Source organism: Vicugna pacos, chromosome X (genome assembly GCF_048564905.1).
Source record: "Vicugna pacos chromosome X, VicPac4, whole genome shotgun sequence".
NCBI lineage: Eukaryota > Metazoa > Chordata > Mammalia > Artiodactyla > Camelidae > Vicugna > Vicugna pacos.
In genome coordinates, this window is record NC_133023.1 from 47,152,398 (window position 1) to 47,224,486 (window position 72,089).

At 39.1% G+C, this 72,089-nt stretch overlaps 3 protein-coding genes across 3 annotated transcripts; 1 reads left to right on the top strand and 2 right to left on the bottom strand.

Annotated features, from left to right (window-relative positions):
- Positions 1-33,109: 33,109 nt before the first annotated feature.
- Positions 33,110-34,966, top strand: LOC140691937 (uncharacterized). Its single transcript, XM_072956421.1, has one exon. It carries the CDS (start codon positions 33,292-33,294, stop codon positions 34,384-34,386), a length of 1,095 nt encoding a protein of 364 aa, XP_072812522.1. The 5' UTR covers positions 33,110-33,291; the 3' UTR covers positions 34,387-34,966.
- A 6,699-nt stretch (positions 34,967-41,665) lies between these two features.
- LOC116278546 (uncharacterized) lies at positions 41,666-43,537 on the bottom strand. The gene has a single exon (XM_072956395.1). The coding sequence runs from the start codon at positions 43,353-43,355 to the stop codon at positions 42,261-42,263; it is 1,095 nt and encodes a 364-aa protein (XP_072812496.1). The 5' UTR covers positions 43,356-43,537; the 3' UTR covers positions 41,666-42,260.
- Positions 43,538-57,562: 14,025 nt separating this feature from the next.
- LOC140691932 (uncharacterized) lies at positions 57,563-59,427 on the bottom strand. The gene has a single exon (XM_072956409.1). The coding sequence runs from the start codon at positions 59,243-59,245 to the stop codon at positions 58,151-58,153; it is 1,095 nt and encodes a 364-aa protein (XP_072812510.1). The 5' UTR covers positions 59,246-59,427; the 3' UTR covers positions 57,563-58,150.
- Positions 59,428-72,089: the final 12,662 nt, after the last annotated feature.

Below are 72,089 nucleotides of genomic sequence, written 5' to 3' on the forward strand. Positions count from 1 at the left end.
TTAGTTTGTTTATTTGGAGTCTCTATTTTCTTTATGGTGAACCTAGCTAAAGATTTATTAACTTTGTTTGTCTTTTCCAAAAAAAAGTTATTGATTTCATTGATATTTTCTATTGTTTATTTGATCTTTATTTTCTTTATTCCCTCTCTGATACTTTATTTTCCTCCTTTTGCTGACTTTGGGCTTTATTTTTTGTTTGTTTGATTTGTTGTTGATTTTTTGAGGAGGGAGGTAATTAGGTTTCATTTATTTATTTTTAATTGAGGGACTGGGGATTGAAGCCAGCACCTTGTGCTTGCTACACAAGCTATACCCTCCTTGCCACTTGTTCTTCCTTTGTTATTGTTTGGGTGTTTATGTTAGGTTGTTTACTTGACATTTTCTTATATCTATAGAAAGGTCTTATCACTACGAATTTCCCTCTTAGAACTGCTTTTGCTGCATCCCATAGATTGTGGAAAATTATGTTTCTATTTCCATTTGTCTCAAGGTATTGTTTGATTTCCTCTATGATTTCATCATTGGTCCATTTACTAGCATGTTTAGTCTATAAGTGTTTGTTCTTTTCCCATTTCCCTTTCTGTAGTTGATTTTTAATTGCCTATCATTGTGGTCAGAAAAAAAAATGCTTGATACAATTTCTATCCTGTTAAATTTGTTGAGGCTTGATTTAGTGGCCTATTATGTGATCTATCCTGGAGAGTGTTCCATGTCCACTTGAAAATAATATGTATTCTGCTGTTTTTTTTTTAATGTAATGTCCTTTGATATCTGTTAATTCCAACTGGTATAGTGTGCCATTTAAGACTACTTTTGCCTTATTGATATTCCTTCTAGGATGACTTGTTCATTGATGTCAGTTGAGTGTTAAAGTCCCCTACTGTTATTTTATTATTGTCCATTTCTCTCTTTATATCAGTCAGCATTTGCTTTACATACTCCTATATTGGGTGTATGTATGCTCACTAGTGTAATATCTTCTTGCATTGATCCCTTTATTATCGTATCATGTCCTTTTTTGTCTTTTGTTACAACCTTTGTTTTAAAGTCTATTTGGTTTGATATGAGTATTGCTACCCCTGCTTTCTTGTAGTTTCCATTTGCATGAAACATCTTTTTCCTTTCTCTCTCTTTCAGTCTGTGTGTATCTTTAACCCTGAACTGAGTTGAGTCTCTTGTCACTAGCATATTAAAACATGTTGCTGTTAGTCTTACCTTATCACCCACACTATGTCTTTAATTAATTAGTGGAGACTTTCGTTCATTGACTTTTAGACTAATTATTGATAGGTCAGTACTTATTTCCATTTCATTACTTCTTTTCCAGTTATTTTTGTAGTACTCTGTTCATTTCATCTTCTTTTTCCCCTTCCATTGTGGTTTACTTATTTTTTTGTACTCTTGGTTTCCTTTGTTTTCCATTTTTGTGTATCTATTGTACGTTTTTGATTTCTGATTACCATGGAGTTCATATATTCTGATGCATATTATATCTTCCTGATTTACACTGAAGTTCAAACACATTCTTCTTTTTGTACTCCTTTCCTATGTATTTTGTGTTTTTCATGCCATACTTTACATCTTTTTGCTTATCCATTTACTGTTTATCATATAGATAATTTTACAAAGTTTTCATCTCTATTCAATCTATATGTTGGCTTATTTAAGTGATCATCAATCCTTACTATATATTTGCTTTCTCTAGTGTGATTTTCCCCTTTCTTATAGGGTCTTACCTCTTTTCAATTTAGAATATACTCTTCAAATTTTCTCGTAGTGCAGGGTTAGTATTGCTAAATTTTTTTCAGGTTTTTGCTTGTCTCAGAATTACTTTTTCTCTTCTATTCTAAATACTATTTTTTTTCTGGGTAGATTCTCCTAGGTTGCAGGGTGTTTTGTTTTGGGTTTTGTTTTTGTTTTTCCACTTTTGGCATTTTGACTGTATTATGTCATCCCTTCCTGGCCTCCAGAGATTCTGCAGATAAATCTGCTGATAGCTTTATGAGGATTCCCTTGTATATAACTCTTTTATTTCTCTTTTACTGCTTTTTGAATCCTCTCCTTATCTTTAACTTTTGTTATTTTTATTATGATATGTCTTGATGTGGGTCTGTCTGGGTTAATAACATTTCAGATCCTGTGTGCTTCCTGTACCTTGATAATCTGTTTTCTTCGATTGGTTAGGGAAATTTTCAGTCAATCTCCTCAAATGCAGTTTTGATACCCTTCTCCCTTCTCCTGCTGAAACTCCTGTAGTACAAATCTTGGCACATTTGGTGTTACCCCAGATATCTAATATGTTTCAATCTTATTTTCTTCATCTTTCTGTCTGCTGTTTTAGTGATTGCCATTGTTGTATCTTCCAGATCACTTATGTGTTCTTTTGTGTCATTATTCTGCTATTATTTGCTTCTAGAGTGTTTTTCATCTCAGATATTGAATTACTTATTTTTGATTGGGCCCTCTTTGTATTTTCTAGTTCTTTCATAAAATAATCCATGTTTAGATAATTGCCCTTTCCTAATTCATTTAGCATTTTTATTACTTACTTTTTAATCTGGCAAATTGTTTATTTTTGTTGTATTATTTTCATTTTCAGGGGTTTTCTCTTGCCCTTGCAATTGGGAGTAGATCCTCTGCTTTTTCATTTTACTTAACTTTCTCTGCTTCTTTAAATTAAGTAAAACTATTTCCTATTATGGCCTTGAAAGGGTGTTTTTTATGTGGGAATGTCCCTATACAGACTGTGTGTGCCCAATTACTTTTTTTTGGGGGGGAGGGCTCAATTTGATACGGATACAAGTGACATCTTGCCTTGGATTATGCTGACAGCTAACATGTTGTTAGGTGTTGTTGCTGTTTATGAAGGATCTACAGCTTGTGCAGGGTTTGAGCCAGAGCTTCCTTTCTACTCAATAGATGTCACCTCCATTTCATGGGCAGGGTCGACTCCCCAGTTGCTGGAGTAGAAGTTATGAGATTCAGGCTTAAGCTGGCTCTATTCCTTTCAAGTGTGCATTTTTCCTTCTCCCTACACCAGGATCATTTTCCCCAAAGGAAGGGAGTGCTAAAGCAAGTGAAGCATGTGTAATTATAGATGTCCAATGCTCTGCCTGTATAAGCATCCACAGCTCTGCTCAGATGCAGCCTACTGTCAAATATTTTCTTGGGGCATGACTGCTCTAGATCTAGCACCAAGTTGTGGCTAGGAGTGAATGGAGCCTGAGCATTAACTTGGCTTAGGCTGGGGCATGCAGTGAAGTGGTTATAGAAATTCTGGCAGCCATGCTGCTGCAGTTGTTTGAGCTATATTTGTGGTACCACTTGAATAACCACCACCAGTGGCCACCACCACCCCATCTAGGCTGTGCCCCATCAGCCATTATTTCTTTAAATAAGATTAATTTTCATGTTTCTTTCTCTTCTACTTCTGGAACTCCAGTAATGCATAAAATGTTATTTTTAGGTGTTTATCATGATGCGTGTTGTCTTTCTTTTCTCTTTCTAAAATTGTTTTCCCTCTTGCTCTTCTAACTGCATGATTAAAACGAATCTCTTTTCCCATACTCTTTCTTCTTGTTGCTAATTCAAGCTATGTAAACTCTAAACACAACAAGAACAGGTGTGGATTTACACCTAGGGAAATTACTATGATGAAATATCAAGGGTCAGAAGATTTTTTTTCTAAACTGACTTGGTAACGTACTTGCCTACTGGACTATGCAGCACTAGTAAGGACAAGACAAGCACAAAAGGCCATGGTTGAATTTCAGTCAAGAAGAGGTCTCAGGGTACCAAAATAAAGTTTGATCAAGAAGACAGTCTCTGCCAGCCCAGACATAAAACTTTTTGTATATGTTCAAATGATTTTTGACTAGTTTTCCAAGACTTTTTAACTCGGGAAAAGGAAAGCCATTTCAAGAAATATTGCTAGGCAAATCAGATATCCACATGCATGAGAATAATGGTAGACCTTTACATTTTATCATGTACAAAAATATACTCAAGAGAATAGTGACCTCAGCAACATGGCTGTGTAAGATGTGCCTCCTATTTATCCCCCTTTTTAATCAGCAAATTAGGCATCCATATATAAACAAAAGTGCCTTTGTAGGTGTTTTTTGACCTAGAATCTTACTCTGTGGGAACTGAATGGGGTCTTTCCCATCAGTGAAGCCTGTAACAAACATACAACCCTCTGTGCAGACTGCAGGATCAGCAGAGCCAGAGAAACTGCCTAGACCTTTCTCACCACTGTCATGCAGTAATTCAGTGAGTCTTGACCCAGGCAGTCACTCATGCACAAAAAAAAAAAAAACTTGCAGAACTCCAGCCTTTCCAAAGGCAGACATTTTTGCATAACTTTGGGGGGAAAATACAAGTTTGGTCACAGTGCAGACATTAAAAGAAATTTTTCAGTGTCATCCCTTCCACAAGGAAACACTAAATGTGGCAAATTTATCCATTAAGCAGGACCTGTCTCACAGAAGGAAAGAAAAGTAATGAGTTAATACCTGGCTCCCCCGGTTGGGTAGAACATGATTGGAGGAATCCACTTCTTTTTACCAGCACCCAGAGTACTGAGATGAGAGTTGTAAAACTGAAGGGGAGGGAGGATACTGGGTAAAAGGCAGATAAAATTTCAAACAGCAATATATATATATTGACCCATTGTTAACAAAATTGATTGACCCATTGATAACAAAAGACAAAAAAGGACATGATATGATAATAAAGGGATCAATGCAATATATATATATATATATATATATATATATATATATAAAAAACTGGGCCCAGTGAGATGTCCACCTATGAGCCTGTGATAGTACCAGCACCAGAAATCGCCTGCTGGGTTTGGGGAAACCAAATGAACCAAACACTGAGTTCTAAGCCCACACCTCCTCCTACTCTTCTGCCCATACCTTGTAGGCATTGCTGAGTGCATCCACAAGTCCAAGCTCCAGTGGACATGGAGCATGCACAGGAAACAGGCTATAGTCTGTGGGCAAGAGAGAAGCCATAGCTTGAGCTATAGTGCCATCTTCTAAAAAAAAAATAGACAGAAATTTCCAGGAGACAATCTGGTGAATTTTAAGAATGAGACAAAATATGTAAGCTTAAGCATTCACCCAAAAGGGGGAACAAGAAGAGTGGAGAAGGTACACCTTTGCAAAATAACAGTATCATAGAATTTAATGCCCCATCTCCTAAAGACAATGGGAAAGGAGTAAATGAGTTGCTTTCTACTTCAAACGCAAAAGCACCAACACGTAACTATAAATAATTAAAAAAATAAGAAAAGGTGTCATCACACACACACACACACAAAAACAAGTAAAAGTTTCCAGTAACCGAGCTGAAGGTCACATAGTATTTCAATCTAGTTGATACATAACTCAAAATATCTTTTATGAAGAAACTCAGTGAGTTACAGGAAAGCAGAGAAAGGCAATTTTATGAAATCAAGAATAAAATACATGAACAAAATTAATTGTTTGCCAAAGAGATTAAAATTATCAAAAGTTAAGCTGACATTCTTTAGCTGAATAATTCAATAAATGAGATGAAGAATGCAATAAAGTGCATCGGTAGCAGTGTAGACTAGATAGAAGAAAGAATAAGTAACTTCAGGATATGAAATCTGAAATAACACAGAAGAAAAGAAGGATCGATACTTTAAAAAGAGTAAAGAACGTTTATTTGAGTTATGGAATTCCATCTAAGACACAAATATCAGAATAACTGAGGATCCATAAGGAGAAAAGGGTGGAGAGTTTACTTAAAGAAATAAAGCTGATAACTTTACAGGCCTGGGGAGACTTGGACATGCAAGCTTATGAAGCTAATAGAAAACCCCACTGTCCCAATCCATACAAGTTCACGAAGCTAATAGAAAACCCTATTATCTCAGTCAAAAAGAGCCTTCCAAAAGACACATTATAATCAAACTGTTAATAATAAATGATAAAGAAAGAATCTTAAAGTCTGTCAGCAGGAAAAAAAAAAGAATGTAATTTACAAAAGAAACCCCATTAGAGTATGAATAGATTTTTCAGAAGAAACTCTATGGGCCAGAGGATGGTAGAAAGACATATCTAAAGTGTTGAAAGGTAAAAATTGCCAGCGAAACATACTTTATCTGCAAGTTCTCCTTTGGATATGTTGGAGAAATAAAGACATTCTCAGACAGAAGCTGAGCGAGTTCACCTACTAGACTTATCTTGCAATAAATGATAAAAAGACTTCTAGATAAAGGTGAAAATGTTAATCAGTGACATGAAAACATATAAAAGTAAACAACACACTGGTAAAGATAAAATATATATGGTCAGACTAAGAAAACTCTAACATTTAGGATGATGTATTAACCACTCAACTGTAGTACAAAGGTTAAAGGAAAAGAGTAGTAAAAATAACTGCAGTCATTCTAAGTTGTTAACAATTATACACTATGAAAATAGGCTAATTGTGACATCAATAATATGAGAGGATTAAAAGGTTCGAGTGGTTATAGGTGATCAAAGGTAAGTTTCTATTAGCCTACAATTGACTGTTTTATCTATGTTTTATATAATTGCAAGTTACCACAAAGAAAAAAGTATCAAGTAGATTCATAAAAGACTAAGGGAAAATAGAGCATTCACCACAGAAAATAACCAGTTTGCAAAGGTAGGTAGTAACAGGGGAGAAGAAGCAATAAAAATGCAAAAATAAAAGAGAAACCTATAAAGAAGATAGTAAGTCATTTAATATAAACAATTATCCTAAATATAAGTAGATTGAACTCACCAATCAAAAGGCATAGAGTGGCTGGATGGATTAGAAAAACAAGGTGCAACTGTATATTTCAAAGAAAGACCCACTTAAGATTTTATTATGCACATAGACTCAGAGTGAAGAAATATAAAAAGGAATTCCATACAAGTGAAAACCAAGAGACAATGGGAATAGCTATACTTATATCAAACATAAGGGACTTTAATCCAAAAAGAGTAATAAGAGAAATAGGTCATTATATAGTGATAAAGTGTTCAGTCCACCAAGAAGATATAATAATCAGAAATGTATATATATACACACACACACACACACACACATATATATATGTACCACTATATTACACCACTCACCAAAATCAACTCAACATAGATCAAAGGCTTAAACATAAGACCTGATTCCATAAAACTCTTATAGTAAAAGATAAGGAAAATAGCTCCTTGACATTAGTCTTGGCGATGAGTTTTTGCATGACACCAAAAGCAGACACAAGAAATATAAAAACTAACAAGTGGGAATGCATCAAACTTAAGGGCTTCTTCACTGCAAAAGAAACAACCAGATGAAAAGGCAACCTGTGAGACTGAAGAAAACATTTGGAAACCATGTGTATCATAAAGGGTTACTATATAAAATGTACAAAGTGTTTATGCAACTCAGTAACAACAACAACAACAACAACAACAAAACAAACCCAAGGAAAATAATTAAATTAGGCAGAGAGTCTAAATAGAATTGTTCCAAAGAAGAAATCCAAATGGCCAACAGTTACATAAAGATGTCCTCAATAGTAGTAATCATCAAGGAGATGCATATCAGAAAACAACAAGATGTCATCTCACACCTGAAAGAATGGCTACCTTCAAGAAGATAAGCGGTAATAAGTGCTGGTGAGGTTGCTGAGAAAGCAGAACCCTTGTGCAATTGGTGGGATTGTAATCCGGTTCAGCCACTATGGAAAATAGTATGAGGATCTATGCAGGATATATATCAGATAGATATAGATATAGACATAGAGTATTTCTATGAAACCATTTGTATGCTGAAATGGCATAAGGCAAAGAAACAATTACCCTAGGATGCATTTTGCTAATGAATGTACAAAATAAATTAGATAAAGCACAGATGTTCACAGACACAGTTCAAAGATGTACTGACTTGATGCTGAGATGCTGAATATACTTCCTGGGACAAGAGCATAGTGGAGCCACTCTAGCGGCTCTAGTGCTCACTGCCTATATAATGGCTCACTGCAAAATAAACTCTTAATGATATTTTTGCTTTTCAATTTTATTTTTGTAACAGCAAAAAAAATATCCTTCATTATTTCTCTCAGTTAGCAACAAAAGATACTAAATTGAGCCTTTTATAAAAGCAATGTGGCAAAAGTAAACTTTTGAAAACTGGGCATAGCTGTACACACACACACGCGTGTGTGTGTGTGTGTCTATGTGTGTATATATATGTGTGTGTGTGTATGTGTATATATATATATATATAAAATATATATATTCAGTTGTGAGACAAAAGGAAACCTTGCCATTTATGACAACATGGATAGACCTTGAGGATATTATCTAAGTAGAATAAGTCAGAGAAAGACAAACAATGTTTGATATATCTTTTATGTGGAATCTAAAAAAATAAATGAATAAACTTGAAAAATACAGGGATTGCAATGTTGGTTACCAGGGGTTGAGGGTTGGGAGAATGGGAGAGATGTTAAAAGTCCATATGTGCAACTAATAGATAAATAAGTCCTGGTGATTTATTACACACTGTGCAGTGATTATAAATAATAAATCTGTATCATAAATATTAAACTTGCTAAGAGAATGTATCTTAATTATTCCCACCACCAGAAAAAAATAAAGGTGATGTAACCCAATATACAATGGCAATCCTATTTCAACGTAAATGTATCAAATCAGTGTGTTGTACATCTTAAACTTACACAATGCTGTATTTCAGATATATCTCAATTAAAAAACTCAAAATGTATCAAAGACAAACACAAAAACTATAAGAATCCTAAAACAATAAAAAGATAAAACTTCATAACATTGGATTTGTCCATGGTTTCTTGGATATGATAACAGCACATGCAGCAAAACAGAAAAATTAATAAGATGGACTATATCAAAGTTAGAAATTTCTGTGCATCAAAGGACACAGTCAATAAAATGAAAACGTAACCTACAGAATGGAAGAATTATTTGCAAATTTATATCTAAAGAGGGCTCATATTCACTTTATATAAAGAACTCCTACAATGCAACAACATCAAAACAAAGAAAAACCTGATCACAAAAGGGCAAAATGTAAAAGTCTGTAAATATGCATTTCTCCAAAGAATACATAAAAATAGCCAATAAGCATGTGAAAATTTATTCAGTACCACTAATCATTAGGAAAATCCAAATTAAAACCACAATAAAAATAACCACTTCACACCCGTTAGGATGGGTGCTATAAAAAATAAAAGAAATTTTTAAAATATACTGGTGAAGATGTGGAGGTTGGAAACTTTGTACACTGTTGGTGGGAACATAAAATGATGCAAGTACTATGGAAAACAATACAGTCGCTCCTCATACAATTGAAAATAGAATTACAATACGATTCAGCATTTCCACTTCTTGTTATTCTCAGAAGAATAGAAGTGAGGACTCCAACAGGATTTGGAAACCCATGTTCATTAGCACTATTATTAACAATACTGAAATACTGGAAGTAACCTAAGTTTCCATCAATAAAATAACGGAGAAATAAAAGTGTTATATACATACAAATGAGTAGTATTCAGCCATAAGAAGGAAGGTAATTTTAACACAAAATAGGTAAACATCGTTGACATTATATTAATTAAAACATGACAGTCACAAAAAGACAAATGCTGTATGATTTCGCTTATATGGGTTACATGGAGTAGTTAAATTTATACACACAGAAAGTATAATGGCGATTGACAGGACATTCATGAAGGAGTGCATGGAAATTTATCGTTTAATCTGTGCAGAGCTTCAGTTTTGCACGATGAGAAGTTCTGGAGATGAATGAAAGTTATGGTTGTGCAACAATGTGCCTGTGCTGAATACCACTGAACTGTACACTTACAATTGATAACAAGGTAATTTTCTTTTTGTTGATGTGTGTTTTATGGCAGTTAAAACTTTAAAAAAATATAATAGAATTGGAAATGTGCAAAATATTAGTAATAACATCAGTAAAAATGGAGAAGAAAGGGAATCTAGGAGCTTTTACCTGCCTTAAAACACACAAAGAATGGCAAAATGTCAGAATCAAACTGATCAGAACTCTGGAAGATTTTGAACAATTTACAGCAACCAAGAGACTGCTTAATTAGGATAAAGACCACTAAAACATGGTAGGAGATATTTGTGGTGTTTCAACTTAATATTTGCTAGAACTGTCTCCCAGTATGGGAGGAGATTTTAATTCAACAGCCTGTGTTCTCAGTTGGCTAACAAGTTCTAGAAGGAGCAGTACTTCCATATCATTGTTTTTCATTTATGTTTTATTTTTTATTCTTTAGTTGTGGTAAAATGTACATAACATAAAATTCACCGTTTTACATGTACAGTCCTGTGGTAACAAGTATATTCACATTGTTGCACAACCAACACCATCATCTATTTCTATAATTTTTTTATCTTCCTAAACTGAAACTCCAAACCAATTAATGAATAACTTCCCATTTCCCCCTCCCTCCTACTCCAGTACCCATCCTTGGGCTTTCTGCCTGTATGAATTTGATTACTCTAGGTACTTCATTAAAAAAGGAATCACACAATATTTTCCCTTTTCTGTCTAGTTTATTTCACGTCACATAATGTTGTGTGAATATCTCTACATCTCTATATCTATATCTATATCTATGGAACTGTTGGGTTATGTAGTAATTCTATATTTAATTTTTGAAGAAACACTGTATTGTTTTTCATAGTGGCTCCACCATTTTACTTTCTAACCAGCAATGCAAAATTGCTTGAAATTCTCCATGTCCTTCCCAGCACTTGTTATTTTTGAATTGTTGATTAGTCCCTTGATATCAGTGGGGTGTTAATTCCTCTACTATTATTGTATTCCTGTTAATTTCTCCCTTTACTTCTGTTAGTAGTTGATTTCTGTATTTAGGTCCTCCTATATTGGATGCATATAAGTTAATGAGTGTAATATCCTCTTCTTTTATTGATCCCTTATCTCTTATATAGTGTCCTTCTTTGTCTTTCTTTGTGGTCTTTGTTTAAAGCCTGTTTTGTCTGATATGATTATTGCTACCCCCTATTCCTTGTCATTTCCACTTGCATAAAGGATATTTTCCTATTATCTCACTTTCAATCTATGCATGTCCTTTAACCTGAAGTGAGTCTCTTTTAGTCAATATATTGTACATTATTGTTTTATGATTCAATCTGCCACTCTATGCCTTTTGGTTGGAGCATCGCTTTCACAAATTACATTTTTTTTAATCTATGTACTTAGTTATTGATCTTCAATCCTTTCATATATTTGCTTTCCCTGTTGTAATTTTCTCTTTCCTATGGATTCTTGCTTCTTTTCTATTTAGAGAAGACCTTTCAATATTTCTTTTAGGATAGGTTTAGTATTGCTGTAATCTTCTAGTTCTTCTTGTCTGAGAAATTATTTAACTCTCCTTCAATTCTAAATGATAATCCTGCTGGGTTGAGTATCTTAGGTTGCAGGTTTTTCCCTTTCAGGACTTTGAATGTATCTTCCCACTCCCTTCTGGCCTGCAATATTTCTGTAGAGGAATCAGCTAGTAGCCTTATGGAGGTTTCCCTGTAACTAACTGGTTTTCTCTTGCTGTCTTTAGAAATTCTTTCAGGAGTATCTTGTAATTTTCGGTGTACAGATCTTTCCCCTCCTTGGTTAAATTATTCTTTAGTATTTTAGTATTTTATGCTATTGTAAATGGGATTTTTTTTCATTTATTTCTTCTTCAGATAGATTTTTGCTAGTGTATAGCATATGTGTGTGTGTTCACCACACTGTAATGTATTTAAAATGGTATGTAGATCTAGATATAAAAATAGATCTAGATACAGATATAGATATAAAACTATATATGGTGCTTCTAGCAGTTATGCATGCCTCTGAGTTTGAGAACAGCATTATTTCAGTAAAAACATGTGTTCAACACACTATTCTGCATGTAAAACACCATTTAAAGATGAATAGATACAAACTACCACACATAAAATAAACAACAAAGATTTAGTGTATATCACAGGGAATTATACCCAATATATTATAATAACCTATAAAGGAATATACCCCGGGAGGGGGGAGGATCACTATGCCATACACGTGAAATTAACACAATATTGTAAATGAATTATAATTCAATTTAAAGAAAAAAGCCCATAAATAACAAAGGTTGGCAAGGCTGTGGAGAAAAGAGAACCCTTGTACACTGTAGGTGAGAAATTAGTGTGGAAATTGGTGTAGGCACTGTGGAAACAGTAGGGAAGTTCCTCAGAAAACTAAAAATAGAACTACTCCATGATCCAGCCATTCCACTCCTGGGTACATAGCCAAAGAAAATGGAAACATTAATTTAAAAAAGATGCATGCACCTCAATGTTCATAACAGTATTATTTATAAAAGCCAAGATATGGAAGCAACCTAAGTGTCCATCAACAGATAAATGGATAAAAATAATGATATATCCATACACAATGAAATACTACTTGGCCATAAAAAGAATGGAATTCTGCCATTTGCAACAACATGGCTGGACCTGGACAGTATTATACTTCATGAAAGATAAATACTATATATATATATATATATATATATATATATATATATATATGATCTAAAAAAATAAAACAAATCAATCAGTAGGAAAAAACAGAAACAGACTCACAGGTACAGAGAACAAACTAGCGGTTACCAGCAGGAGGAACAAGACAGTTGTAGGGGATCAGGAGGTACAAACTACTACATATAAAATAAATAAGATAATGTACAAACCAGGGAAAATAGCCAATATTTTATAATAACTTTCAATGGAATATAATATAAACTTTTGAATCACCATATTGTGAAACTTAAGCTAATATAATATTGTAAATCAACAATACTTCAATAAAAATATCCAACCTTTCCAAAAAAGATGTATATATAATACATGATTTTTATATTGCTACTTTGAAGTAAAGTTTTGGAAAGTATTATTTAAGTGAAGGTATGTGTTTACCACAATGCAAACAAACATGTAAACAATAATTTTGTAAGAGTGCTACTTGATTGAGATGTTGAAAACATTGTTATTGCAGTGAATGGATGTGTTGTCCACACTTTTATGCATGTAATGCATTGTGTAAAGACAGATGTATAAAGGATATTCCTTGACTGTTACTGTTGTTTAAATTTCAGAACAGTGTTATTTCCGTGTTTGGATGTGTTCACCATACTGTAATGCATGTAAAATCACGCTTAAACAAACATACAGAAGATGACTTTAAGAAATCTCCATACTGTTTCCCACAATGGCTACACCAAACAACATTCCCACCAACAGTAGGAGGGTACCCTTTTCTTCACATCCTCTCCAGCATTTGCCATTTGTGGACTTTTTAATGATAGCCATTCTGACTGGTGTGAAGTGATACCTCATTGTAACTTTGATTTATACTTCTCTGATAATTAGCGATGCTGACCATTTTTTTCATGTGCCTATTGGTCATTTGTATGTCTTCATCGGAGAATTACTTGTTTTGGTCTTCTGCCCACTTTTGGATTGGTGTGTCTTTTTTATTATTATTAAGTTGTGTGAGTGGTTTATATATTCTGGAAATTAAGCCCTTGTCAGTCTCATGTTTGCAAATATTTTCTCCCATTCTGTAGGTTGTTGTTTTGTTTCGCTTATGGTTTCTACCCCGACTTTGCTGTGCAAAAGCTTGTAAGTTAAATTAGGTCCCACTAGTTTATGTTTGATTTTATTACTGTTGCCTGGGTAGACTGCCCTAGGAGAGCATTGCTAAGATTTATGTCAGAAAATGTTTTGCCTATGTTTTCTTCTAAAAGGTTTATAGTGTTTTGTCTTATGTTGAAGTCTTTAAGCCATTTTGAGATTATTTTTGTGTATGGTGTGAGGGAGTATTCTAACCTCCTACTTACCATATGATTCAGCAATCCCACTCCTGGGCATATATACAGAGGGAACCTTAATTCAAATAGATACATGCACCTCAATGTTCATAGCAGCACTATTTACAGTAGCCAGGGACATGGAAACAACCTAAATGCCCAATGACAGATGACTGGATAGAGAAGTTGTGGTATATTTATACAGTGGAATACTACTCAGCCATAAAACAGAATAAAATAATGCCATTTGCAGCAACATGGGTGGACCTGGAGATCGTCATTCTAAGTGAAGTAAGCCAGAAAGAGAAAGAAAAATACCATATGATATCACTTATATGTGGAATCTAAAAAAAGATGAATGAACTTATTTACAAAACAGAAACAGACTCACAGACACAGAAAACAAACATGGTTACTGGCAGGGAAGGGAGTAGTTAGGGATAAATTGGGAGTTTGAGATTTGCAGATACTAAAGAGTATACATAAAATACATAAACAACAAGTTTATACTGTATAGCACTGGGAAATAATATTCAATTTAATGAAAAAATATGAAAGCAAATATATGTATGTATATGTATGACTGAACTATTATGCTGTACACCAGAAACTGACAGAACATTGTAAACTGACTATAATTCAATACAAAAAGAAAAGAAAAGAAAAGTAAAGTAAAAGATGACTTTAAGAGTGCTAGTGCTTCTGCTGAGTGAACTTTAGAACAGCGTTATTTCAACGTCTGGATGTGTTCACCACATGTATATAAATGTATGTAAAACCGTGTTTAAACAGACTTATAGGAAACTTGACTTTAAGAGTGTTAGTTACTTCTAAAGTGGAGAATAGTGTTATTTCATTGAGGGGATGTTTTGATCACACTATTCTACCTGCAAAACAATGTTTAAAGATACATGTATATTAAGTCTTGTAAGAATGCCACTTTTTCATGAAGTTGAGGACAGTTTCAATTTTAGTGAATATATTCTCCACACATGTAAAAGAGTATTTAAAGACATATGTATTAAACACATTCTAAGAATCTTTTTTTTCAAAGTCAAAAACATTGTTTCGTCAGTGAACAGATATGTTGACCACTTTGTTCTGCACTATTTGTTTAAACACTGTGTAAGGATTCATGCATAAAAGCTATTTCTAATAGTGCTATTTTCTTTTGGATATAATGCTCTTTTGGTGAATAGATGTGTTCACCACACTCTAATTTTGGGGAAAATCACTTTTGTGCATGCAATCTTTCTACCCTGACTTGGCTGCATAAGGTCTCGGACCTGGAGCACTTCCTTTCTGAAAAACAAATAGCCCACACAGCCTCTCCTTGGCTTATCACTTTGCACAGATTTTTGTTTTCTTTTAAAGGCCAAACATATTATAATTTGGTCTGCTTAACTGTATGCCCCAAACACTGCTATATCTGTCCTGTGAGAATGGGATGAGGTTCTCCCACTGTGGCATGAGATGGGTGCACATAGACAAAATCCTCTCTGTTGGCTGCTAGAAGAGACCTGCTAGTCGTGGGGACCACACTCACTATAGAAGCTGAACTTGCCTTGTCTCTTGTAAACAAAGCATTGTTACATCCAGTGCTTGAATATTTTGTGCTACTCTTGGTGATACCGATACCAAGATGCTATGGGCAGAAATGTTCAAGTTCCTCCCCTGTGATTGGTAACTGGTGCATGGTGTTTTGCTCCCCAGGTCCAAGACCAAGGAGAGCCACTTAGAAATCTGGCCTCCCCCTGGTGGCTAACACACTGATTGTGATCCTGGTTGCAGATCTGGAAACAGATCCATGACCCTGTAGACACAGCTATATTCCCAGTTGGTGTTGGTGCTGCCATCAGCAGCATAAACCAAAGGTCCTTGGAGGAGTCGTGCACACCAGTGTCTAGAGAAATAAATTTGAAAACTTTGTTCCTGAAGAGTCATCTATGACTCAGCTCTAGGCACTCGAGGCTGTAGAGCAGGAGCCTCTAAAAGTAAGCCCACTAAATTCAATCTGACTATACATCTTGAAATGACACTCTAACTTGGCTCCAGCCCTTCCCAGCTGTAGTCAGAGAGCAGTCTTGCCTGCCCAGGGACCAGACAGGAACCACACCTGTCTGCTCACCTGGTTATAGGATTGCAGTCAAAGGACTCAACTGTGGTCCCTGAAATTCACTTGTCCCAGCACCACCCTAGTGAACAAAGTTCTGGAGGCACTCTAGTCCACCCAGGGGCCAGACAAGAGCTACACCTGCCCAGGTCCCTAGCACAAAGCCCACAAAGCATGTACCCCACTGCAGATGCAGCAACAGCCTCATGACCCAGTTCAAATCCAGAACAACTGTGACTCCACACAAAATCCCGTCAACCCAGGGAACTGACAGGATAGAATACTTACCTTCCCAAACCAATCTGCAAAGACTGGAAGAGGTGTCTGCTCCCTCCAGTACACAGACACCAATGAAAGTGTGCATGGATCATTAAAAATCAGGCAACTATGACACAACCAAGAGAAAACAATACTCTAGTAAGTGGCACCAAACAAATGGGAATCTATACATTGCCTGACAAAGAATTAAAAATTATCATCTTAAAAATCTCAGCGGAATAAAAAAAATGCAGATAGAAAACTGAACAAGATCAAGAAAAGTATGCATGAACAGACTGAGATTTTAATGAAGAAATAGACAAAATATAAAAGAACCAAAAGGAAATCCTGAAGCTGAAGCATACATAGACACAACTAAAAAATAAATTGGATAGAGTTTTTGAACAGCCAACAACATCATACATAAAACATAATAAAACAAACAAAAAATCAGGCAACTGGAAGACAGAACATTTGAAATTAGCCAGTTGGAGGAACAACAACCAAAAAAAAAAAAAAAAGAAGGGAGAAGGAGAAGGAGGAGGAGGAGAAGGAGGAGGAGGAGGAGGAGGAGAAGAAATTTTAAAGCCTACATAAATTGTAGGACACTGTCAAATGAGTAAATATCTGCATCACTAGAGGTGCAAAGGACAAGAGAGAGAGAAATGGCCAGAGAGCTTATTTAAATAAACAACAGCTCAAAATTCCAAAATACTGGGAGAGATATGGGTACCCAGATACATGAAGCTCAAAGGGCCCAAGTGTGGTCAACCCAAATAAGGTTATCTGATACATATTATAGTCAAATCATTAAAAGTCAAAGACAAACACAGAAATTTGAAAACAGCAAGAGGAAAATGACTCATCACATGCAAGGGAACCCACATAAAGCTATCAGTAGATTCCTCAGCAGAAACCTTGCAGATCGGGGTGGGGGGGGACTGAGATTGTAGATGCAGGGAACAAACAAGATGCATTTATTTTTAAACTACCAACTGTAGATACTATACCCAGCAAAAAGTTCCTTCAGAAATGGAGGAGAGATAAAGACTTTCCCAGACAAATAAAAGCTGGGGGATTTCATCACCAATAGATCTGCCTTATGAGAAATGCTAAAGGAAGTTCTTCAAATTGAAATAAAAGGACATGACATAACAACATGAAAACATACATAACTAACAACAACATTTAAATTATAGTAACTTATATAAAACTCACTGGTAAAGCTAACCATATTGTCAAATTCAAAATACTCAATATTGAAATGATGATGCATAGGTCATTTTTGTCTCTAGTATAACATTTAGAAGACAATTGAGTTAAAACAATTATACCTGCAATAATTTGTTAATGGGTGCACAATATAAAAATTATAAATTATGATGTCAATATTATGAAATGTGGGTGAAGAATAGTATAGAACCTTTGTATGCCATTGAAGGTAAGTTGTTATCAACTTAAAACAAACTGTTATATCCATAATATGTTTAACGTAGGCCTTGGGCTAGCCACAAAGGAAAAAACATCTAGAGGTAAAGGTAAAGGAATTAAAGTGTACCACTACAAAAACTAAAATGGGAAGCAGCAAGAAAGGTAGAAAGTAACAAAGGAGTGTCAAAACAGAAAAACAAAATGGCAATAATAAGTCCTTACCTATCAATAATTACTATAAAAGTAAATCAATTAAATTCTCCAATCAAAAGAAATAGTGTGGAAGGATACAAAAGAAAAAAATGTTTCAAGAATATGCTGGGTAAAGGAGACTCACTCTAGCTTTAAGGACACAAATAGTCTGAAAGTGAAGGAGTGGCAAAAGATATCCCATGGAAATGGTAACCAAAATATAGCAGGAGTGGCTACACTTGCAATAGATAAAATAGACTTGCAATCAAAATTGGTCACAAGGGACAAAGAAGGTCACTAGATGCTGATAAAGGTGTCAATTAACCAATTTGATACAACAGCTGTAACCTGGAGGACATTACGCTAAGTGAACTTACCCAAGCAGAGAAAGACAAATACTACATGATCACTTATATGTACAATCATAAAAGTGGTACCCATTGAACCAGAGAGTAGAAAAACAGTTACCAAGGGTTGGAGGTTGGTGGGGAAAATAGGCAGAAGTTCATCAAAGGGTAATAAATTTTATTCATACGATAAATAAGTTTTAGGGGTATATTGTACAACATAGTGACCAGAGTTAATAATACTGTATTGCAGTTTGCTTGAAATTTGCTAAGAGAATAGACTTCATGTTCTCAACATACTGGAGGAAAAAAAAAAAGGTAATTATGTGGGGTGATAGATGTGTTAACTAGCTTGACTTCACAACGTATAACTATCAAACCATCATGTTGTACACCTTAAATATACACAATCTTTATTTGTTACTTAAACCCCAATTAACTGGTGGGAGAAAAACACCCTCCAAAGAAAGCCTAGAACAAAATGACTTCACTATTAAATTCCAGCAAATATTTAAACTACAACAACAAAAAATATCTAATTTTTTCTTAACCACTTCCAAAATGTGGAGCTAAGGGACCATTTCAAAACTCACCTTTTTGAAGCCAGCCTTACTCTGATACCAAAGACAGACAAAGACACTACAAGAAAAGAAAACTACAGGCCATTGTCCCTGATGAATATAGATGTGATAATCCCCAACAGCATACCAACAAATCAAATTCAACAGTGCATTAAAAGGATCAGACAGCATGACTAAGTGAGACTTATCCCTGGAATGCAAGGATGTTTCACCTTTTGCAGTTCAACTAATGTGATACATCACGTTAAGAGATTGAAGGATGAAAATCATATGGCTATGTCAAGAGGTATGAAAAAACACATTTATCAGAATTGAAAATACTTTCATGATAAAAACTAGATATAGAAGCGTTGTATCACAAACATAATAAAGGCCATACATGACAAGCCTACAACCCATGTTCTATTTAATGGCAAAGAGAGAGAGAGAGAGGAGAGAGAGAGCTTTTCCCCTAAGATCAGGAACAAGACAAGAGTGCCCACCCTCACCGCTTCTGTAAAACATAGTACAAGAAAATCCTAGTTAGAGCATTTAGGCAAGAAAAGACAAAAGAAAGGCATCCAAAGCAGTAAGACAGAAATAAAAAATATCTGTTTTCAGATGATATGATCTTGTATGTAGAAAATCCCAAAGAATTCAAAAACGCTGTTAGAACCAATACATACATTAAGTAGAGTACCAGGATACAAAGTCAACATACAAAAATTGGTTGGTTTCTATAGACTAATAAGAGCTCTCTGAAAATTAAATTAAGAAAGCATTCCCCATGCAAACAACAGCACATCGCTAGTAAATTATAAAATACTGAAAGTTAGTAAAGACTAAACCAAAGACTCCGTGAAAGAAGAATCTGGTCATGTATAAAAGGACAAGAATTAGAATGGCATTGGACTTCTTGAAAAAGAACTGGATTCAACAGTAACATCTTTTGAGTTTTACAATCAATACATCCTCAAGTACAAAGATGCAGAGATTACGTCCCATACGCTTTCTGGTGAAGTTATAAAGGATGTGCCCTAGAAAAACAAGGCAATACACAAAGAAAGAAAAAGAATGGGATCCAGAAACAACCCCTTCAACTCAGGAGAGCAAAAAAAGGCAACATCCTTGTGTTAACAGTGGGGCAGCCAGAGTAGAGAGTGTATAGTCCTCATTGAAGAAATAAGACTGGGGGTTTTGAGACAGAGGTCTCCAAGAAAGCAGCATTAGTTACTGGATAAGTGAGTCTTTGGATTAATACAGACTATCTGCATATGCACATCAAATCCAGGAGGGGAAGAAAAAACAAGAATTCTAGAAATTGCTGGATCGGGGGAGAAGGAGAGGCTGTTCAAGAAAGTAAAATTGAATTAGCTGAAACCAGAGTTTGTATTTGGAGGATAGTCAGGAAGTCACTAGGTAAGGCCTACACTGGATAAAGCAAGAAATGGCAGAATGAAGACATTATTAAGAAGAAATATAGAGGACTACCAAAATAAGTAGCAAGAAGAATGTAAAGTGACTGTTTCTGGTAAGTAGGCCAGAGGTGGAGTAGAATAAGATGAAGTTACTTATATCTTTTTTTTAAATAAATACTTGATTAAAATACTCTACATGTGTTAATTTTATAAAAATAAGAAAATAAAACACTTTACACTACTTTAAAAAAAAATTAATGCCACACATGGCTAAGCACAAAACCCAAATCTAAGTCTTGGTCTTTTGCTATTTAAAAAATATGCCCTTTAATTTTTACTATGGTCTCCTAGTGAATAGCATATATTTTTGCTAATTATTTAAAATTAGAAGGCTGATAAATTGTTTTGTGTAATTATTTTATAATAATATTAAGTGTATGTTTATAAAACACTTTAATATCTATTTGGCTGATCCTCTAAGAAAAGCCATCAATGCCTACAAACACTTTAATACTTATTAATGTAAACTGGTGTTTGTGGCATAAAGTATCTTCATTTACTCCTAAAGTATTTTGGAATTTATTCCCAAGAATAACTTTCATGTTAGATTACTTTTTGTGTCAATTGTACAAAATCGGTTAGATTTAGACCAAACAAAACTATCACATTGATGTAGTCCCTCAAATCAAATGATTTTTATAACTTCAGTTGCATAAAAATAATGTAGAGAGATTGTTAAAATGCAGATTCTAAGATATCTCCCAGAAAATGATTGTTAGTGGGTCTGGGATGGGAAAGAAAAATAAGCTTCTTTAAGAAACACTCCAGTTGATTTGATGTGGTTGATTCTTGGATCACACCTTAAGAAACACTTTTCTTGAATGTTATTTTTTAAATTTGCATTAATATGTTTAATTTTTGATAATATGGCAAGTGACCTTTAACCATGTATTCATGGGAGACTCTAGATACTGCACTGTCTAATACAAAGCTACAAAGCACATGTGGATAATTTAACAGCTATACTTTATTTTTAGATGCTAAAAATACTAATTCTATAGCAAACTGTAATCTTAGGTAATAGGACTGTCTACATAACTAAATTTGTGTCGCAACCCTATGCATTTAAAGGTGGTTCTTTGAACCCCCCCCCAAAATATTTATGATACAATTACTTTAGGATCTCTAGCTTCTACTTTTAATGGAGAATCAGAAGATGATGAATTTGAATTGAGGGATTGTCAACATATTTTAAGTGCCCAATAAAAATAAAAACTGCATTCTTATTAGTGGTCAGGGAAATGCAAGTTAAGACTACAGTGATATGCAGTTTCCCACACTAAACTGGATGGGTACATTTAATGTGTTTAAAACATATGTATTGTTGTTCATACTATTTTTAAACTCAAGAGAAAAAATTTGTTTGCATCATTCATTTGGGATGCATTTTTAAAAGCCTCTGCAGTGCTCACTAAATCAATTCCTCCTATTCCCTGTAAGCAAATATTTGGCAATTCATTCAAGATCACCTCTACAGTTGAATTTCTAAACTTTTTGAGGTGACAGGACATGTATATGACATAACATTGAAACACCTGGAGAACAAGAAAACATGCAATCCAATTCCAACTTTTCCTTTCAGGCTTGATTTTCTTCTTTACCTGACTCTCATACAGTCAAGGACACTGCTTTGCAAATTACAAGCATTCAGTATTTTTTCTATGTTTTAATACTGTCATTTAGTTAGGGAAGGATAATCGAGCTCATAAGTGTTTTCTTTTTTCCTTTCAAGAAATACTAACTGAAAGCATAAGTTGATGGCATTCATCCTTGCCATTCTTCTCTTACCCTTTACTTTTATTGTGTTTCTATCCAAACAGTTAAGTTGCATTTGTGAACAAGTGCTCTGTGTGAGTGTAGATGGATGAGCAAAAAAGATAAAATGATGCATTCAGAAAATGACCCTGCTTCCCTGCTCTGCTGCTGCCTCCTGACCAAAGAATTCCCATGCAGTGTCTCCCATGCAGACATTGCCTGTGTATAACTTGGCTCAGTGCATTTTGTCTGTGTAACTTTTACCACTCCAAAGGACTATGCAGTGAATATGGCAATGGAACACTAGTGTGACAGTGAATTTTAATCACCTCCTTATTAAGTTTATTCAGAAAAGAAAAATTAGGAAGTGTGCTTTGCCATGAGAGAAAAGACATGTGCTGTTGAGGTTTGGACACATGTTAAGTAACAAACAATTCCTGTGCAAGATTAGGCTTCTTTTGAGGAGCAGATAAAATCCAGAGGACAATGATTCTATCAGATTTGACTAACAGCCAACAAACTTCCAGCTGGTATCCAAGCTAGATTTAAGAGGAAAACAAACTTCATTTCATTTTGCAATTGACTTGAAGTGCTTCTTAATGGAAAAACAAACTAGCAGAACCCAAGTTGCTGCTTTACTTACTATAAACACTGGCAGGCTTAGAGGTAGTTATTTGAGGTTTACTTGTCTAAATTTTGAGCTAGTAGGCATTTGTTGATCTTTCATCTATTTAAAGCCAACTGTGTGGAGCAAGTGTAAGGTGTGAAGATTGATGTGGACCAGGATCTGTGAATCAGTTGCATGGTACACCAAAAAGAGTTGCTAGTGGTTTTGTTCCTTTTGAAGTTTTGCATACTGATTCAGAGCAGGTTGAAACTGAGGGTATTTTCCAAATAAAGGATACAATTAAAAACCTGCTCATCTTTTTCCAATCTTTTGCTAATTTTCACTCATTAGTGATTCTTTAGGGTCATGAAAAGTGAATTCTCTATAATCAAATGAGAATTCCAGGAGAAGGGGCTATTGAAATTGTCCCTTTGACTCCATGATTAATACACAAATCTCCTTCAAATCCTGTATCAGGGGCTGTGTATCCCATATCTGGAGGCTCACTTCTATCCTCAAATCTAGACCCAATCTAACTCTCAGCAGGAGAAACTTTATTTCTCAGTAACAAAACAGTCTTGGCACAAGATTGAACAATTAAGAGCCTGGGGAGAACCATCAGAACAAAAAAAAACAGTATATTAAGATGCAAAAATATGGAAATATATATCATGTTCGTGGATTGGAAAAATTAATGTTAAAATGTCTGCACTGCCCAAAGTGATCTGCAGATTCAATGAAATCTCTATCCAAATCCCAATGGCATTGCTCATAGAAATAGAAAACAATCCTAACGTTCATATGGAACTCCAAAATACTCCAAATAGTCAAAACAATCTTGAGAAAGTGTAACAACATACTTCTTGATTTCAAAATACATTACAAAGCAAACAATTAAAACAGCATGGTACTGGCATAAAAACAGACCTATAGACCAATGAAATGCAATAGAAATCCCCCAAATAAGCCCAGACATACACTGTCAATTGGTTTTTCAACAAGAGTGCCAATACTACACAATGGGGAGAGGAGAATCTCTCCAACAAATGCTGTTGAGAAAAGTGAATATCTACATGCATGAGAATAAAATTGCAGCTTCATTTTAACCAAAAGTCTACTCAAAATGGATTAAAAGCTTTAGCATATAAGACCTGAAAGTGTAAATCTACCAGAAGAAAATTTAGGGAAAAATCTTCACGTCATTGGTCTAGTAAATGATTTCTTGGCTAGAACACCAAAAGCACAAGAGGAAAAAAAAAAGGAAAAATAGGCAAGTGAAACTACATCAAACTGAAATGGCTTCTGCTTGGCAAAGGAAACAATCCACAGAGAGAAAAAGGTAACCTTGGAATGACAGAAAATATTGGCAAACCATGTATCTGAAAGGGGGTTAATATCTAAAATATATCAAGAACTCCTATAACTCAATAACAAAATAACCCAGTTAAAGAATGGGCAAAAGGACCTAAAAAAACTTAATGAGGTATCAGCTCACACCTGCAAGTATGGTGGTCTTGTGTACTAAAAAAAATATAATGAGTGCCAGCGAATTTGTGGAGTAATTCATATCCTGTGCACTGCTGGTGGGAATGTAAAATGACAAAGCTGCTGTAGAAAATGAAAATGTAGGTTTCTCAAAACAAAATAAATAAATAAACATAGAACTACTATGTGATCCTGCAGTCCCACTTCTGAGTATATATCCAAAAGAGCTGAAATCAGGATTCCAATGACATTTCTGCACTCTTGTGTTCCTGGCAGCATTATTGACAATATCCAAGATATGGAAACACCTGAATTTCATCAAAGGATGAATATATAGAGGAAATTTGGTATATGCACACAGTGGAATGTAATTCAGCCTTAAAAACAGGAGGAAATCCTGTCATATGTGTCAACATGGATGTACCTGAAGGACATTATGCTGAGTGAAGTAAGCTGATCACAGAAGGACAAATACTGCATGATTCCACTTACATGAGGTACCTAAAGTAGTCTAATTCATAGGAACAGAGAACGGTGGTTACCAGAGGGTAGAGGGAAAGAGAAATGGGAAATTGGTGTCCAATGGGTAAAAAATTAGTTATACAAGATTAATAAGTTCTAGATATCTGCTGTACATCATTGTGCTTATAGTTAACAATACTGTATTGTGCACTTAACATTTTTTTATGAGGGTAGATCTCATGTTAAGTGTTGATACCACGATAAAAAATGTCGTATGTATGTGTAATGGAATCTTATTCAGCCTTACAAAGGAATGCAATTCTGGTGCAGGCTGAAACATGGATAAACCTTGAAGACATTATGCTAATTGAAATAAGCCAGATACAAAAGGACAAATACTGTATATACTTCACTTATGTGAAGTGCATAGAATGGTCAAATACACAGAGACAAAAAGTAGTATGGTGGTTACCAGGGTCTGGAGATAGGAGAGAATAGGGAGTTATTGTTTAATGGGCACAGAGTTTCCGTATGGGAACATGGAAATTTCTGGAGATGGATAGTACTGGTGGGTGCGCAACAATGTTAGTGTACTTAGTGTCACTGGATCACACACTTAAAATGATTAAAATGGTAAATTTTATGGTATGCGTATTTTGCCAAAGTAAAAATAAAACAAAACAATAAAAATATGCTGTAGGGTTTATAAAATGTGTAATAGTAATATATATGACAACATAGCATAAAGAACATATGAGGGGGGAGAAATGGAAACTTACTATTATAAATCTCTAACAGCAGTTTTGGAGTGGTACGGTGCCACCTGAAGAAAGACCATGATAAAATAAGACTGCAATATAAATCCTATAGCAACCACTAAAACAGCAAAATGAATAGTTTTAGCCAGTAAGCCAGCAAGAGACATAACTTTGAATCATAAAAAAATATCCAATTCATCCAAAAGAAGGTCAAAAAAAAAAGAGGGAAAAAGGTAACAAAGGAAAGATAGAAAACAAAGAGCATGAAAAACAACTATATCAATAATCACATTAAATTTAAATGGCCTAAGTCAAGGCCTAGCAAACCTTTCCCACAAAGGGCCACATAGTAAATATTCTAGATTTGAAGGCCTGTGTTCTCTGGGCAACTAATCAGATCTGTCATTGGACTCAAAAGCAGTAATAGTCAAAACATAAACAAATGAGCATGTCTGTGTTCCAAAATAAACTTTGCTTATTAAAGTGTATAGGTGACCATTGCTTGCAGACTGCTGTAAATGGCCAAAATCTTACTCCAAATTAAAAGCAGATATCATGGGATTAGATAAAAGAGCAAGACTGAACAATGTGCTGGCAATAAGAAACATAATTCAAAAATGAAGACCCAAATGCATTGTGAGATATATATATATATATATATATATATATATATATATATATATGATGAAATATATATATTTCATGCTAATAACAATCAAAAGAACCCTGGAGCGGCTATACTTATCTCAGACAAAACAGGCCTCAGAAGTAAGAATAGCAACATGTTTAAAGGAGACTTTGTCATAATGATTAAGGGGTCAATTCATCAAGAAGACATTAAAAATCCTCAGCAATTCTGCATCTGACAGAGCCTCAACATACAAAACACACACACACACACACACACACACACATGCATGGATTCAGCTGCAAGGAGAAATAGTCAAATCCAAAATTATAGTTGGAGATTTAAGGAGTTCTCTCTCAGTAATAGATGAAACAAATAGACAGACAATCAGCAATGAGGTAGAACTAAGCAAGGCCATCAATCAAATGTAACATGTTGACACAGAATACTTCTTCCACAGAAAGGAGGATAAAACTTATATTTGAGACAATATGGAACATTCACCAAAATAGCCAAATACCTTGGATTGTGAAACAAGCCTTACCAGATGTAACAGAATGGATATCAAACAAAATGTGTTCTCAGACTATGATGACATTAAGCTGGAAATTAATAGCAGAAAACTATCCCAACACTGGGAATTAAGCAGCACACGTCGAAATGATCCTTAGGTCAATAAGGAGGTCTCAGTTGAAATAAGAAGTTTCAGTTTTTTAACTGAACAATAACAAGAATACAACATACCAAAATGTGTGGGATGCAGCTAAGGCAGCAGTTATGGAGAAATTTTTAGGTTTAAATGCTTATGTTAGAAAAGAAAGAAAGACTCCAATTAGTAATCTAAGATTCACTCTCAAAGGAGAAAAGAGGAACAAAGTAAAGTCAAATCAAGCTGTGGAAAGGAAATAAGATAAAAGCCAAAATCAATGCAACTGAGACAGAAAAACAGAAAAATCAATAAATCAAAACACTCGACCGTGGCTTGAAAAAGATTAATAAATTGATAAATCTCTTTTATGTCAGGCCTGACATAAAAGGTGTGAAGATACCAATATCAATATAGGACTGAATAAGGAGTTATCACTATAAACTTGGAAACATTAAGACGGAATACTACAAAATGGCTCTACAATGAAAACTAGATGGTTTAGGTGAAGACAGACTATTTCCTTAAAGAACAAAAGCTACTAAAATGCCCACAAGATCAAACAGATAACATTGAATATTCATGTAACTATTAAATGAATCAAAGTCTTAGTCAAAAACAGATTTAAAAGGAAATCTGCAGGGACTCGTGGTTTCATTTGAAAATCCTCCCAGTTACAGAGGAAATAATACCCATTGGGTACACACTTGTGTAAGGAATTGAAGAGGAAGGACTACATCAAAACTCTAAAACTTACTTTGTGAGACTGAAATTACTCTGATACTACAACCAGATAAAGACATTACCAAAACAGTGATCTGCAGTCCAATATTCCTAAAGAACATAGATGGAAATAATTGTCAAGGAATTATTAGCAGATTATATTCCACAGCATATTAAAAAGGATAATACAGCATGACCAAAAGAAGTGTATCAACAGGATGCAAAGCTGGTTCTATATTTGGAATTTAACAAGTGTAATCCGCCACATAAACAGACTAAAGAAGAAAAACCACACGGTCAATGACAATAGATGCAGAAAAAGCTTTTGGCAAAGTGCAACATAATTTCATAATTAAAACTCTCCTAAGAGTAGGAACAGAAGCGTACTTCCTCAAACAAAACACATTTACAAAAATCTTACAGCTAACATCAAACTTAATGTTGAATTACTGGATGCCTTTCTTCTGAGATCAGGGGCAAGGCAAAGAAGTTATCTCCTGACAGTCCTATTCAACATGGTGCTGAAAGTATGAGCCAATGAAATAAGGCAAGAAAAAAATTAAAAATGCATACAGTTTGGGAAGGAATAAGTAAAAGGGTTTTTACTCATGGTCTACACACAGAAAATCCCAAAGAAAGAATCTACAAAAAACAAAAAACAAAAACAAAACCAACAACAATAACAATAACCACAACAAAAAACCTCTAAAACCAATAAGAGAGTTTAACAAGGTGACAGGATACAGGGTCGACACACACACAAAAAAATCAAACTTATTTCTATACACTAGAAATGTCCAATCCTTTGCAAAACAGTGAACCTCCACATAAGCCTGAAATCTTATGTGGAAGCTAACTCAAAGTAGGTGAAAGGTCTAAATGTAAACTCTAGAGCTCTAAAACTTTTAGAATAAAGCATAGGGGAATATCTTCATGAATTAGGGTTAGGCAAAGGCTTCTTAGATGTGGCATCAAAATCATGATCCATAAGTAAAATAATTGATAAATTGGACAATTCCAAGATTAAAAACTTTTGTTCTCTGGAGAACACTAGTAAAGAAGGAGAGAATAAACTACAGCCTAGAAGAAAATATTTGCAAATAAAATATCTGAAATAGGATTTATACGCAGGATGTATAAAAACTCCCCCAACTCAACAATAAGTTAAGAGAAAAAAAAACTAGTTGTAGAGTGAGCAATAGATACTGAGATTTCAACCAAGATGACATAAGATGACACAAATCGAATAGGAAGTACCAACACGCATCTAATCAAATGACTAAAATACACACAAACACACACACACACACAAACGCATTACCTAGTGCTGGAGGTGATGTGGAGCTACTCGATCTCTCAAGCATTGCTGCTATGAGTGCTAAAATCTGGCTCAAACTGTCACATGGTTTTGCAGTTTCTTCCAAATTTAAACCTATACTTACCATGTTATTCAGCAGTCCAAATCCTGTGTAACCTAGAAAATAGAAAACTTAAGTTCACTGAAAAATCCTGTACGCAGATGTTATGGCAGGTCTATGCATATTTCACCAAAACAAAAACCCCAGAAAACAGAATCCTGGAAACAACCCAAATGCCTTACAATAGGTGAATGGATAAAATCCACCATGGTACATCCATACAATTAGATTGAATGAACTACTAATGCATGTGACAACTTGGATGGATCACAAGGTACTGCATGATTTCACTTATATATCATTCTCAAAATGACAAAATTACACTGATGGAGAATAGGTCTGTGGTCGCTGGGACTTGGGGCCAAGGTAGTGGTGTGATGGAACAGTGCCATATCCTGATTGCAGTAATGGTTACACTAATCTATACATTTGATACCATTCACAGAGCTTTATGCCAAGAGGGAAAAATCAAATTTTACAGGGTGATAATTTGAAAAAAATTAAAAATTAAAAATTAAAAATCATGCACACACACAGTATTCCACGACATACCTATTAAAATGGCTGAAGTCTATAGAATTTATTTTACTTTATTTTTTTTAATGGAGGTGCTGGGGATTGAACCCAGGACCTCAAGCATGCTAAGCACGCACTCTCCCACTGAGCTATACTCTCCCCCCTAAAGTGGCTAAAGTTTAAAACACCGATTTTATCAAGTGCTGGCAAAGATGTGGAGGAACTAGAATTTGAATACATTGCTGATGGAAATCTAAAATGGTACAACAACATTGGAAAACTATTTGGCAATATGTCTTAGTCCGTTCAGGCTGCCATAACAAAACACCACAGACTAGGTGGCTTATAGACATCAGAGATGTATTTCTGGAGGCTGGAAAGTCCAAGATCAAGGAGCCAGCATGGTCACGTTCTGGTGAGGGCTTTCTTCTTGGTTTGTACCAGGCGATGTCTTACTGTGTTTTCACATGGTTAGAAGCGCTGAGCTGTCTCTCTGGAGCTTCTTTCACAAGGGCATTAACGATATTCATGAGGACTCCATTGTCATGGCCTACTCACCTCCCAAAAGCCCTACCTCCTAATACCATCACATTAGGAATCAGAGTTTTAACATACAAATTTGGGGGGAACACAGACATTTAGATCATAGCAGGCAGTTTCTTAAAATATTACATATACACCTACCATATGATCCAGTCATTCTAGTCCTAGGAATTTACCAAAGAGAAAGGAAATCATGTGTACAAATACTTGTATATGAATGCTCAGAGCAGCTTTATTTTCAATAGCCAAATAATAAACACAATAATAAAACATCGGTAAAGTCCATCAACATGTGAATGGATAAACACACTGTGGTATTTCCACATAATGGAATATTCAAAGCAATAAAAAGTAATGAACCATTGATATACATTACAACATCAATGAATCGCAATATGCTGAGTGCAAGAAGCCAGACTAAAATGAGTATATACACTATCATTAAATTTATGTAAAATTCCAGAGAATGCAATTGAATATATACATATATATATATACACACATATACATATATATCACAGAGAGCAGGTCAGTGGTTGCCTGGGGACCAGAGGGAGTAAGGAGAGGATGGAGGCAGGGATCACAAAGGAGCAGGGGCAGGAAATTCATCATATCAAAATATACCTTGGAGGAGTGTATGTGAAAGGAAAGGGCAATGAAGAAAGGCTGCACAAGGTGCTTCCAAGTTACTCACAAGATTCTAAAACTTACTGAGGGGCAGCGACCATGCATTCTGCCTGATCAACATACAAATTACTATACACACACACACACATATACTTCCTTCTTGTATGTGTGAAACATTTAAGAAAATGCACGTAAGCATCATGAAAGATAAGTATATGCATATATATGATAGAGTTAATGGTAACTATAGGGTTATTTTATAGACCAGGGATTCACACAGTTTTAGAAATGGATAGAGTACTATGATCAACAACTGTGAGGCCCTCAGTTTACATCGAGACTAGTGAAGCGACCTGCCTCAGGTCAAACCACTAAGACTTAAACCTTGGTTGTTACTTTACTCCCACAGGACAGCTCTTTTAATTACTCCACCTTCCTTTTCTCATCTCTTGAGCTAGTTGTCTTTCTGTGACTTCAGTTAAACACTCTGCCCCCTCACAAGTAAAAGACATTCCTACATACATATATAAACATATAGATACACAAATACAACATTTGCCCATACATCCATACATATATGCACGCATACATACATACATACATACATGCATGGTGTGCTGTTTAAAAACCAGCTCTCTGGGAGGGGGACAAATTTGCAGCATGCACTTACCAATTTCTCTCTTCCCATTTCTCCCACCATGGCTGATTTCAAGCTCCCAACATGATGTCACTGAATATGGAGTTTTGGAAGACATGTGCAGTAGAACGCCATTTATAGATTTTTCACCCTACAGATACAGTAGATGCAAATAAGCTCAAAAAAAAAAACAGATTAATAGTAAAATGTAGTAAAATAATTAGGAAAGAATGTGTTTTGAGTGTTTACTACCTTTGGCTTTAATACAATGTATTAATGAATTCATTTACTTATTTTGTTTATATAATTTGATATTTACTAATGATATGCTTGCCAACTGGCTCACAAAATTTCCTAAAACTTTAACAACTGATTACCACCCGTTGATTTGAGCCAGCTTTAGCATACCATTGCTGCATAAACAGCTGCAAACTTTGGTGTGTGCTTCAAAAGTTCCTTGGAGTATTTCCTCCCTACTATAAAGCCAACAGAGTAAGCCTGCATTGCCCTTATTTGCTACATTTAAGAATTTGGCAAAGTAGTGGGTTAAATTTACGAACCATTCTTTGATCATCCTTATCAAATAAAAGGTGGAATTGAGTAAGCACTACATAGAGAGAGTCCATAATGTAAAATAAAGTAATTTGTACCTACTATACCTAGATGGATTGATGCTGGAATCACATTTCTCCAGATGTGTCTTCCTGTTTATCTAAAAATCTAGGCCCCATCCCTCCCTCCCTCCCTCCCTCCCTTTCCTCCTTTCCTTCCTTTTCTCCCTTCCTTCCTTTCCTCCCTCCCTCCCTCTTTCGTTTGTCATTGTTTTCTTGAGAACAGAAACAATAGAATATAGAGAGAGATAGAAATATAGGTAGTGAGAGAGAGACCGAGGGAGGAGAGAGAGAGACAGAGAGAGATTTTACAGAATTGGCCCCCACCGTATGAAGATGTAATAAATATTTTTTGATATTATGTAATTATTGTTTTGGCATCTTGAGGTCATGGGGCCATGCTAGTGACCCAAGGTTGTTTTCACCCCACCATCCCAGTGTTTTTGCAAGTATGTGGAAATCTTATTACAAACACTCCATCCACTAGCCTCAACAGGTATGATTTGCTTCTTTCCCAATAGGGGGCATCTCCACCTAGCTAGTTCCTGCCAACATAGCAAAAGACTTTACCCAAGTTCCTCTCTCTTCTTCCTGTAGGTGACCCCATGTGCCCCTGTGTGTTGTGTCACGCCTCCCATCCTCTGAGGAATTGTGAGTAATAAACTTTTCTTACAAAGGCAGTAAGCTCCTTTTCTGACATCTTACCATACCTGAGTACAACAAATGCTGGGTGCATCTTAAAATAAATCCTGGGTACAATGGCAAGTCCAAAACCTGTGGGATAGACTGACAGTCTATTTGTCTTCGGTCAACACAATCTTGATACTAGTCTGGATAAACCTGTGCCAGTTTAGCATCTCTCAGGCCTAGCATGCTAGCCCTGGCAGCCTTCCTGTGTTCCCCTGCAGGAACATAAAAACACAACCAACCAACCAACCAACCAACCAAGCAAGCAACCAACCAATCAACCAACCCACCCCACATCAGGCTTCTTCCATTGGGTCTTAATTTCACGCCGTTGTCATTTTGCCTGCTTACACAAAATGGCTAACCCACGGAGAGGGGACACCAGGGTTTGGAAGAGGACCACAGTTTTGTGAGTGAATATTGGGAGAGTGCCCCTTAGAAGGCTGCCAATCTCCTCAACCAAGGCAGGGGGATGGAAGGAGGGTCCTCTCTTGACAACCACTCAAGCAAGCAAGAGCGTCTTCAAGACCCCTCCCTAGAGCGTCCTGTGCCCCTGCTCCACCAGGGCCACGAGGCGCTGTGACGTGATGGCAGGAGCACGGGGCAGAGCACATGTGCCCCGCCCCCATCTCGAGCCCCCGCTAGGGCCCCATTGAGACGTCACCGCGGTAGCCATTGTCATTGGCAACACGTCGCGTTGCCCCAGGAGACTCCACAGGCCTCTCCAAGGCTCTCAGAGCGAAGCCACAGGGTCCTTGGCCCTGACCCACGACCCTCCCCGAGAGAGGCTCCTACCTCCAGCCCAAGCCCCCTCCCCCACCTTCCAACCTCAGAGGACCGACTTTCCCTCAGATTCTCTGAGAAAGGAGAGCAAGGACTGACGGCCTCATGAGTGAGGCCGGAGAGGCCACCTGCACGGAGGTGGCAGCTTCCATCTCCCCTCAAGCCGCGCAGAAACACCTGGCGTCCTTGGGAGGCGGAGATCCTCCCCGGGCCCTAGTCGCAGGCAACCTCAGCGGCGATGGGATCCCCAGGACCCCCGCGGAGGGCGCCAAGGGAAAGGTGCCCAAGCAGGTCATCGCTAAGAGCGTGCGAGGCTCCGTCAAGTGGTTTAACGTGAAGAATGGGTACGGTTTCATCAGCAGGCACGACACCCAGGAAGATGTGTTCGTTCACCAGAGGGCCATCACCCGAAACAACCCTCACAAGTACCAACGCAGCGTGGGCGACGGCGAGACGGTCGAGTTCGACGTGGTGCAGGGCGAGCGGGGCACCGAGGCCGCTAACGTGACCGGGCCAGCCGGCGCACCAGTGGAGGGCAGCCGCTATGCTGCCAACCGCCCCCGCTTCCGCCGGGCCTTCTATATCCACCGCCGCGAGCAGCCACCACGCGGTCCCAAGGGTGCTGAGGACGACGCTGACGAAGGCGAGGGCAGCGGCGAAGGCTCCACCGCAGCCCAGGGCCTGAGGCGCCGCCCGCCTGGCCACTCCCAAGACCAACGCCTGCGGCGCTTCCCGCCCTGCCGCAGGGCCCCGGCGGTGATCCGCCGCCCCTCGATGCAGGCTACTAGCAACGGTCCACGGGCCGCCCAGCTGCCGGGGGCCGCCCAGACCGCAGGGCCCGAGCCACGGCGGGGGCCGCGCGTCAGCTACCTGCAGAGTCGCCCTAGGGGCCGAGGCACCGCGCTTGCTCCAAGACCCTCACCAAGTATCTCTGTGGAGCCCGAGGAGGAAAACAAGGAGAGCGGACGCGTCGCTGGAGATCCGAAGCAGAGCCCCCCTCCACGCTACGGATCCCGCTGCCCCAATAACCCGCAGCAGGCTCCTGGCACCCAGGACCAGGACCCCGAGGGAGGAGAGGGCAAGATACGGAAGAGCCCTGCTGAAACACCTGCTGCCGTTGCTGTGGCCAAGAAGAACAGTGCCACTGCGGAGGAGGATCCTCTGCCCATGGATGCCCCCTCTGCCGCCCAGGCCGACTAACAGCTCGGCTCCCTCCCCAGGGGCTCCCTGGCTTGGGCTGCAGGTGATGTCCCCTTGAAGAGAAGATGCCCTTTGGGTGCATCACAGTCCAAACATCCACACTGTTAGACTTGTGCCCTGAGAAAAATCCATGCCCCTTCCCCAAGGCTTGAGGATAAATCACAAGATCTATACGTCTCTAGACTCCCTCGTACCATCTGCCTTGGTAGTTTCTGCACACACGCAGGCATGTACACACACACACACTCACACACACACACTCACACACACACACACACACACTCTCTCTCTCTCTGTCTCTCTCTCACTCCCTCCCTCATACAGTCTGCCTTGGTAGTTTTGGTACACACACACACACACGCCTGTGCTTCTGACTATTCTTTTTAAAGATCTGACCAGGACCACAGCTATTATACTGCATCCCCAGGTGAATTAGTTGGAGTGCTTTTAAAAATTAGTTTTTATTTTTAATACAAAAACTAAGATTATCTGATGTTGAAGATTATCTGACATTGGTTGCTGTGTGATATTACTCACCTGAGTGGTCATTTTTTCAATAAAATATTTCCTGTTACTTTTATCTGTTATCACTGTTGTCTGATTTTTTTCAAGCCTGTTAGCACATAATTGTATTTAATCTCCCTTTTTTTTTTAATATTCTTCAATCTTGAGAAGGAACAGATGCAGAAGAAGAAGGGGAATGAAGTTTTTGGATAGAGAGGTTAGTCATAAACTTGGCAGAGGAATACAGTTTTAGTTCCCATTTTTGTTTCAATTTTCCCCAAATCTTTGAGGGAGTAGGGCAACAATCTCTCCGGCTATTTTCTCCTGAAATGGGGTTTGGTACTGCCTTAATTTGCAGAATGGGCACTGATTTAGAAATAGTTTCTGCTTTTAAACTTAGCATCAATATTTTGTAGTATGAAAGCACTGCTTCCTTCTTTGACTGCTTTGTCATAGCAACCTGGACAAACATTTGAATATTAGTAGACATTTTACAATGAGGATAATGATCAAACTTCAACTTTGTAGTCCTTTTTTTCCCCTCTTAACGATTAAAGCAGATGTAAAATACATGTTTAGCAAGCCATAAACAGGCATGAGATGTCTTTGGAGTCATCAATATTAAATATAATACTTTTATTATACCTAGGTTTACTAAAAGTCAGAAAGGTTGTATTACATCTGTTACAAACTTGTCAACAAATATTAACTTGATGTGATTGTATTGTCATAAGTAATATAATAAAAACAAACCTGACACAATGGAAAGGTATCCCCTACTCCTGGATTGGAAGAATCAATATTGTTGAAATGGTCATACTGCCCAAGGCAATCTACAGATTTAATGAAATCCTTATCACATTACCCAGGACATATTTTGTAGAACTAGAACAAATCATAATAAAATTTATAGGGAACCACAAAAGACCTAGAATTGCCAAAGCATTACTGAAGAAAAAGAAAGGGGCTGGAGGAATACCTCTCCCAGACTTCAGAGTATACTATAGAGCTACAGTCATCAAGACAGCATGGTATTGGTACAAAAACAGATATATGGACCGATGAAACAGAAATGAGAGCCCAGAAATGAACCTACAAACTTTTGGTCAACGAATCTTCGACCAAGGAGGCAAGAATACACAATGGAATAAAGACAGTCTCTTCAGCAAAAGGTGTTGGGAAAACTGGACAGCAGCATGTAGATCAGTGAAGCTAGAACACTCCCATACACCATACACAAAAGCAAACTCAAAATGGATCAAAGACTTAAACATAAGACAAGATACAATAAAACTCCGAGAAGAAAATATAGGCAAAACATTATCTCACATACATCTCAAAAATGTTCTCCTAGGGCAGTCTACCACCACAATAGAAATAAAGGCAAGAATAAACAAATAGGACCTAATTAAACTTACAAGCTTCTGCACAGCAAGGGAAACCATAAGCAAAACAAAACGACAGCCTACAGAATGGGAGAAAATTTTTGCAAAAGATGAAACTGACAAAGGCTTGATCTCCAGAATATATAAGCAGCTCATGTGACTCAATAGGAAAAAAGCAAACAACCCAATCCAAAAATGGGCAGAAGACCTAAACAAGCAATTCTCCAAGGAAGACATACAAATGATCAAAAGGCACATGAAAAGCTGCTCAATATCACTAATTATCAGAGAAATGCAAATCAAAGCTACAATGAGGTATCACCTCACACCAGTCAGAATGGCCATCACTCAAAAGTCCACAAATGACAAATGCTGAAGAGGCTGTGGAGAAAAGGGAACCCTCCTACACTGCTGATGGGAATGCAGTTTGGTGCAGGGACTGTGGAAAACAGTATGGAGATTCCTCAAAAGACTAGGAATAGACTCATCATGTGACCCAGTAATGCTGGTCCTGGGCATATATCCAGAAGGAACCCTACTTCAAAAAGACACCTGCACCCCAATGTGCTTAGCAACACTATTTACAATAGCCAAAACATGGAAACTGCCTAAATGTCCATCAACAGATGACTGGATAAAGAAGTGGTGGTATATTCATACAATGGAATACTATTCAGCCATAAAAAGTGACAACATAACGCCATTTGCAGCAACATGGATGTCCCTGGAGAATGTCATTCTAAGTGAAGTAAGCCAGAAAGAGAAAGAAAAATACCACATGATATTGCCCATATGTGGAATCTAAAACACACACACACACACACACACACACAAACAAAGCATAAATACAAAACAGAAATAGACTCATAGACATAGAATACAAACTTGTGGTTGCCAAGGGGGATGGGGTAGGAAGGGACAGACTGGGATTTCGAAATTTGTAGATATTGACCGGCATATGTAGAAAAGATAAGCAAGATTATACTGTATAGCACATGGAAATATATACAAGATCTTGTGGTAGCTCACAGTGAACAAAAAATGCGACCATGAATATATGTATGTTCTTGTAAAACTAGAAAGTTGTGCTCTACACTGAAAATTGACACAACATTGTAAAATGACCATAGCTCAATAAGAAATGGTAAAAAAGAAAAAAACCTTTTGCACAGCAAAGAAAACCATCATCAAAACAAAAACACAATCTATGAAATGGGTGAAAATTGTTTCAAATGATGCAATCAACAAGGGGTTAATATCCAAAATATACAAAGAGCTCATACAACTCAATATCAAAAAATAAATCAATTTAAAATTGGGCAGAAGACTTGAATAGACACTTTTATTGAAAGAAGACACATCAATGACTCACAGGCAGATGAAAAGATGCTCAATATGTTTAATTATTAGAGACATGCAAATCAAAACAGCAATGAGATATCACCTCACAACTGTCAGACTGCATATCATCAGGAAGTCCACAGAGAACCAATGTTGAAGAAGATGGGGAGAAAAAGGAACCCTCCTACACTGTTGATGGAAATGTAAATTGGTGCAACCACTATGGAAACTCGTATGGTGGCTCCTAAAAAAAAAAAACTAAAACTAAAACTACCATATGATCCAGCAATTCCACTCCTGGGTATATATGCAGAAAAATAATGAAAACACTAATTTGAAAAAAATACATGCACCCCAATGTTCATAGCAGCTCTATTTACAATGGCCAAAACACGAAAGCAACCCAAGTGCCTATCAACAGATGATTGGATTAAGAAGATGTAGAATGTACCATACCTATATATCTATACAACTATATCTATGTAATGGAATGTAACTCAGACATTAAAAAGCACGAAATACTGCCATTTGCAGCAACATGGAAGGACCTAAAGATTATCATGCTTAGTGAAATGTCAGAAAAAGACAGACGCTGCAAGATATCACTTACATGTGCAATCTAAAAGATAATAGAAATAAATCATATGCAAAACAGAAACAGACCACAGATACAGAAAACAGACTTGCGGTTACCAAAGAGGAGAGGAAAGGGGGAAGGGACAAATTGTGGGGAAAGATTAACAGATACAAGCCAATACGAATAAAATTGATAAGCAACAAGCTATACTGTATTGCAAAGGAAATTATAGCCATTATTTTGTAATAATCTATAACGGAGTATAATCTGCAAAAACACTGGATCACAATGCTGTACAACCAAAACTAACATAATGTTGCAATTACTATGGTTCAATAAAAAATAAAGAACTTATGCAACCAGTCAATAATGGCATGGGAGCAGATAGCGCCAAATACAGAAGAGAAAAAGGGAATCCAAATTGACACCTGCGACTGCGTGCCTTCCCACATCAAGGGGATCCATGAAGTGATTCAGATCAGCTACAAAGTGCCATTTTGTTGATACTGCAAGTCACAGGAAGGCAATGGACTGCGGTTGGGGTTTCTGCTTCAGATTCACGACTCACCTTTTTCTTAGAAGGGTGAAGAATCCCACCCTCTTGACTTCACATTCAATTATAATAGGACCCTGGGGGTTCTGAGACGTCGCTCTAATGTGCAAACAGCCTTCCTACCCATGCTCTCTGGGATATAGTCTCCCAATCAAGGGTATCCAAGGGAGGCCTGCTCTTACTAAAGGCTTTAGGCTGGAGCACGTCACCTTTCAATGACCCAAACAAAGATGACTGCTGCATTCACATTTTCAGTCAGGAAAACCAAGTAATATCTGGTATGTGAAGGGGCAGTGAGAGAGGGAAGAGGATTATCACAAAGGATATATTTCTTTTTTGGTTTTGTTTTAAATCAAAGTTTCCTGGAGACAGCCCAGGCATCCTTCTGTCGTGTCTTGGGTGATACTCTTTGGCTCCTATTGGGCTATTGAAGTTGCCCTTAAGTAAGTACACCTAAATCCTGGAGCAGCGGGGAAACAGCAGAATATTCCTGCTCTCAGTTAAATATGTTCACCTCCAGATATGTGCCTCTGTACCCTTCAATTCCACACCCAGCCAGCAATCACCAGGTCAACTCCACTTAATGGATCCTGTCAGATACCTTTGTGAGCAGGGAAAATCCTAGATTCCTTAGCCTGGCCCTTCATGTCCTCCATTCCCCCAAAGTGAAGCCTCCATGGCAAGGCTGGCCAATTCACTGTTTCCCGATGCGTATACCTCACACAACAGGGAGCGGCCTATGAACCCAACATGCATATACAGAAAAAATTTCCCCACATCATGTCCATGCCTGTTGTTTGGCACGAAAAGGCATCCAGGATGGCTCTGAGTCATTTCCTAATCATAGTAGGTTTAGTCTCGCTTCAGGTCTTCCCCCATTCTCTCTTGGCGCTGTGTGTCAGTATAAATTCTTATGTTTAACGATTTGTGGTGCACCCTGCTAGTCTCTGAAGAAGTCAGCTGGTATAGTGGGACATGCACTGGGCTAGGAGTCTGGAGGAAAATCTTCTAGATGTATGCTGACATGACTTTATCAAACAAGGTCCTACTGTATAGCACAGGGAAGTATATTCAATACCTTGTGACGGTCGATAATGAAAAAGAATATGAAAAGGAATACACATACATATGTGTGTGTGTATACATACATATATGTATATGTATGTGTGTGTGTATATATATAATATTATATATGTATATATAATGTATATATGTCACTATGCTGTACACCAGAAATTAACACAACATTGTAAATTGACTATACTTGAATTAAGAAAAAAATTAAATTAAAAAAAATCTGAGCTCTGTTTGTGGTGATTGCTGAGTATAAGTTTAAATTCAAGCGTCCAAGTAGCGGTTCCTTTAGCCTGGAAATAACCCTGCCACCATCTGGGTCACCCGTGTTTTCTCTCACATCCTGTGCTAATTGCACCAGAGCACTCACTCCATTGTGTAGTCGCTGCTAGTTTTGTCTCACTCTCCACTAGGCTGTGGGCTTCTCGAGAGAAGGGACCATCTTCTTCACCATGATGCAACTCCTAGTGCCTTGCAGAGTGTCTGGCACAAGTGAGCACCCAAATATTTTGCTGAATGAGGAATCTGTACTGTTTCTACTCCAATTGATTGAGGACATTTTGTCATGATGAATGATTAAATACTCACTCTCCAAATACCTTATGCTAGCCTATAATGTGGTATAAAATGCCTCAACATTTAAATGAGAAAAGTATTTTGATCTTGCCATTTATAATCCAATTACATTAATCTGTAAAATGAGGTTTTAAAGACCCTTGTTGGTTTCAAATCTATTGATCGCTCACTTCCCCCAGCCCCCCAGACCCAACTCATGCCTCCCATCCACCAACCTCACTGTATGTTCAAATGAAAACCAGGATAGGGATGACATTCCCAGTAAGAGCTTCTCTGTTTGATGCAAAAATGGGGCTGAGGTGGGCTAAACTACACTTGCTCAGCCCTCCAGGAATCCTGCACAGGCCCCCTGGATGAACTCAACCAGGAAGCACAGATGAAAACTGTGGACCAGCTGTTTCTATTCAGCTCCAGAGACATGCACAACGAAAACTGTACCTGCTTCCATGCTCACTTTTTTGTTTTCTTTCAGATTTTCCCCCAGCTTTATTGAGGTATAACTGACACATAACATTGTGTAAGTTTAAAATATACAATGTGATAAGTTTAGACAGGTATACATTGTGAAATGTTTCCCCCAATAAGGTTAATTAACACACCCTTCACCTCACATAGTTATCATTTTGTTTCTTGTTGTCATGGTGAGAACATTAATGCTCTACTTTCACAGCAACTATCAAGTACACAATACAGTACTGTTAACTATAGTCACCATGCTGTACATTAGGTCCCTGGAACTCATTCATCTTACAACTGAAAGTTTGTACCCCTTGTCCAGTATCTCCCCATTTCCCCCACCCCCCAGCCCTTCATGCCCATTTTCTTTTAACCACTTAAATCGTATTATATTGAATCCATTAAAACAAACAAAATACAGAGGAGGCAAATTCTGTTTCCAGAGAGCCACATTTTTTACTTGTCATGGTGTTTTGCTCAGCTTTTTGTGTTTTGCCTCATAGAGTACTCACTACCTAAGCAGGAAGTGTGGGTAGTTGGGCCCACCCTCCAGATTTATTGCTCAAATGGCAGGGCAGGGGAAGAGGATGAAAGAGAAAGTGATGAGGATATGTCTTTCTTTTCCAAGTATTCTTATCCTTTAGAATACCCTGAGAAGTTCAACCTGTAAGTCCAGAATTAGTTTTAAATTCATGACTTGTAAAGAGAACAATAGGCACGATCTTTGCTAAAACTGGCTCTAAGAAGGATTGAAAGGACTGTGTCAATACAATTATGTGCTAACAGGCTTGAAAAAAAATCAGACAACAGTGATAACAGATAAAAGTAACAGGAAATGTTTTATTGAAAAAATGACCACTCAGGTGAGTAATATCACACAGCAACCAATGTCAGATAATCTTCAACATCAGATAATCTTAGTTTTTGTATTAAAAATAAAAACTAATTTTTAAAAGCACTCCAACTAATTCACCTGGGGATGCAGTATAATAGCTGTGGTCCTGGTCAGATCTTTAAAAAGAATAGTCAGAAGCACAGGCGTGTGTGTGTGTACCAAAACTACCAAGGCAGATTGTATGAGGGAGGGAGTGAGAGAGAGAGAGAGAGACAGAGAGAGAGAGTGTGTGTGTGTGTGTGTGTGTGTGTGAGTGTGTGTGTGTGAGTGTGTGTGTGTGTACATGCCTGCGTGTGTGCAGAAACTACCAAGGCAGATGGTACGAGGGAGTCTAGAGACGTATAGATCTTGTGATTTATCCTCAAGCCTTGGGGAAGGGGCATGGATTTTTCTCAGGGCACAAGTCTAACAGTGTGGATGTTTGGACTGTGATGCACCCAAAGGGCATCTTCTCTTCAAGGGGACATCACCTGCAGCCCAAGCCAGGGAGCCCCTGGGGAGGGAGCCGAGCTGTTAGTCGGCCTGGGCGGCAGAGGGGGCATCCATGGGCAGAGGATCCTCCTCCGCAGTGGCACTGTTCTTCTTGGCCACAGCAACGGCAGCAGGTGTTTCAGCAGGGCTCTTCCGTATCTTGCCCTCTCCTCCCTCGGGGTCCTGGTCCTGGGTGCCAGGAGCCTGCTGCGGGTTATTGGGGCAGCGGGATCCGTAGCGTGGAGGGGGGCTCTGCTTCGGATCTCCAGCGACGCGTCCGCTCTCCTTGTTTTCCTCCTCGGGCTCCACAGAGATACTTGGTGAGGGTCTTGGAGCAAGCGCGGTGCCTCGGCCCCTAGGGCGACTCTGCAGGTAGCTGACGCGCGGCCCCCGCCGTGGCTCGGGCCCTGCGGTCTGGGCGGCCCCCGGCAGCTGGGCGGCCCGTGGACCGTTGCTAGTAGCCTGCATCGAGGGGCGGCGGATCACCGCCGGGGCCCTGCGGCAGGGCGGGAAGCGCCGCAGGCGTTGGTCTTGGGAGTGGCCAGGCGGGCGGCGCCTCAGGCCCTGGGCTGCGGTGGAGCCTTCGCCGCTGCCCTCGCCTTCGTCAGCGTCGTCCTCAGCACCCTTGGGACCGCGTGGTGGCTGCTCGCGGCGGTGGATATAGAAGGCCCGGCGGAAGCGGGGGCGGTTGGCAGCATAGCGGCTGCCCTCCACTGGTGCGCCGGCTGGCCCGGTCACGTTAGCGGCCTCGGTGCCCCGCTCGCCCTGCACCACGTCGAACTCGACCGTCTCGCCGTCGCCCACGCTGCGTTGGTACTTGTGAGGGTTGTTTCGGGTGATGGCCCTCTGGTGAACGAACACATCTTCCTGGGTGTCGTGCCTGCTGATGAAACCGTACCCATTCTTCACGTTAAACCACTTGACGGAGCCTCGCACGCTCTTAGCGATGACCTGCTTGGGCACCTTTCCCTTGGCGCCCTCCGCGGGGGTCCTGGGGATCCCATCGCCGCTGAGGTTGCCTGCGACTAGGGCCCGGGGAGGATCTCCGCCTCCCAAGGACGCCAGGTGTTTCTGCGCGGCTTGAGGGGAGATGGAAGCTGCCACCTCCGTGCAGGTGGCCTCTCCGGCCTCACTCATGAGGCCGTCAGTCCTTGCTCTCCTTTCTCAGAGAATCTGAGGGAAAGTCGGTCCTCTGAGGTTGGAAGGTGGGGGAGGGGGCTTGGGCTGGAGGTAGGAGCCTCTCTCGGGGAGGGTCGTGGGTCAGGGCCAAGGACCCTGTGGCTTCGCTCTGAGAGCCTTGGAGAGGCCTGTGGAGTCTCCTGGGGCAACGCGACGTGTTGCCAATGACAATGGCTACCGCGGTGACGTCTCAATGGGGCCCTAGCGGGGGCTCGAGATGGGGGCGGGGCACATGTGCTCTGCCCCGTGCTCCTGCCATCACGTCACAGCGCCTCGTGGCCCTGGTGGAGCAGGGGCACAGGACGCTCTAGGGAGGGGTCTTGAAGACGCTCTTGCTTGCTTGAGTGGTTGTCAAGAGAGGACCCTCCTTCCATCCCCCTGCCTTGGTTGAGGAGATTGGCAGCCTTCTAAGGGGCACTCTCCCAATATTCACTCACAAAACTGTGGTCCTCTTCCAAACCCTGGTGTCCCCTCTCCGTGGGTTAGCCATTTTGTGTAAGCAGGCAAAATGACAACGGCGTGAAATTAAGACCCAATGGAAGAAGCCTGATGTGGGGTGGGTTGGTTGATTGGTTGGTTGCTTGCTTGGTTGGTTGGTTGGTTGGTTGGTTGTGTTTTTATGTTCCTGCAGGGGAACACAGGAAGGCTGCCAGGGCTAGCATGCTAGGCCTGAGAGATGCTAAACTGGCACAGGTTTATCCAGACTAGTATCAAGATTGTGTTGACCGAAGACAAATAGACTGTCAGTCTATCCCACAGGTTTTGGACTTGCCATTGTACCCAGGATTTATTTTAAGATGCACCCAGCATTTGTTGTACTCAGGTATGGTAAGATGTCAGAAAAGGAGCTTACTGCCTTTGTAAGAAAAGTTTATTACTCACAATTCCTCAGAGGATGGGAGGCGTGACACAACACACAGGGGCACATGGGGTCACCTACAGGAAGAAGAGAGAGGAACTTGGGTAAAGTCTTTTGCTATGTTGGCAGGAACTAGCTAGGTGGAGATGCCCCCTATTGGGAAAGAAGCAAATCATACCTGTTGAGGCTAGTGGATGGAGTGTTTGTAATAAGATTTCCACATACTTGCAAAAACACTGGGATGGTGGGGTGAAAACAACCTTGGGTCACTAGCATGGCCCCATGACCTCAAGATGCCAAAACAATAATTACATAATATCAAAAAATATTTATTACATCTTCATACGGTGGGGGCCAATTCTGTAAAATCTCTCTCTGTCTCTCTCTCTCCTCCCTCGGTCTCTCTCTCACTACCTATATTTCTATCTCTCTCTATATTCTATTGTTTCTGTTCTCAAGAAAACAATGACAAACGAAAGAGGGAGGGAGGGAGGAAAGGAAGGAAGGGAGAAAAGGAAGGAAAGGAGGAAAGGGAGGGAGGGAGGGAGGGAGGGATGGGGCCTAGATTTTTAGATAAACAGGAAGACACATCTGGAGAAATGTGATTCCAGCATCAATCCATCTAGGTATAGTAGGTACAAATTACTTTATTTTACATTATGGACTCTCTCTATGTAGTGCTTACTCAATTCCACCTTTTATTTGATAAGGATGATCAAAGAATGGTTCGTAAATTTAACCCACTACTTTGCCAAATTCTTAAATGTAGCAAATAAGGGCAATGCAGGCTTACTCTGTTGGCTTTATAGTAGGGAGGAAATACTCCAAGGAACTTTTGAAGCACACACCAAAGTTTGCAGCTGTTTATGCAGCAATGGTATGCTAAAGCTGGCTCAAATCAACGGGTGGTAATCAGTTGTTAAAGTTTTAGGAAATTTTGTGAGCCAGTTGGCAAGCATATCATTAGTAAATATCAAATTATATAAACAAAATAAGTAAATGAATTCATTAATACATTGTATTAAAGCCAAAGGTAGTAAACACTCAAAACACATTCTTTCCTAATTATTTTACTACATTTTACTATTAATCTGTTTTTTTTTTTGAGCTTATTTGCATCTACTGTATCTGTAGGGTGAAAAATCTATAAATGGCGTTCTACTGCACATGTCTTCCAAAACTCCATATTCAGTGACATCATGTTGGGAGCTTGAAATCAGCCATGGTGGGAGAAATGGGAAGAGAGAAATTGGTAAGTGCATGCTGCAAATTTGTCCCCCTCCCAGAGAGCTGGTTTTTAAACAGCACACCATGCATGTATGTATGTATGTATGTATGCGTGCATATATGTATGGATGTATGGGCAAATGTTGTATTTGTGTATCTATATGTTTATATATGTATGTAGGAATGTCTTTTACTTGTGAGGGGGCAGAGTGTTTAACTGAAGTCACAGAAAGACAACTAGCTCAAGAGATGAGAAAAGGAAGGTGGAGTAATTAAAAGAGCTGTCCTGTGGGAGTAAAGTAACAACCAAGGTTTAAGTCTTAGTGGTTTGACCTGAGGCAGGTCGCTTCACTAGTCTCGATGTAAACTGAGGGCCTCACAGTTGTTGATCATAGTACTCTATCCATTTCTAAAACTGTGTGAATCCCTGGTCTATAAAATAACCCTATAGTTACCATTAACTCTATCATATATATGCATATACTTATCTTTCATGATGCTTACGTGCATTTTCTTAAATGTTTCACACATACAAGAAGGAAGTATATGTGTGTGTGTGTGTATAGTAATTTGTATGTTGATCAGGCAGAATGCATGGTCGCTGCCCCTCAGTAAGTTTTAGAATCTTGTGAGTAACTTGGAAGCACCTTGTGCAGCCTTTCTTCATTGCCCTTTCCTTTCACATACACTCCTCCAAGGTATATTTTGATATGATGAATTTCCTGCCCCTGCTCCTTTGTGATCCCTGCCTCCATCCTCTCCTTACTCCCTCTGGTCCCCAGGCAACCACTGACCTGCTCTCTGTGATATATATGTATATGTGTGTATATATATATATGTATATATTCAATTGCATTCTCTGGAATTTTACATAAATTTAATGATAGTGTATATACTCATTTTAGTCTGGCTTCTTGCACTCAGCATATTGCGATTCATTGATGTTGTAATGTATATCAATGGTTCATTACTTTTTATTGCTTTGAATATTCCATTATGTGGAAATACCACAGTGTGTTTATCCATTCACATGTTGATGGACTTTACTGATGTTTTATTATTGTGTTTATTATTTGGCTATTGAAAATAAAGCTGCTCTGAGCATTCATATACAAGTATTTGTACACATGATTTCCTTTCTCTTTGGTAAATTCCTAGGACTAGAATGCCTGGATCATATGGTAGGTGTATATGTAATATTTTAAGAAACTGCCTGCTATGATCTAAATGTCTGTGTTCCCCCCAAATTTGTATGTTAAAACTCTGATTCCCAATGTGATGGTATTAGGAGGTAGGGCTTTTGGGAGGTGAGTAGGCCATGACAATGGAGTCCTCATGAATATCGTTAATGCCCTTGTGAAAGAAGCTCCAGAGAGACAGCTCAGCGCTTCTAACCATGTGAAAACACAGTAAGACATCGCCTGGTACAAACCAAGAAGAAAGCCCTCACCAGAACGTGACCATGCTGGCTCCTTGATCTTGGACTTTCCAGCCTCCAGAAATACATCTCTGATGTCTATAAGCCACCTAGTCTGTGGTGTTTTGTTATGGCAGCCTGAACGGACTAAGACATATTGCCAAATAGTTTTCCAATGTTGTTGTACCATTTTAGATTTCCATCAGCAATGTATTCAAATTCTAGTTCCTCCACATCTTTGCCAGCACTTGATAAAATCGGTGTTTTAAACTTTAGCCACTTTAGGGGGGAGAGTATAGCTCAGTGGGAGAGTGCGTGCTTAGCATGCTTGAGGTCCTGGGTTCAATCCCCAGCACCTCCATTAAAAAAAATAAAGTAAAATAAATTCTATAGACTTCAGCCATTTTAATAGGTATGTCGTGGAATACTGTGTGTGTGCATGATTTTTAATTTTTAATTTTTAATTTTTTTCAAATTATCACCCTGTAAAATTTGATTTTTCCCTCTTGGCATAAAGCTCTGTGAATGGTATCAAATGTATAGATTAGTGTAACCATTACTGCAATCAGGATATGGCACTGTTCCATCACACCACTACCTTGGCCCCAAGTCCCAGCGACCACAGACCTATTCTCCATCAGTGTAATTTTGTCATTTTGAGAATGATATATAAGTGAAATCATGCAGTACCTTGTGATCCATCCAAGTTGTCACATGCATTAGTAGTTCATTCAATCTAATTGTATGGATGTACCATGGTGGATTTTATCCATTCACCTATTGTAAGGCCTTTGGGTTGTTTCCAGGATTCTGTTTTCTGGGGTTTTTGTTTTGGTGAAATATGCATAGACCTGCCATAACATCTGCGTACAGGATTTTTCAGTGAACATAAGTTGCTGATTCCAGAGGCCCTCCATTGGTGCCCATGGTCCGTGATGCTCACAGTGCCTGTCGGCAAGCAGATCGCGCCCCCTCCCAACACTGCGGTCGGGTGATGTGCTTTTACACGGTGGGTGGGCAGGTCACTCCCCCTCCATATGCCGCTGTCAGATGCTGCCCTCCGGCGAGGTTGGCGGGCGGATCTCGCCCCCTCCCAACATCACAGTAGGTGGCGGGTCACTCCCCCTCCCAATACTGCAGGTCAGATGCTGCACTAGGGCAAGATAGGTGGGCAGGTTGCACCCCCTCCCAGCACCCTGGTCACGTGCTGTGCTCCTGCCGGGAAGGCGGGTGGCCACCTGCCCTCTCCTGGCGCCAGTCGCTCCCCTGCTCTGTGCAGCTGCCTGCTCTGCCTTGGGCCCACGCTCCATAGGCAGGCTCAGGGAAGACGGGGAAACAGCCCTGCCCCTGTTCCTTGCCAAAACGCAGCTCCTTGTTTGTCTTGGCAGTGTGAATTCTCAGAGGTACCAGGGCAGAAGGATCCTATCTGCCTCAGGCTGTAAACAAGTCTCCGTCTGGCCTTTGAGGCTCCTAAGCCCTTAGGATTCAGGTTTCCACCCCACCCCTGCCTGGGTGCTAAGCACAGGAGGATATGGAGGCTGTGGCTGAGCCCCACCTCTCTTCCCCCGGAAACTTTCAGCGGGTTTTCGGAATGGGTGCGTGGCACCCTTCCCCCCAGGGAACATCAGCTGTGGGTTTCTTTTTGTTCCCGTATTTTATGGAGGGCCCAGTTTGTTTTGCCCTGTGTACCCACTCATCCATGGCGTGCAGCCCCCTGCAGCCCCCTGGGGTTGCCTCTGTGCAGCCTGCCCCCGTCCTCCACCCTGCTCGGGCAGCCTGTCCCTTCCCCCACCAGCCACTTTGCCTCTAGGGCTAGGGGTTGTGGAGACCCTCTGTGCCCATTTAACTTAGTTCTGTCAGTCAAGGGGTGTAGATCCGTACAGATCCGAGCCTCGGAGCTTCCCCCTCCCTCCCGCCGACCTCTCTGTTGGAGAGGGAAGGACCCAGTGAATGAGTGCTATTCCTCCTTTGCTGCTCCCTCCCTGCGGGACCGGTCCCACACTGTTTTGCTTTTTCTTCTTTCTTTTTTCCTTTTCTCCCACAGGATCCGTGGTGTCTTTGTCTTTTGAAGAGGTCGATGTTCTGTCGGAGTTCAGCAGGTGCTCTGGTTGGCTGGATGGGTGCACGGATGTGAGTTTTGGTGTATTTGTGGGAGAGGGTGAGCTATGAGCGTCCTTCTACTCCGCCATCTTAGCCCCCTTCTGCTGTGCAAAAGGTTTTAAGTTTAATTAGGTCCAATTCATTTATTTTTGCCTTTATTTCTTTTGCTTTAATAGACTGATCCAAGAAAATATTGCTAAGATTTATGTCAAAGAGTGATCCGCCTATGCTCTCTTCTAGGAATTTTATAGTTTCTGCTCTTTATTGTTGTATGTGGTGTGAGGGAATGATCTAATCTCATTGTTTTACATATGGCTGTCCAGTTTTCCCAGCACCACTTGTTGAAAAGATGGTCTTTTCTCCATTGTGTACTCTTGCTTCCTTTGTCATGATTGGTTGACCACAGGTGTGTGCGTTTACTTTTGGGCTCTCTTTTCTGTTCTGTTGGTTCTATGTTTCTGCTCTTGTCGCAATGCCATGCAGTTTGATTACTGTAGCTTTGTAGTATGGTCTTAAGCCTGGGAGGGTTATACCTCCAGCCTTGTTCTTTTTTCTCAAGACCACTTTGGCTTTTAGGCATCTTTTGTGGTTCCATATGGATTTTAGGATTGTTTGCTCTAGCCTGTTTGGCCCTGGGTGTCTCAGCACTGTTGTCAGCCTGCTGGTGGGCATATAAGCCCCCAGGGCTAACAAGCTACAGAGAGGACTCCAAAATGATGCTTGCCAGCACCAGTGTCTTTGTGGTTGGATGAGACCCCCAAAATGGCTGCCGCCAGTGTCTGTGTCCTGAGCAGGAGTCCCAGTTGCTCCCAGCCCCTCTGGGAGGCTCTCCAAGATCAGTAAATAGGTTTTACCCAGGCTCCTTTCAGAATGCTGCATCTGTACTGGGACTCAGAGCATGTGAGATTTTGCATGTGCCCCTTAAGAGCAGAGTCTGTTTCTCACAGTCCTCTGGCACTTCTTTATGCAAGTCCCCCTAGCCTTCAATGCCAGATGTTCTGGAGACACATCTTCCCAGGGCAAGACTGCCGAGCTCGGGAGCTCAATGTGGGGTTTGGACCCCGCACTCCTTGAGGAGAACCTCTGCAATTGTGATTATTCTCCCACTTGTGGGTAACCTACCCAGGGGTGTGGGTCTTGACCATACAGCATCTCTGCCTCTCCTGCCCATCTCATTGTGGTTCTGGTACCGTACTCAGGCTTGGCTGCTCATCACTCAAAAGCCAATACTCAAAAGACAGGTGGTGGTAATAAAGGAAAGCTTGCTTTATTTAGGAAGCCAGCGGCCTGGGGAGAAGGAAGACTCATATCCAAAAGCCAATTCCCAACTGCCAATCAGGGGGAAAAGAGCTTCTAAAAGGGAGATTCAGGAGTGTATAGGCAGAGGGAGGGACCTACATGCAGAAGGCCTAGCTCAAACAATCATCTTGAAGTTGGTTATGTGGTGGTCTTCTCAGTGTCATCTAGATTGTTTTAAGTAGAGTTAATCTTTAACTCCAGGGTCAGTTTGTGTTCCTTTCCATGAGGCCAGTTCTTGGAACTGTGTGAGATGGAGCAGCTTATGTCATGGCTACAGTCTGATCTCCATGTGATTAATTTCTTCCACTTGGTGGAGATTTTAGTATTTGCAAACAGCTCAAAGGATATGGCTCAGAATATTATCTATAGCCGTTGAGGAGGAACTAAAGGACCTTGACTTTGTTTAATGGCTAAACTACTATAACTTTGTCTTTTTTTGACTGCTTGCCTTTGCTTCTGCATTTTCTCATTTATCTGATTAAAGTTATTTTTGGGAATTAGATAGGAGGCTACTTTTTTTTTTTTTGGAAACAAAAGACAGAGAGAGGACATGGGACTGGGTTTTGTCCCAGGAAAGGCCCCAGAGTCTTGAATTTAATCTCCCTTTATTTTTTTTAATATTCTTCAATCTTGAGAAGGAACAGATGCAGAAGAAGAAGGGGAATGAAGTTTTTGGATAGAGAGGTTAGTCATAAACTTGGCAGAGGAATACAGTTTTAGTTCCCATTTTTGTTTCAATTTTCCCCAAATCTTTGAGGGAGTAGGGCAACAATCTCTCCGGCTATTTTCTCCTGAAATGGGGTTTGGTACTGCCTTAATTTGCAGAATGGGCACTGATTTAGAAATAGTTTCTGCTTTTAAACTTAGCATCAATATTTTGTATTATGAAAGCACTGCTTCCTTCTTTGACTGCTTTGTCATAGCAACCTGGACAAACATTTGAATATTAGTAGACATTTTACAATGAGGATAATGATCAAACTTCAACTTTGTAGTCCTTTTTTTCCCCTCTTAACGATTAAAGCAGATGTAAAATACATGTTTAGCAAGCCATAAACAGGCATGAGATGTCTTTGGAGTCATCAATATTAAGTATAATACTTTTATTATACCTAGGTTTACTAAAAGTCAGAAAGGTTGTATTACATCTGTTACAAACTTGTCAACAAATATTAACTTGATGTGATTGTATTGTCATAAGTAATATAATAAAAACAAACCTGACACAATGGAAAGGTATCCCCTACTCCTGGATTGGAAGAATCAATATTGTTGAAATGGTCATACTGCCCAAGGCAATCTACAGATTTAATGAAATCCTTATCACATTACCCAGGACATATTTTGTAGAACTAGAACAAATCATAATAAAATTTATAGGGAACCACAAAAGACCTAGAATTGCCAAAGCATTACTGAAGAAAAAGAAAGGGGCTGGAGGAATACCTCTCCCAGACTTCAGAGTATACTATAGAGCTACAGTCATCAAGACAGCATGGTATTGGTACAAAAACAGATATATGGACCGATGAAACAGAAATGAGAGCCCAGAAATGAACCTACAAACTTTTGGTCAACGAATCTTCGACCAAGGAGGCAAGAATACACAATGGAATAAAGACAGTCTCTTCAGCAAAAGGTGTTGGGAAAACTGGACAGCAGCATGTAGATCAGTGAAGCTAGAACACTCCCATACACCATACACAAAAGCAAACTCAAAATGGACCAAAGACTTAAACATAAGACAAGATACAATAAAACTCCGAGAAGAAAATAGAGGCAAAACATTATCTCACATACATCTCAAAAATGTTCTCCTAGGGCAGTCTACCACCACAATAGAAATAAAGGCAAGAATAAACAAATAGGACCTAATTAAACTTACAAGCTTCTGCACAGCAAAGGAAACCATAAGCAAAACAAAACGACAGCCTACAGAATGGGAGAAAATTTTTGGAAAAGATGAAACTGACAAAGGCTTGATCTCCAGAATATATAAGCAGCTCATGTGACTCAATAAGAAAAAAGCAAACAACCCAATCCAAAAATGGGCAGAAGACCTAAACAAGCAATTCTCCAAGGAAGACATACAAATGATCAAAAGGCACATGAAAAGCTGCTCAATATCACTAATTATCAGAGAAATGCAAATCAAAGCTACAATGAGGTATCACCTCACACCAGTCAGAATGGCCATCACTCAAAAGTCCACAAATGACAAATGCTGAAGAGGCTGTGGAGAAAAGGGAACCCTCCTACACTGCTGGTGGGAATGCAGTTTGGTGCAGCCACTGTGGAAAACAGTATGGAGATTCCTCAAAAGACTAGGAATACACTCATCATGTGACCCAGTAATGTTGGTCCTGGGCATATATCCAGAAGGAACCCTACTTCAAAAAGACACCTGCACCCCAATGTGCATAGCAACACTATTTACAATAGCCAAAACATGGAAACGGCCTAAATGTCCATCAACAGATGACTGGATAAAGAAGTGGTGGTATATTTATACAATGGAATACTATTCAGCCACAAAAAGTGACAACATAACGCCATTTGCAGCAACATGGATGTCCCTGGAGAATGTCATTCTAAGTGAAGTAAGCCAGAAAGAGAAAGAAAACTACCGTACGATATCGCCCATATGTGGAATATAAAACACACACACACACACACACACACACACAAAGCATAAATACAAAACAGAAATAGACTCATAGACATAGAATACAAACTTGTGGTTGCCAAGGGGGATGGGGTGGGAAGGGACAGACTGGGATTTCGAAATTTGTAGATATTGACCGGCATATGTAGAAAAGATAAGCAAGATTATACTGTATAGCACACGGAAATATATACAAGATCTTGTGGTAGCTCACAGTGAAAAAAAAATGCGACTGTGAATATATGTATGTTCATGTATAACGAGAAAGTTGTGCTCTACACTGAAAATTGACACAACATTGTAAAATGACTATAGCTCAATAAGAAATGTTAAAAAAGAAAAAAACCTTTTGCACAGCAAAGAAAACCATCATCAAAACAAAAACACAATCTATGCAATGGGTGAAAATAGTTTCAAATGATGCAATCAACAAGGGGTTAATATCCAAAATATACAAAGAGCTCATACAACTCAATATCAAAAAATAAATCAATTTAAAATTGGGCAGAAGACTTGAATAGACACTTTTATTGAAAGAAGACACATCAATGACTCACAGGCAGATGAAAAGATGCTCAATATTTTTAATTATTAGAGACATGTAAATCAAATCAGCAATGAGATATCACCTCACAACTGTCAGACTGCATATCATCAGGAAGTCCACAGAGAACCAATGTTGAAGAAGATGGGGAGAAGAAGGAATCCTTGTACACTGTTGATGGAAATGTAAATTGGTGCAACCACTGTGGAAACTCGTATAGTGGCTCCTAAAAAAAAACAAACAAAAGTAAACTAAAACTTAAACTACCATATGATCCAGCAATTCCACTCCTGGGTATATATGCAGAAAAATAATGAAAACACTAATTTGAAAAAAATACATGCACCCCAATGTTCATAGCAGCTCTATTTACAATGGCCAAAACATGAAAGCATCCCAAGTGCCTATCAACAGATGATTGGATTAAGAAGATGTAGAATGTACCATACCTATATATCTATACAACTATATCTATGTAATGGAATGTAACTCAGACATTAAAAAGCACGAAATACTGCCATTTGCAGCAACATGGAAGGACCTAAAGATTATCATGCTTAGTGAAATGTCAGAAAAAGACAGACGCTGCAAGATATCACTTACATGTGCAATCTAAAAGATAATAGAAATAAATCATATGCAAAACAGAAACAGACCACAGATACAGAAAACAGACTTGCGGTTACCAAAGAGGAGAGGAAAGGGGGAAGGGACAAATTGTGGGGAAAGATTAACAGATACAAGCCAATACGAATAAAATTGATAAGCAACAAGCTATACTGTATTGCAAAGGAAATTATAGCCATTATTTTGTAATAATCTATAACGGAGTATAATCTGCAAAAACACTGGATCACAATGCTGTACAACCAAAACTAACATAATGTTGCAATTACTATGGTTCAATAAAAAATAAAGAACTTATGCAACCAGTCAATAATGGCATGGGAGCAGATAGCGCCAAATACAGAAGAGAAAAAGGGAATCCAAATTGACACCTGCGACTGCGTGCCTTCCCACATCAAGGGGATCCATGAAGTGATTCAGATCAGCTACAAAGTGCCATTTTGTTGATACTGCAAGTCACAGGAAGGCAATGGACTGCGGCTGGGGTTTCTGCTTCAGATTCACGACTCACCTTTTTCTTAGAAGGGTGAAGAATCCCACCCTCTTGACTTCACATTCAATTATAATAGGACCCTGGGGGTTCTGAGACGTCGCTCTAATGTGCAAACAGCCTTCCTACCCATGCTCTCTGGGATATAGTCTCCCAATCAAGGGTATCCAAGGGAGGCCTGCTCTTACTAAAGGCTTTAGGCTGGAGCACGTCACCTTTCAATGACCCAAACAAAGATGACTGCTGCATTCACATTTTCAGTCAGGAAAACCAAGTAATATCTGGTATGTGAAGGGGCAGTGAGAGAGGGAAGAGGATTATCACAAAGGATATATTTCTTTTTTGGTTTTGTTTTAAATCAAAGTTTCCTGGAGACAGCCCAGGCATCCTTCTGTCGTGTCTTGGGTGGTGATACTCTTTGGCTCCTATTGGGCTATTGAAGTTGCCCTTAAGTAAGTACACCTAAATCCTGGAGCAGCGGGGAAACAGCAGAATATTCCTGCTCTCAGTTAAATATGTTCACCTCCAGATATGTGCCTCTGTACCCTTCAATTCCACACCCAGCCAGCAATCACCAGGTCAACTCCACTTAATGGATCCTGTCAGATACCTTTGTGAGCAGGGAAAATCCTAGATTCCTTAGCCTGGCCCTTCATGTCCTCCATTCCCCCAAAGTGAAGCCTCCATGGCAAGGCTGGCCAATTCACTGTTTCCCGATGCGTATACCTCACACAACAGGGAGCGGCCTATGAACCCAACATGCATATACAGAAAAAATTTCCCCACATCATGTCCATGCCTGTTGTTTGGCACGAAAAGGCATCCAGGATGGCTCTGAGTCATTTCCTAATCATAGTAGGTTTAGTCTCGCTTCAGGTCTTCCCCCATTCTCTCTTGGCGCTGTGTGTCAGTATAAATTCTTATGTTTAACGATTTGTGGTGCACCCTGCTAGTCTCTGAAGAAGTCAGCTGGTATAGTGGGACATGCACTGGGCTAGGAGTCTGGAGGAAAATCTTCTAGATGTATGCTGACATGACTTTATCAAACAAGGTCCTACTGTATAGCACAGGGAAGTATATTCAATACCTTGTGACGGTCGATAATGAGAAAGAATATGAAAAGGAATACACATACATATGTGTGTGTGTATATATACATATATGTATATGTATGTGTGTGTGTATATATATATAATATTATATATGTATATATAATGTATATATGTCACTATGCTGTACACCAGAAATTAACACAACATTGTAAATTGACTATACTTGAATTAAGAAAAAAATTAAATTAAAAAAAATCTGAGCTCTGTTTGTGGTGATTGCTGAGTATAATTTTAAATTCAAGCGTCCAAGTAGCGGTTCCTTTAGCCTGGAAATAACCCTGCCACCATCTGGGTCACCCGTGTTTTCTCTCACATCCTGTGCTAATTGCACCAGAGCACTCACTCCATTGTGTAGTCGCTGCTAGTTTTGTCTCACTCTCCACTAGGCTGTGGGCTTCTCGAGAGAAGGGACCATCTTCTTCACCATGATGCAACTCCTAGTGCCTTGCAGAGTGTCTGGCACAAGTGAGCACCCAAATATTTTGCTGAATGAGGAATCTGTACTGTTTCTACTCCAATTGATTGAGGACATTTTGTCATGATGAATGATTAAATACTCACTCTCCAAATACCTTATGCTAGCCTATAATGTGGTATAAAATGCCTCAACATTTAAATGAGAAAAGTATTTTGATCTTGCCATTTATAATCCAATTACATTAATCTGTAAAATGAGGTTTTAAAGACCCTTGTTGGTTTCAAATCTATTGATCGCTCACTTCCCCCAGCCCCCCAGACCCAACTCATGCCTCCCATCCACCAACCTCACTGTATGTTCAAATGAAAACCAGGATAGGGATGACATTCCCAGTAAGAGCTTCTCTGTTTGATGCAAAAATGGGGCTGAGGTGGGCTAAACTACACTTGCTCAGCCCTCCAGGAATCCTGCACAGGCCCCCTGGATGAACTCAACCAGGAAGCACAGATGAAAACTGTGGACCAGCTGTTTCTATTCAGCTCCAGAGACATGCACAACGAAAACTGTACCTGCTTCCATGCTCACTTTTTTGTTTTCTTTCAGATTTTCCCCCAGCTTTATTGAGGTATAACTGACACATAACATTGTGTAAGTTTAAAATATACAATGTGATAAGTTTAGACAGGTATACATTGTGAAATGTTTCCCCCAATAAGGTTAATTAACACACCCTTCACCTCACATAGTTATCATTTTGTTTCTTGTTGTCATGGTGAGAACATTAATGCTCTACTTTCACAGCAACTATCAAGTACACAATACAGTACTGTTAACTATAGTCACCATGCTGTACATTAGGTCCCTGGAACTCATTCATCTTACAACTGAAAGTTTGTACCCCTTGTCCAGTATCTCCCCATTTCCCCCACCCCCCAGCCCTTCATGCCCATTTTCTTTTAACCACTTAAATCGTATTATATTGAATCCATTAAAACAAACAAAATACAGAGGAGGCAAATTCTGTTTCCAGAGAGCCACATTTTTTACTTGTCATGGTGTTTTGCTCAGCTTTTTGTGTTTTGCCTCATAGAGTACTCACTACCTAAGCAGGAAGTGTGGGTAGTTGGGCCCACCCTCCAGATTTATTGCTCAAATGGCAGGGCAGGGGAAGAGGATGAAAGAGAAAGTGATGAGGATATGTCTTTCTTTTCCAAGTATTCTTATCCTTTAGAATACCCTGAGAAGTTCAACCTGTAAGTCCAGAATTAGTTTTAAATTCATGACTTGTAAAGAGAACAATAGGCACGATCTTTGCTAAAACTGGCTCTAAGAAGGATTGAAAGGACTGTGTCAATACAATTATGTGCTAACAGGCTTGAAAAAAAATCAGACAACAGTGATAACAGATAAAAGTAACAGGAAATGTTTTATTGAAAAAATGACCACTCAGGTGAGTAATATCACACAGCAACCAATGTCAGATAATCTTCAACATCAGATAATCTTAGTTTTTGTATTAAAAATAAAAACTAATTTTTAAAAGCACTCCAACTAATTCACCTGGGGATGCAGTATAATAGCTGTGGTCCTGGTCAGATCTTTAAAAAGAATAGTCAGAAGCACAGGCGTGTGTGTGTGTACCAAAACTACCAAGGCAGATTGTATGAGGGAGGGAGTGAGAGAGAGAGAGAGAGACAGAGAGAGAGAGTGTGTGTGTGTGTGTGTGTGTGTGTGAGTGTGTGTGTGTGAGTGTGTGTGTGTGTACATGCCTGCGTGTGTGCAGAAACTACCAAGGCAGATGGTACGAGGGAGTCTAGAGACGTATAGATCTTGTGATTTATCCTCAAGCCTTGGGGAAGGGGCATGGATTTTTCTCAGGGCACAAGTCTAACAGTGTGGATGTTTGGACTGTGATGCACCCAAAGGGCATCTTCTCTTCAAGGGGACATCACCTGCAGCCCAAGCCAGGGAGCCCCTGGGGAGGGAGCCGAGCTGTTAGTCGGCCTGGGCGGCAGAGGGGGCATCCATGAGCAGAGGATCCTCCTCCGCAGTGGCACTGTTCTTCTTGGCCACAGCAACGGCAGCAGGTGTTTCAGCAGGGCTCTTCCGTATCTTGCCCTCTCCTCCCTCGGGGTCCTGGTCCTGGGTGCCAGGAGCCTGCTGCGGGTTATTGGGGCAGCGGGATCCGTAGCGTGGAGGGGGGCTCTGCTTCGGATCTCCAGCGACGCGTCCGCTCTCCTTGTTTTCCTCCTCGGGCTCCACAGAGATACTTGGTGAGGGTCTTGGAGCAAGCGCGGTGCCTCGGCCCCTAGGGCGACTCTGCAGGTAGCTGACGCGCGGCCCCCGCCGTGGCTCGGGCCCTGCGGTCTGGGCGGCCCCCGGCAGCTGGGCGGCCCGTGGACCGTTGCTAGTAGCCTGCATCGAGGGGCGGCGGATCACCGCCGGGGCCCTGCGGCAGGGCGGGAAGCGCCGCAGGCGTTGGTCTTGGGAGTGGCCAGGCGGGCGGCGCCTCAGGCCCTGGGCTGCGGTGGAGCCTTCGCCGCTGCCCTCGCCTTCGTCAGCGTCGTCCTCAGCACCCTTGGGACCGCGTGGTGGCTGCTCGCGGCGGTGGATATAGAAGGCCCGGCGGAAGCGGGGGCGGTTGGCAGCATAGCGGCTGCCCTCCACTGGTGCGCCGGCTGGCCCGGTCACGTTAGCGGCCTCGGTGCCCCGCTCGCCCTGCACCACGTCGAACTCGACCGTCTCGCCGTCGCCCACGCTGCGTTGGTACTTGTGAGGGTTGTTTCGGGTGATGGCCCTCTGGTGAACGAACACATCTTCCTGGGTGTCGTGCCTGCTGATGAAACCGTACCCATTCTTCACGTTAAACCACTTGACGGAGCCTCGCACGCTCTTAGCGATGACCTGCTTGGGCACCTTTCCCTTGGCGCCCTCCGCGGGGGTCCTGGGGATCCCATCGCCGCTGAGGTTGCCTGCGACTAGGGCCCGGGGAGGATCTCCGCCTCCCAAGGACGCCAGGTGTTTCTGCGCGGCTTGAGGGGAGATGGAAGCTGCCACCTCCGTGCAGGTGGCCTCTCCGGCCTCACTCATGAGGCCGTCAGTCCTTGCTCTCCTTTCTCAGAGAATCTGAGGGAAAGTCGGTCCTCTGAGGTTGGAAGGTGGGGGAGGGGGCTTGGGCTGGAGGTAGGAGCCTCTCTCGGGGAGGGTCGTGGGTCAGGGCCAAGGACCCTGTGGCTTCGCTCTGAGAGCCTTGGAGAGGCCTGTGGAGTCTCCTGGGGCAACGCGACGTGTTGCCAATGACAATGGCTACCGCGGTGACGTCTCAATGGGGCCCTAGCGGGGGCTCGAGATGGGGGCGGGGCACATGTGCTCTGCCCCGTGCTCCTGCCATCACGTCACAGCGCCTCGTGGCCCTGGTGGAGCAGGGGCACAGGACGCTCTAGGGAGGGGTCTTGAAGACGCTCTTGCTTGCTTGAGTGGTTGTCAAGAGAGGACCCTCCTTCCATCCCCCTGCCTTGGTTGAGGAGATTGGCAGCCTTCTAAGGGGCACTCTCCCAATATTCACTCACAAAACTGTGGTCCTCTTCCAAACCCTGCTGTCCCCTCTCCGTGGGTTAGCCATTTTGTGTAAGCAGGCAAAATGACAACGGCGTGAAATTAAGACCCAATGGAAGAAGCCTGATGTGGGGTGGGTTGGTTGATTGGTTGGTTGCTTGCTTGGTTGGTTGGTTGGTTGGTTGGTTGTGTTTTTATGTTCCTGCAGGGGAACACAGGAAGGCTGCCAGGGCTAGCATGCTAGGCCTGAGAGATGCTAAACTGGCACAGGTTTATCCAGACTAGTATCAAGATTGTGTTGACCGAAGACAAATAGACTGTCAGTCTATCCCACAGGTTTTGGACTTGCCATTGTACCCAGGATTTATTTTAAGATGCACCCAGCATTTGTTGTACTCAGGTATGGTAAGATGTCAGAAAAGGAGCTTACTGCCTTTGTAAGAAAAGTTTATTACTCACAATTCCTCAGAGGATGGGAGGCGTGACACAACACACAGGGGCACATGGGGTCACCTACAGGAAGAAGAGAGAGGAACTTGGGTAAAGTCTTTTGCTATGTTGGCAGGAACTAGCTAGGTGGAGATGCCCCCTATTGGGAAAGAAGCAAATCATACCTGTTGAGGCTAGTGGATAGAGTGTTTGTAATAAGATTTCCACATAACTTGCAAAAACACTGGGATGGTGGGGTGAAAACAACCTTGGGTCACTAGCATGGCCCCATGACCTCAAGATGCCAAAACAATAATTACATAATATCAAAAAATATTTATTACATCTTCATACGGTGGGGGCCAACTCTGTAAAATCTCTCTCTGTCTCTCTCTCTCCTCCCTCGGTCTCTCTCTCACTACCTATATTTCTATCTCTCTCTATATTCTATTGTTTCTGTTCTCAAGAAAACAATGACAAACGAAAGAGGGAGGGAGGGAGGAAAGGAAGGAAGGGAGAAAAGGAAGGAAAGGAGGAAAGGGAGGGAGGGAGGGAGGGATGGGGCCTAGATTTTTAGATAAACAGGAAGACACATCTGGAGAAATGTGATTCCAGCATCAATCCATCTAGGTATAGTAGGTACAAATTACTTTATTTTACATTATGGACTCTCTCTATGTAGTGCTTACTCAATTCCACCTTTTATTTGATAAGGATGATCAAAGAATGGTTCGTAAATTTAACCCACTACTTTGCCAAATTCTTAAATGTAGCAAATAAGGGCAATGCAGGCTTACTCTGTTGGCTTTATAGTAGGGAAGAAATACTCCAAGGAACTTTTGAAGCACACACCAAAGTTTGCAGCTGTTTATGCAGCAATGGTATGCTAAAGCTGGCTCAAATCAACGGGTGGTAATCAGTTGTTAAAGTTTTAGGAAATTTTGTGAGCCAGTTGGCAAGCATATCATTAGTAAATATCAAATTATATAAACAAAATAAGTAAATGAATTCATTAATACATTGTATTAAAGCCAAAGGTAGTAAACACTCAAAACACATTCTTTCCTAATTATTTTACTACATTTTACTATTAATCTGTTTTTTTTTTGAGCTTATTTGCATCTACTGTATCTGTAGGGTGAAAAATCTATAAATGGCGTTCTACTGCACATCTCTTCCAAAACTCCATATTCAGTGACATCATGTTGGGAGCTTGAAATCAGCCATGGTGGGAGAAATGGGAAGAGAGAAATTGGTAAGTGCATGCTGCAAATTTGTCCCCCTCCCAGAGAGCTGGTTTTTAAACAGCACACCATGCATGTATGTATGTATGTATGTATGTATGCGTGCATATATGTATGGATGTATGGGCAAATGTTGTATTTGTGTATCTATATGTTTATATATGTATGTAGGAATGTCTTTTACTTGTGAGGGGGCAGAGTGTTTAACTGAAGTCACAGAAAGACAACTAGCTCAAGAGATGAGAAAAGGAAGGTGGAGTAATTAAAAGAGCTGTCCTGTGGGAGTAAAGTAACAACCAAGGTTTAAGTCTTAGTGGTTTGACCTGAGGCAGGTCGCTTCACTAGTCTCGATGTAAACTGAGGGCCTCACAGTTGATGATCATAGTACTCTATCCATTTCTAAAACTGTGTGAATCCCTGGTCTATAAAATAACCCTATAGTTACCATTAACTCTATCATATATATGCATATACTTATCTTTCATGATGCTTACGTGCATTTTCTTAAATGTTTCACACATACAAGAAGGAAGTATATGTGTGTGTGTGTGTATAGTAATTTGTATGTTGATCAGGCAGAATGCATGGTCGCTGCCCCTCAGTAAGTTTTAGAATCTTGTGAGTAACTTGGAAGCACCTTGTGCAGCCTTTCTTCATTGCCCTTTCCTTTCACATACACTCCTCCAAGGTATATTTTGATATGATGAATTTCCTGCCCCTGCTCCTTTGTGATCCCTGCCTCCATCCTCTCCTTACTCCCTCTGGTCCCCAGGCAACCACTGACCTGCTCTCTGTGATATATATGTATATGTGTATATATATATATATGTGTGTATATATATATATATATGTATGTATATGTATATGTATATGTATATATTCAATTGCATTCTCTGGAATTTTACATAAATTTAATGATAGTGTATATACTCATTTTAGTCTGGCTTCTTGCACTCAGCATATTGCGATTCATTGATGTTGTAATGTATATCAATGGTTCATTACTTTTTATTGCTTTGAATATTCCATTATGTGGAAATACCACAGTGTGTTTATCCATTCACATGTTGATGGACTTTACCGATGTTTTATTATTGTGTTTATTATTTGGCTATTGAAAATAAAGCTGCTCTGAGCATTCATATACAAGTATTTGTACACATGATTTCCTTTCTCTTTGGTAAATTCCTAGGACTAGAATGCCTGGATCTTATGGTAGGTGTATATGTAATATTTTAAGAAACTGCCTGCTATGATCTAAATGTCTGTGTTCCCCCCAAATTTGTATGTTAAAACTCTCATTCCCAATGTGATGGTATTAGGAGGTAGGGCTTTTGGGAGGTGAGTAGGCCATGACAATGGAGTCCTCATGAATATCGTTAATGCCCTTGTGAAAGAAGCTCCAGAGAGACAGCTCAGCGCTTCTAACCATGTGAAAACACAGTAAGACATCGCCTGGTACAAACCAAGAAGAAAGCCCTCACCAGAACGTGACCATGCTGGCTCCTTGATCTTGGACTTTCCAGCCTCCAGAAATACATCTCTGTTGTCTATAAGCCACCTAGTCTGTGGTGTTTTGTTATGGCAGCCTGAACGGACTAAGACATATTGCCAAATAGTTTTCCAATGTTGTTGTACCATTTTAGATTTCCATCAGCAATGTATTCAAATTCTAGTTCCTCCACATCTTTGCCAGCACTTGATAAAATCGGTGTTTTAAACTTTAGCCACTTTAGGGGGGAGAGTATAGCTCAGTGGGAGAGTGCGTGCTTAGCATGCTTGAGGTCCTGGGTTCAATCCCCAGCACCTCCATTAAAAAAAATAAAGTAAAATAAATTCTATAGACTTCAGCCATTTTAATAGGTATGTCGTGGAATACTGTGTGTGTGCATGATTTTTAATTTTTAATTTTTAATTTTTTTCAAATTATCACCCTGTAAAATTTGATTTTTCCCTCTTGGCATAAAGCTCTGTGAATGGTATCAAATGTATAGATTAGTGTAACCATTACTGCAATCAGGATATGGCACTGTTCCATCACACCACTACCTTGGCCCCAAGTCCCAGCGACCACAGACCTATTCTCCATCAGTGTAATTTTGTCATTTTGAGAATGATATATAAGTGAAATCATGCAGTACCTTGTGATCCATCCAAGTTGTCACATGCATTAGTAGTTCATTCAATCTAATTGTATGGATGTACCATGGTGGATTTTATCCATTCACCTATTGTAAGGCATTTGGGTTGTTTCCAGGATTCTGTTTTCTGGGGTTTTTGTTTTGGTGAAATATGCATAGACCTGCCATAACATCTGCGTACAGGATTTTTCAGTGAACTTAAGTTTTCTATTTTCTAGGTTACACAGGATTTGGACTGCTGAATAACATGGTAAGTATAGGTTTAAATTTGGAAGAAACTGCAAAACCATGTGACAGTTTGAGCCAGATTTTAGCACTCATAGCAGCAATGCTTGAGAGATCGAGTAGCTCCACATCACCTCCAGCACTAGGTAATGCGTGTGTGTGTGTGTGTGTGTTTGTGTGTATTTTAGTCATTTGATTAGATGCGTGTTGGTACTTCCTATTCGATTTGTGTCATCTTTATGTCATCTTGGTTGAAATCTCAGTATCTATTGCTCACTCTACAACTAGTTTTTTTTTTCTCTTAACTTATTGTTGAGTTGGGGGAGTTTTTATACATCCTGCGTATAAATCCTATCTCAGATATTTTATTTGCAAATATTTTCTTCTAGGCTGTAGTTTATTCTCTCCTTCTTTACTAGTGTTCTCCAGAGAACAAAAGTTTTTAATCTTGGAATTGTCCAATTTATCAATTATTTTACTTATGGATCATGATTTTGATGCCACATCTAAGAAGCCTTTGCCTAACCCTAATTCATGAAGATATTCCCCTATGCTTTATTCTAAAAGTTTTAGAGCTCTAGAGTTTACATTTAGACCTTTCACCTACTTTGAGTTAGCTTCCACATAAGATTTCAGGCTTATGTGGAGGTTCACTGTTTTGCAAAGGATTGGACATTTCTAGTGTATAGAAATAAGTTTGATTTTTTTGTGTGTGTGTCGACCCTGTATCCTGTCACCTTGTTAAACTCTCTTATTGGTTTTAGAGGTTTTTTTGTTGTGGTTATTGTTATTGTTGTTGGTTTTGTTTTTGTTTTTTGTTTTTTGTAGATTCTTTCTTTGGGTTTTTCTGTGTGTAGACCATGAGTAAAAACCCTTTTACTTATTCCTTCCCAAACTGTATGCATTTTTAATTTTTTTCTTGCCTTATTTCATTGGCTCATACTTTCAGCACCATGTTGAATAGGACTGTCAGGAGATAACTTCTTTGCCTTGCCCCTGATCTCAGAAGAAAGGCATCCAGTAATTCAACATTAAGTTTGATGTTAGCTGTAAGATTTTTGTAAATGTGTTTTGTTTGAGGAAGTACCCTTCTGTTCCTACTCTTAGGAGAGTTTTAATTATGAAATTATGTTGCACTTTGCCAAAAGCTTTTTCTGCATCTATTGTCATTGACCGTGTGGTTTTTCTTCTTTAGTCTGTTTATGTGGCGGATTACACTTGTTAAATTCCAAATATAGAACCAGCTTTGCATCCTGTTGATACACTTCTTTTGGTCATGCTGTATTATCCTTTTTAATATGCTGTGGAATATAATCTGCTAATAATTCCTTGACAATTATTTCCATCTATGTTCTTTAGGAATATTGGACTGCAGATCACTGTTTTGGTAATGTCTTTATCTGGTTGTAGTATCAGAGTAATTTCAGTCTCACAAAGTAAGTTTTAGAGTTTTGATGTAGTCCTTCCTCTTCAATTCCTTACACAAGTGTGTACTCAATGGGTATTATTTCCTCTGTAACTGGGAGGATTTTCAAATGAAACCACGAGTCCCTGCAGATTTCCTTTTAAATCTGTTTTTGACTAAGACTTTGATTCATTTAATAGTTACATGAATATTCAATGTTATCTGTTTGATCTTGTGGGCATTTTAGTAGCTTTTGTTCTTTAAGGAAATAGTCTGTCTTCACCTAAACCATCTAGTTTTCATTGTAGAGCCATTTTGTAGTATTCCGTCTTAATGTTTCCAAGTTTATAGTGATAACTCCTTATTCAGTCCTATATTGATATTGGTATCTTCACACCTTTTATGTCAGGCCTGACATAAAAGAGATTTATCAATTTATTAATCTTTTTCAAGCCACGGTCGAGTGTTTTGATTTATTGATTTTTCTGTTTTTCTGTCTCAGTTGCATTGATTTTGGCTTTTATCTTATTTCCTTTCCACAGCTTGATTTGACTTTACTTTGTTCCTCTTTTCTCCTTTGAGAGTGAATCTTAGATTACTAATTGGAGTCTTTCTTTCTTTTCTAACATAAGCATTTAAACCTAAAAATTTCTCCATAACTGCTGCCTTAGCTGCATCCCACACATTTTGGTATGTTGTATTCTTGTTATTGTTCAGTTAAAAAACTGAAACTTCTTATTTCAACTGAGACCTCCTTATTGACCTAAGGATCATTTCGACGTGTGCTGCTTAATTCCCAGTGTTGGGATAGTTTTCTGCTATTAATTTCCAGCTTAATGTCATCATAGTCTGAGAACACATTTTGTTTGATATCCATTCTGTTACATCTGGTAAGGCTTGTTTCACAATCCAAGGTATTTGGCTATTTTGGTGAATGTTCCATATTGTCTCAAATATAAGTTTTATCCTCCTTTCTGTGGAAGAAGTATTCTGTGTCAACATGTTACATTTGATTGATGGCCTTGCTTAGTTCTACCTCATTGCTGATTGTCTGTCTATTTGTTTCATCTATTACTGAGAGAGAACTCCTTAAATCTCCAACTATAATTTTGGATTTGACTATTTCTCCTTGCAGCTGAATCCATGCATGTGTGTGTGTGTGTGTGTGTTTTGTATGTTGAGGCTCTGTCAGATGCAGAATTGCTGAGGATTTTTAATGTCTTCTTGATGAATTGACCCCTTGATCATTATGACAAAGTCTCCTTTAAACATGTTGCTATTCTTACTTCTGAGGCCTGTTTTGTCTGAGATAAGTATAGCCGCTCCAGGGTTCTTTTGATTGTTATTAGCATGAAATATATATATTTCATCATATATATATATATATATATATATATCACAATGCATTTGGGTCTTCATTTTTGAATTATGTTTCTTTTTGCCAGCACATTGTTCAGTCTTGCTCTTTTATCTAATCCCATGATATCTGCTTTTAATTTGTAGTAAGATTTTGGCCATTTACAGCGGTCTGCAAGCAATGGTCACCTATACACTTTAATAAGCAAAGTTTATTTTGGAACACAGACATGCTCATTTGTTTATGTTTTGACTATTACTGCTTTTGAGTCCAATGACAGATCTGATTAGTTGCCCAGAGAACACAGGCCTTCAAATCTAGAATATTTACTATGTGGCCCTTTGTGGGAAAGGTTTGCTAGGCCTTGACTTAGGCCATTTAAATTTAATGTGATTATTGATATAGTTGTTTTTCATGCTCTTTGTTTTCTATCTTTCCTTTGTTACCTTTTTCCCTCTTTTTTTTTGACCTTCTTTTGGATGAATTGGATATTTTTTTATGATTCAAAGTTATGTCTCTTGCTGGCTTACTGGCTAAAACTATTCATTTTGCTGTTTTAGTGGTTGCTATAGGATTTATATTGCAGTCTTATTTTATCATGGTCTTTCTTCAGGTGGCACCGTACCACTCCAAAACTGCTGTTAGAGATTTATAATAGTAAGTTTCCATTTCTCCCCCCTCATATGTTCTTTATGCTATGTTGTCATATATATTACTATTACACATTTTATAAACCCTACAGCATATTTTTATTGTTTTGTTTTATTTTTACTTTGGCAAAATACACATACCATAAAATTTACCATTTTAATCATTTTAAGTGTGTGATCCAGTGACACTAAGTACACTAACATTGTTGCGCACCCACCAGTACTATCCATCTCCAGAAATTTCCATGTTCCCATACGGAAACTCTGTGCCCATTAAACAATAACTCCCTATTCTCTCCTATCTCCAGACCCTGGTAACCACCATACTACTTTTTGTCTCTGTGTATTTGACCATTCTATGCACTTCACATAAGTGAAGTATATACAGTATTTGTCCTTTTGTATCTGGCTTATTTCAATTAGCATAATGTCTTCAAGGTTTATCCATGTTTCAGCCTGCACCAGAATTGCATTCCTTTGTAAGGCTGAATAAGATTCCATTACACATACATACGACATTTTTTATCGTGGTATCAACACTTAACATGAGATCTACCCTCATAAAAAATTTTTAAGTGCACAATACAGTATTGTTAACTATAAGCACAATGATGTACAGCAGATATCTAGAACTTATTAATCTTGTATACCTAATTTTTCACCCATTGGACACCAATTTCCCATTTCTCTTTCCCTCCACCCTCTGGTAACCACCGTTCTCTGTTCCTATGAATTAGACTACTTTAGGTACCTCATGTAAGTGGAATCATGCAGTATTTGTCCTTCTGTGATCAGCTTACTTCACTCAGCATAATGTCCTTCAGGTACATCCATGTTGACACATATGACAGGATTTCCTCCTGTTTTTAAGGCTGAATTACATTCCACTGTGTGCATATACCAAATTTCCTCTATATATTCATCCTTTGATGAAATTCAGGTGTTTCCATATCTTGGATATTGTCAATAATGCTGCCAGGAACACAAGAGTGCAGAAATGTCATTGGAATCCTGATTTCAGCTCTTTTGGATATATACTCAGAAGTGGGACTGCAGGATCACATAGTAGTTCTATGTTTATTTATTTATTTTGTTTTGAGAAACCTACATTTTCATTTTCTACAGCAGCTTTGTCATTTTACATTCCCACCAGCAGTGCACAGGATATGAATTACTCCACAAATTCGCTGGCACTCATTATATTTTTTTTAGTACACAAGACCACCATACTTGCAGGTGTGAGCTGATACCTCATTAAGTTTTTTTAGGTCCTTTTGCCCATTCTTTAACTGGGTTATTTTGTTATTGAGTTATAGGAGTTCTTGATATATTTTAGATATTAACCCCCTTTCAGATACATGGTTTGCCAATATTTTCTGTCATTCCAAGGTTACCTTTTTCTCTCTGTGGATTGTTTCCTTTGCCAAGCAGAAGCCATTTCAGTTTGATGTAGTTTCACTTGCCTATTTTTCCTTTTTTTTTTTCCGCTTGTGCTTTTGGTGTTCTAGCCAAGAAATCATTTACTAGACCAATGACGTGAAGATTTTTCCCTAAATTTTCTTCTGGTAGATTTACACTTTCAGGTCTTATATGCTAAAGCTTTTAATCCATTTTGAGTAGACTTTTGGTTAAAATGAAGCTGCAATTTTATTCTCATGCATGTAGATATTCACTTTTCTCAACAGCATTTGTTGGAGAGATTCTCCTTTCCCCATTGTGTAGTATTGGCACTCTTGCTGAAAAACCAATTGACAATGTATGTCTGGGCTTATTTGGGGGATTTCTATTGCATTTCATTGGTCTATAGGTCTATTTTTGTGCCAGTACCATGCTGTTTTAATTGTTTGCTTTGTAATGTATTTTGAAATCAAGAAGTATGTTGTTATACTTTCTCAAGATTGTTTTGACTATTTGGAGTATTTTGGAGTTCCATATGAACGTTAGGATTGTTTTCTATTTCTATGAGCAATGCCATTGGGATTTGGATAGAGATTTCATTGAATCTGCAGATCACTTTGGGCAGTGCAGACATTTTAACATTAATTTTTCCAATCCACGAACATGATATATATTTCCATATTTTTGCATCTTAATATACTGTTTTTTTTTTGTTCTGATGGTTCTCCCCAGGCTCTTAATTGTTCAATCTTGTGCCAAGACTGTTTTGTTACTGAGAAATAAAGTTTCTCCTGCTAAGAGTTAGATTGGGTCTAGATTTGAGGATAGAAGTGAGCCTCCAGATATGGGATACACAGCCCCTGATACAGGATTTGAAGGAGATTTGTGTATTAATCATGGAGTCAAAGGGACAATTTCAATAGCCCCTTCTCCTGGAATTCTCATTTGATTATAGAGAATTCACTTTTCATGAGCCTAAAGAATCACTAATGAGTAAAAATTAGCAAAAGATTGGAAAAAGATGAGCAGGTTTTTAATTGTATCCTTTATTTGGAAAATACCCTCAGTTTCAACCTGCTCTGAATCAGTATGCAAAACTTCAAAAGGAACAAAACCACTAGCAACTCTTTTTGGTGTACCATGCAACTGATTCACAGATCCTGGTCCACATCAATCTTCACACCTTACACTTGCTCCACACAGTTGGCTTTAAATAGATGAAAGATCAACAAATGCCTACTAGCTCAAAATTTAGACAAGTAAACCTCAAATAACTACCTCTAAGCCTGCCAGTGTTTATAGTAAGTAAAGCAGCAACTTGGGTTCTGCTAGTTTGTTTTTCCATTAAGAAGCACTTCAAGTCAATTGCAAAATGAAATGAAGTTTGTTTTCCTCTTAAATCTAGCTTGGATACCAGCTGGAAGTTTGTTGGCTGTTAGTCAAATCTGATAGAATCATTGTCCTCTGGATTTTATCTGCTCCTCAAAAGAAGCCTAATCTTGCACAGGAATTGTTTGTTACTTAACATGTGTCCAAACCTCAACAGCACATGTCTTTTCTCTCATGGCAAAGCACACTTCCTAATTTTTCTTTTCTGAATAAACTTAATAAGGAGGTGATTAAAATTCACTGTCACACTAGTGTTCCATTGCCATATTCACTGCATAGTCCTTTGGAGTGGTAAAAGTTACACAGACAAAATGCACTGAGCCAAGTTATACACAGGCAATGTCTGCATGGGAGACACTGCATGGGAATTCTTTGGTCAGGAGGCAGCAGCAGAGCAGGGAAGCAGGGTCATTTTCTGAATGCATCATTTTATCTTTTTTGCTCATCCATCTACACTCACACAGAGCACTTGTTCACAAATACAACTTAACTGTTTGGATAGAAACACAATAAAAGTAAAGGGTAAGAGAAGAATGGCAAGGATGAATGCCATCAACTTATGCTTTCAGTTAGTATTTCTTGAAAGGGAAAAAAAAAACACTTATGAGCTCGATTATCCTTCCCTAACTAAATGACAGTATTAAAACTTAGAAAAAATACTGAATGCTTGTAATTTGCAAAGCAGTGTCCTTGACTGTATGAGAGGCAGGTAAAGAAAAAAATCAAGCCTGAAAGGAAAAGTTGGAATTGGATTGCATGTTTTCTTGTTCTCCAGGTGTTTCAATGTTATGTCATATACATGTCCTGTCACCTCAAAAAGTTTAGAAATTCAACTGTAGAGGTGATCTTGAATGAATTGCCAAATATTTGCTTACAGGGAATAGGAGGAATTGATTTAGTGAGCACTGCAGAGGCTTTTAAAAATGCATCCCAAATGAATGATGCAAACAAATTTTTTCTCTTGAGTTTAAAAATAGTATGAACAGCAATACATATGTTTTAAACACATTAAATGTACCCATCCAGTTTAGTGTGGGAAACTGCATATCACTGTAGTCTTAACTTGCATTTCCCTGACCACTAATAAGAATGCAGTTTTTATTTTTATTGGGCACTTAAAATATGTTGACAATCCCTCAATTCAAATTCATCATCTTCTGATTCTCCATTAAAAGTAGAAGCTAGAGATCCTAAAGTAATTGTATCATAAATATTTTGTGGGGGGGCTCAAAGAACCACCTTTAAATGCATAGGGTTACGACACAAATTTAGTTATGTAGACAGTCCTATTACCTAAGATTACAGTTTGCTATAGAATTAGTATTTTTAGCATCTAAAAATAAAGTATAGCTGTTAAATTATCCACATGTGCTTTGTAGCTTTGTATTAGACAGTGCAGTATCTAGAGTCTCCCATGAATACATGGTTAAAGGTCACTTGCCATATTATCAAAAATTAAACATATTAATGCAAATTTAAAAAATAACATTCAAGAAAAGTGTTTCTTAAGGTGTGATCCAAGAATCAACCACATCAAATCAACTGGAGTGTTTCTTAAAGAAGCTTATTTTTCTTTCCCATCCCAGACCCACTAACAATCATTTTCTGGGAGATATCTTAGAATCTGCATTTTAACAATCTCTCTACATTATTTTTATGCAACTGAAGTTATAAAAATCATTTGATTTGAGGGACTACATCAATGTGATAGTTTTGTTTGGTTTAAATCTAACCGATTTTGTACAATTGACATAAAAATAATCTAACATGAAAGTTATTCTTGGGAATAAATTCCAAAATACTTTAAGAGTAAATGAAGATACTTTATGCCACAAACACCAGTTTACATTAATAAGTATTAAAGTGTTTGTAGGCATTGATGGCTTTTCTTAGAGGATCAGCCAAATAGATATTAAAGTGTTTTATAAACATACACTTAATATTATTATAAAATAATTACACAAAACAATTTATCAGCCTTCTAATTTTAAATAATTAGCAAAAATATATGCTATTCACTAGGAGACCATAGTAAAAATTAAAGGGCATATTTTTTAAATAGCAAAAGACCAAGACTTAGATTTGGGTTTTGTGCTTAGCCATGTGTGGCATTAATTTTTTTTTAAAGTAGTGTAAAGTGT

Coding starts and splice junctions, on each gene's coding strand:
- LOC116278546 (XM_072956395.1), bottom strand. CDS start 43,355: ATGAGTGAGGCCGGAGAGGCCACCTGCACGGAGGTGGCAGCTTCCATC.
- LOC140691937 (XM_072956421.1), top strand. CDS start 33,292: ATGAGTGAGGCCGGAGAGGCCACCTGCACGGAGGTGGCAGCTTCCATC.
- LOC140691932 (XM_072956409.1), bottom strand. CDS start 59,245: ATGAGTGAGGCCGGAGAGGCCACCTGCACGGAGGTGGCAGCTTCCATC.